Source organism: Solanum stenotomum, chromosome 1, assembly GCF_019186545.1.
Source record: "Solanum stenotomum isolate F172 chromosome 1, ASM1918654v1, whole genome shotgun sequence".
NCBI lineage: Eukaryota > Viridiplantae > Streptophyta > Magnoliopsida > Solanales > Solanaceae > Solanum > Solanum stenotomum.
The window spans coordinates 20,623,518-20,691,894 of record NC_064282.1 but is presented as its reverse complement, the minus strand read 5'-3'; the positions used below and the strand labels follow the sequence as shown (position 1 = coordinate 20,691,894).

At 34.9% G+C, this 68,377-nt stretch overlaps 5 protein-coding genes across 5 annotated transcripts in view; 2 read left to right on the top strand and 3 right to left on the bottom strand.

Annotated features, from left to right (window-relative positions):
* The first annotated feature begins 19,924 nt into the window (after positions 1-19,924).
* Positions 19,925-20,637, top strand: LOC125863099 (uncharacterized). The gene has a single exon (XM_049543278.1). The coding sequence runs from the start codon at positions 19,945-19,947 to the stop codon at positions 20,635-20,637; it is 693 nt and encodes a 230-aa protein (XP_049399235.1). The 5' UTR covers positions 19,925-19,944.
* Positions 20,638-21,804: 1,167 nt separating this feature from the next.
* Positions 21,805-23,000, top strand: LOC125878515 (uncharacterized). Its single transcript, XM_049559795.1, has one exon. The coding sequence runs from the start codon at positions 21,819-21,821 to the stop codon at positions 22,998-23,000; it is 1,182 nt and encodes a 393-aa protein (XP_049415752.1). The 5' UTR covers positions 21,805-21,818.
* A 2,488-nt stretch (positions 23,001-25,488) lies between these two features.
* LOC125878525 (uncharacterized) lies at positions 25,489-26,696 on the bottom strand. Its single transcript, XM_049559804.1, has one exon. The coding sequence runs from the start codon at positions 26,485-26,487 to the stop codon at positions 25,660-25,662; it is 828 nt and encodes a 275-aa protein (XP_049415761.1). The 5' UTR covers positions 26,488-26,696; the 3' UTR covers positions 25,489-25,659.
* Positions 26,697-27,197: 501 nt separating this feature from the next.
* On the bottom strand, positions 27,198-57,993 carry LOC125878468 (callose synthase 2). Its single transcript, XM_049559729.1, has 42 exons — positions 57,760-57,993; positions 57,046-57,146; positions 56,180-56,301; positions 55,988-56,081; positions 55,693-55,803; positions 55,492-55,608; positions 55,293-55,385; positions 55,111-55,202; positions 53,982-54,108; positions 53,175-53,312; positions 53,009-53,082; positions 52,851-52,935; positions 50,508-50,630; positions 50,284-50,401; positions 47,589-47,923; positions 47,404-47,456; positions 47,244-47,304; positions 42,653-42,734; positions 42,491-42,540; positions 42,315-42,401; positions 41,760-41,894; positions 41,587-41,681; positions 41,315-41,399; positions 41,061-41,221; positions 40,832-40,955; positions 40,653-40,750; positions 40,448-40,571; positions 39,669-39,820; positions 32,796-32,905; positions 32,566-32,691; positions 32,400-32,468; positions 32,126-32,315; positions 31,879-32,035; positions 31,257-31,376; positions 31,056-31,171; positions 30,828-30,911; positions 30,155-30,267; positions 29,851-30,080; positions 28,958-29,755; positions 28,818-28,868; positions 27,817-28,002; positions 27,198-27,725 (listed from the first exon to the last, which is right to left on the bottom strand). The coding sequence occupies exons 1-42, from the start codon at positions 57,944-57,946 to the stop codon at positions 27,477-27,479; spliced, it is 5,823 nt and encodes a 1,940-aa protein (XP_049415686.1). The 5' UTR covers positions 57,947-57,993; the 3' UTR covers positions 27,198-27,476.
* Positions 57,994-64,051: 6,058 nt separating this feature from the next.
* LOC125878489 (citrate synthase, mitochondrial) overlaps positions 64,052-68,377 on the bottom strand; it is an 8,894-nt gene continuing 4,568 nt past the window's right edge. The window contains exons 9-19 of the mRNA XM_049559762.1: positions 68,088-68,137; positions 67,934-68,011; positions 67,488-67,616; positions 67,311-67,353; positions 67,028-67,114; positions 66,237-66,338; positions 65,553-65,660; positions 65,420-65,470; positions 64,657-64,730; positions 64,519-64,570; positions 64,052-64,427 (exon numbers count right to left, since the gene is read on the bottom strand). Of these exons, the coding sequence (XP_049415719.1) occupies positions 64,338-64,427; positions 64,519-64,570; positions 64,657-64,730; positions 65,420-65,470; positions 65,553-65,660; positions 66,237-66,338; positions 67,028-67,114; positions 67,311-67,353; positions 67,488-67,616; positions 67,934-68,011; positions 68,088-68,137 (864 nt within the window). The 3' untranslated portion in view covers positions 64,052-64,337. The remainder of the gene's footprint in view (positions 64,428-64,518; positions 64,571-64,656; positions 64,731-65,419; positions 65,471-65,552; positions 65,661-66,236; positions 66,339-67,027; positions 67,115-67,310; positions 67,354-67,487; positions 67,617-67,933; positions 68,012-68,087; positions 68,138-68,377) is intronic.

The window sequence follows — 68,377 nt, the reverse complement described above, 5'->3', positions numbered from 1 at the left end:
CCCCCCCCCCCTTCTCATCCCCACCCACCCTCCAATTTTTTTGAAAAATAAATTAATATTTTTGAAAATTTAAAATTAATATTAGAATTTTTATTTTTTAGCACAATTTAAAATTTTGAGTAGTAGAGAGAAGTGAGTGATCTATTATAGGTCTATATGGATACCTATTTTGACCATATTTGTAGGAGCTCTTAAAATAGCTTGAAACTCATATTTACCCAATTAAAATATGAGTGATTCAAGTCATTAAATATGAGTAAAATTGACTCATTTCATTAATATGGGCTGAAATTGCCACCCCTAGTTTCTTGTAACTCTAAGGAACATGGTAAGTGAACGAGAGCCATGATCAAATGGAAACACTAATCCGAATTGATCAGATGGAAACAAATGCAAAGTTAAGATAAGTGAAGCATGACCAAGTCTACTAAAGTGATCAATTATACCTCAGTTAGTAAGTTGGTCATATCTACAAGTTGAAAGCATTTCAGATATCTCCTCCACGCATCGGGCTATCCCAAGTTTATGTAGCATATTAAACATGGCAAAGTCACTGAAACTAGAAAATGTAGAATCAAACCATAATGGAAGTATTCCCACAAATGCAGGAACCAATTGTCGTATTTTATTTTCAATGGTAAAAAGTTTTTCTTCTTCCCCATTCCTCTCTTCATTTTCAACATCAATAGCATAGTCATTTTCCTCAATAGTATCTGTAATAATCGTAAGCACGTTGTGTGATTCTAGAATAACATCCTTACATCCTACAGAAAATTCATCGAACAACTTGTGTGCCTCATTGTTGTTGTATACAAGTGGTTCACTAACGTGTTGTGGAACAAGGAACTCCGCCTCCTCTTTGGTTTCATCCAAAATTGAATGAAAAAACTTCTATTTTGCTTGAGTGTCAAACATATCAGCGCTGCCACTTTTACTTAGCTTTGTTGCATTATCGACATCTACAACAATATCAGGTGTCTTATTTGACTTTTCACCGAACACCTAGTGGGAAGATTTTGTTGGGTTTTAAAGGTGTGAACAGGAAATGAAGGGTTGTGACTCTCCTAAAGAGTTGTAACTATGCCGAAGGATTGTGATCTTTATGAAATGTTGTGTCATTTCTAAAGGGTTGTGACCATTTGAAAGGTTATGCCTTTTCCAAAGTATTGTGACCTTTCTGAAAGGTTGTCTTCTTTCCAAAGGGTTATGACCTCTATCCTTTGTTGGCTATAAATAGAAAGGTTTTCTCTCATTTTTCTGCATTGAATTAGTCCCTTCTTTTGCATACATTTCTTACAAAACAAAATCGATCGATCGTGTCTCTGTGTGTGATTCGTTGTTGTCATTTTGAGTTCATTAAAATTATCGAAGTTTGAGGTACCGCTACTTCTTTTAATGGTTAATCCATTTTATCTTGAGAGGAATTAATCTGCAACCTCGGGTGCTTGAGGGGATTAAATTTCTTAAGGACACACAGTGGTGTGGACTCGGATAGCTCTTTGTGTTTTTCTTTTCATTTTTTATTATTTCTGGTTTGCTAATCTGAATACAGGAAATAACAGATTTGACTTTGTTGTAGTCTGATGGTGTATTCCACGACTGAGGCGTGGGCAAGTTAGCGATAGTGTTCAATGACGAAATAGTTGTTGCCCATGCCTGATAATCATCCACTGTGGTAAACTGCCGGAGAAAGGCGAATCGATTGTGAGGAGTTTTTCGACTTTGAAAACGAATAAACAATTTATCTACGAAATGATCCCAACCCGCAAGTTGTTTGTTTCTGTTAATATTGGAGATTTAGTGAATCAGGAAACTCCATTAATGGAGAATATTTGGTACTCGAAGTAAGAGAGAAGAGATGGTTTGTGAAATTTCCAATTCTGATTAATTCTTACTGACAGTACACATCAATATTTATACAAAATACAAAAAAGGAAGAGTAAAATATCTAAAGCTCTCTAACTAACTATTAACTAACATGACAGTTGTACATAATAACAGATTTGGTTAACTGACTAACTATATTTTAATCTCAATACCCCCCCCCCCTCAAGTTGGAGGCGGAATAGACATAGCCAACTTGTCCAATAAAGTACAGTGCTTGATGCCAGTGAGGGCCTTCGTGAGTATGTCTGCTAACTGAGCAGCAGTGCCAATATGATACAATGTTATAAGGCCTTCTTGAAGCTTGGTTCTTACAAAATGGCAGTCCACTTCAATGTGCTTGGTGCGCTCATGAAAGACAGGGTTCTTGGCAATATGAATAGCTGCTTGGCTATTATAGTGAACATGAAAAGGGCCAAGGCCAGGTATAGTCAATTCCTCAAATAACCTTTGCAACCAGACCAATTCTCTTACAACTTTCCTTAAGGACCTGTATTCTGCTTCAGCAGAGGAAAGGGAAATTGTTTCTTGCTTCTTGGACTTCCAACTAATAGGACTATCACCCAACAACACAATATAACCAGTGACAGACTTTCGCGAATCAAGGCAGGCAGCCTAATCAGAATCACAATAGGCAGATACCCTGAAATCTACAGATGAGGACATGAAAACTCCTAGAGTAGGATCCTTCTTGAGGTAGCAAAGCATGTGAAAAGCAGCACGCAAATGAGACTCTCTGGGATCCTGCATATACTGGCTAAGGAATTACACACCATAAGCCAAATCAAGTCTAGTGTTAGTAAGAAAATTGAGTTTGCCAACCAGTTTTCTGTATTGAGTGGGGTTATCTAGTGCCTTTCCCTCGTGTGCTCACAGCTTAACATTAGGATCAATGGGAGAAGACAAGGGAGTGGAGTGATCACAACTGAATTCTTTAAGGAAATCCTGTACAAATTTCCTCTGGGAAATAAGAATCACATCATCCTTGTATAAAATTTCCAAACCCAAAAAATAGTGTAATCTGCCTAGGTCTTTGATCTTAAACTGATAATGAAGGAACTTCTTGAGCTCAGTTATTTCATCAATATATGTTCCTGTGAGCAGAATATCATCAACATACACACCTAGAAACACAGTAGATGTGCCTCTTTTTCTGTAAAATAGGGAGTAGTCATGGAGAGAATGAGTGTACCCTCTTGTGTTTAAAGCTTCAGTTAGTTTTTCATACCATTGTCTACTAGCTTGTTTCAAACCATATAGTGATTTGTTGAGTTTACATACCATGCCTGTGGTAGGAACAGACAAACCAGGAGGTATATCCATGTACACTTCTTCATGCAAATCTCCATGGAGAAAGGCATTATTAACATCAAGTTGATATATATTCCATTGTTTCTTTGCTTCAGTGGCAATGAGTGTCCTTACAGTTGTCATTTTAACAACAGATGAGAAAGTTTCTGTGTAATCTATACCATGATACTGAGTATATCCTTTCACTGCCAATCTGGCCTTATATCTCTCTACACTCCCATCTGCCTTGTGTTTGATTTTGTAAACCCACTTACACCCAATGACCTTCTTATCAATTGGTAAGGTTGTGAGGGTCCATATATTGTTGTCATGTAATGCATTAAATTCCTGTGTCATAGTTGTTTGCCAAGCAGGGTCTGTAGTTGCCTCCTCATATGAACTAGGTGTTACGCCGTAATTTTACTAACCTTTAGAAAAATCACTTTTTGAAATGTTCTAAGTATAAAACAATTTGAGAAATACTTAGAAAAGAGTCGCCACTTAATTTTTTAAAGAAATTAAGAAAAACTTATAATTTTCAAAGATTTAAACAGAAAAAATCATTTGAAAATACCAAAGAAGGTTCGGGGTTCAATTTACACTTCGAGAAGGGTTTAAGCATTCGAAGTGTCCGCTAACGTGCGGTTGACCTGCGACTTGACTAAAATATATTTGACTATTTTTAGGAAAATAACGATTTAATATAAAAAAAATAATAACTTACTCTATTTGATTAACTTTGAAAAAATAATTAAATAAATAACGCACTTTATATTATTCTATTTTTTAGAGAAAGGGATCCAAATGGAACATTTGACTCGAAAATCAAGTGATTAGAATATTAATAAAATTAGATTAATTAGAATTTATTTGATTCATTTTGAAATAATAATTTAAACCAATTTAATAAATTAAAGCATGAATATCATTTTGAATTAATTGACTAAGCTTTTTGAGAAAACGACTAAGTATATATTTTATAATAATAATTAACATTAACTTTGATAAAATAGTTAAACAAATAGCAATTTTTATTTTTTAAGAAAATGAGACCTTAATTGAAATATTTGAATTAGAGACAAGTAATAAGAATTTTAACGAAACTAAATTAGATGGTTTTTTTATTTGAGTCATTTTTGGTTTATGAAAAACTATTTTAAACTAATAAATAAAAAAATGTTTTGACTAAAGATTATAGATGAAAATACAAGAGTTGATAAAATAAGTTTTGTTAGAAACAACTTAGATAAATAGCTCGCCTTTTGGGGAATTCAACTAAGTTAATTAAAAATTCTATAGTTAGAGTTAAACAACAAATAATAAGTAATCACAATTAAATAATTAAAGAGTAAGGGAGAAATTGAATTTGAGCCTTTCTTGGGCCAAATTCGTTACTTTTTTTGGGATTCAAACAAAACCCGTTTTTGGTATACAGCTCATGTATATCAATGTATATCGGCATGTATATCAACCCTTTTTATGTATTTCTTGCTTCCAAACACCTGTATTACGCCTCAGCTCTGTATTTTCACGTTTTTTGACCGGTATATCAATATTTCACTGTGTATACTAGTATATACTGCCGTATATAGAAAACATACAGCCTAGTCTGGACTTTTCGGGCACTTAAGTTTCAATTTCTTGCCCTATTTGCTGCCTTCAACCTGTTTCGTTACTCCACGATTTGAAATGGGGAGGGGGGCTGACTCGAGGAAAACTGTTGGATTTGATCCAACAAGACGATGCGAGGAGGAAAGGGGAGTCCTAAATCAGACTCGGTACAAAGAGATTCATGCAAGGAAATGAACAATAAGGATTAGAATGATAATTTAAACAAATCAAAATTGTTCATAGCTAATGATAAGAGACACATTATCAGAAGCATCTAATAAGCTACAACAGAATGAATTAATATATTAAATTTAAACATCTACAAGTAACGAGTCAAGCATTTTTCAAGGTAGAAACAAACATAGATGCTGGACATGTGTATAGAGACCCACGCATACAAAATATTTAAGACTCCACCAAATAAAGGAAAGGAACTTTTAATGTATATGAGGACAAATGAATTAACATCTATTCAAGCCTATCACCATATTGTAACAAAATAAACATGACTCATATGAACCGAGGCAAGGCAAAAAAATTTCCAATTAGACATATAACTCTAATAAAACAATTTTAAACTATACATGTAACTCTAATATAAACAAAGAGCTGGAAAAAAAAATCAAGGTTGCATATCTATTAGGTAGCATATATAGAGCACCTTGAATTCAACACATTTGTAATGCAAGTGCTACTATCACGATGTCATGCACATATCCTGGACTAAAGACGAGAATTGATTTGGAGGCAAAATACTACCAAAAAAAAAAAATTCAGCCACCAACACCAACATATTTAAACAATTGAATACATATAAAGAAAACAACTCTTATTCGGATCAACTTGTCTGAACTAAAATTAACTAAGAACAAGCTATAAAAAATAAGAAACAAAGAAATCTAATTCTCATGCTAGCCGATGCCGAATTCAAACAGCAACTTTCACAAATAGTTCAACGGAATGCTCATACATGTAACCACTAGATACAAACAGATATCATCAATATGCTTTCACATCCAAATGATACATCATTTATCAACTCAAAGCTGATTAGATTAATGCCAAAAGAAGCTTAAAGTTGAAATAGTTGTAAAAAAAATATTAAAAATGACTTAATGCTACAGAAGATAACTCAAGTGATTACAAATTTGAATAAACTACCAATCTGGATGAACAACTTAAATAAGAGAACATAATCATATTGTAATGAAATATAAGGATATTCAATCATTTTCACATAGATTTAACGCATATGCAAGTCATCTGGACAACAACGTGTTGACAATTTCAAAGACCTGATCACTGAATCAAAATAGACACATATGCGACCTATTTATGATAACATTAACACCAAAAACAGTGGCGAAATTGACCTGGGCAGCTTATATGTTTATGGATTGGAGCCAAACCAATATGAAACCATTTCTAATTCTTTAACAACAAGCAGGACAGTGGAGAACTAACAGTATAGTTTACATTTAATCAAGAAACAAACGAATGAAACATGAAGAAAACAAAGGCATAAGAAGTTGCAAGCTGGTTGGAAACCGTCTTTAAAAAATATCAATGAAGAGGCAAACCAATAACTATTTCCATTTTTTAGGATCAAAACAATACTCCATTATGGCGAAACAAATGTTAGGGACAACAATACAACAATGACAAATGAAACTAGGAGCTAAAGATGATAAGAATCTACACAACTCCTTAAGTTTAAACTAAACAAATTCCTTTATGCTTATGGAAAGACACAGTGATCCAACCTAGATGAGAACAACTTAAACTAAACGGGCATAACAAGGGGCTGAAGCTCAAACAGATCCGGAAAAAAAAGAACTTTAAACAGCCCACGAACTTAAGAAAGTAACAAGTTACGAGGGCATATGCGGCAATCCAGAACAAGATTAACACTAAGAAGATTCATAGATTTAGAGCTCATTTCAAAACAGTAGATGCTGAAATGGACTCGAAACCATATAAAAAAAAGTTATTAGCGAATTAGAACTCCGATAAACGTTTGACTACGAAGAAACGAGGGCAAAGAACCATCGATAAAGAAAACATTGGAGAAGAAAAGGCTCTGAGAGCAGTAGCTCTTAACAGAGAACATGAATTAATACATTTACATTTTTCTCAGAAGCATTAACATGAATTTCGACGCCTATTATCGAACAAATATGATGACTAAACTCGAGATGAACATTTATGGATGATTCAGATGAGTAACAAGACTATAATCAAATAAGCTAAGCTGATTTATGACTATAACAGTAAAATACTAACATAAGAAATAAAGGAAAATTGCTAGACAATACTCGTCAACCATATGCTAACCTATAGAGACTTAACATAACAAAACTTAATAACACATAAATAGAACACATAGAAGAGCCGCGAGTTAACCAAAGCTAAGAAAGAATTTACCTCTTTTCGGGCAGTGAACTGAGACAAGACGAGCTGCGAACCGAGACTCTTCCACCGCGAAATTTTAATACTAACAGCAAACCAATAAATTTAGAACCAGCTACGAGCGGAAGTTTTCTCGAAACCTAGGATCTAGGGAATCGTTTGAATTTTCTTTTTGTGTAAGACGACTATTGTTTCAGAACTAAGCTCTTAAAACCGTGTCAAAATCCAATTTCCAAACTTATTTTTTTCTCCTCCCAATCACTTGAATGTAAATGATTATTTATAGGGGAAGTTAGGGGGTTTGGGGGGGTGAAATCCGTTGAAAAATTCAAACAAAAATTTGAATTTTTTCTTCTCTTTTAGAAGCAACAGAGGGCTGTTGTGCAGGCCTGCGACTTCCGTGAAAAGGGGGAAAAAAGAGACGTGAGGGTGATGGATTAGGTTGCTAGGGTTATGGGTTCGCAGACAGGTGACGAAATTTTCAGATTTGTTGGATTTTTCGCAGAGGGATGGGCACTCTGTTCTTAGCGTCTGAAGAAGAACAAGATGTGTACAGGGGTAACGTATGTACTGCTGCACATATTGATGTTTGTACATTGTGTATGTATTGTATGTTGTATGTTGGGTTTGATGTGTTTGGGCCTGGGTTAATGAAGGCTGCTAGGAAATTGATCCTAATGGGCTGCTGAAAATTGGCCCTAATGGGCTGCTGAGAATTGGCCCAAATAAGAAAAGGGGTTAGATCTTTTAAGAGATAAATATATTGAGTTTAATTTAGATGAATTAATATTAATTAATTAACGAGCTTTTTAATCTTAACGAAATATAATAATTTTCTATTATAAAATAATTAGTTTAATTAAAAACTAATTAACTCGAAACTATAACTTAAAGTCATAAAATATTTAACTAAAATGTAGAATCTTTGTGATGATTTTCAAATATTTATAAAATAACGTGATTGTAAAAAATATACATATTTATTATTTAAAATTATTAAAATGATAATATTATTCTAAAAATAACTTGAAAGTATTTCATAAAATTTATTAATTCAAAATTATGATCCTTGCTAATAAAGTATTTAAAAATATAAAATCTTTTCGGGATGATTTTTGAATACTTATAAAATGCATTAATTATATACATAACTATATAAAACATAAATATATATTAAAGAAGTGACAAAACTATTTAAAATAACTTGCAAACTATGTTTATTTTATTTTATTTCTGAAATTTTTATAAAACTAATTATTTTAAATCGTTAGAAATTGAAGAAGCTCAATGATTAATTTATATTGTGGGGGTCCAAAATTGGGTGTCAACACTAGGCTCACAATCATGAGAAACATTCATTACAAGAGACTGACTTTTAGGATTTAGAGCAGCAGGTGATATGTGGTGGTTAAGGGAAAAATGAGCATTGAGGGATGTAGGAGGTTGGGAGGAAATAACTGGAGGTGTTTTATGGACATAATCAGACAAGTAATGAGGTACTCTATGTATCCTATGAGACCTTCTAAGGGCAGGTCTTGTAGGTATGGAAGTATGAGGTAGAGTGGATGACATAGTGGGATTAGAAGGACCAATTGGAGAAGTAGTTGGAGTAGAAAGTGTTGGTGACAGAGGTTGATTAGTGTTGTTTACAGGACCTGGATCACTTTCTACAGGTGTGGAGGGATGGTGGTAATAGGAGTAATCAGATGAGCCTACATAATGGAAAGGAGATGCAGGAAAATGAGTGGGATCATTGGTCATAGCAAAAGGAAAAATTATCTCATGAAAGATAACATTCCTGGAGATATGAATTTTCTTAGTGGTTAGATTTAGCACTTTGTATCCCTTTGTACATGAATGATATCCAATAAAGATATAGGGAACAGCTTTGGGATCAAACTTGGTTCTGTGGGCTTTGGGTATAGTGGGGTAACAAAGGCAGCCAAAACTCCTCAAGTTAGAGTACACAGGCTTGTGTTGATGCAAAACTTCATAAGGACATTTATTGATGAGAGAGGTGGAAGGTAGTCTGTTTATCAGGTGTGTTGCAATTAATATGCATTCACCCCAGTACTTCATTGGGAGTTTTGATTGAAAAATGAGGGCTCTTGCTGTTTCAAGGATATATTTGTGTTTTCTTTCCACCACCCCATTTTGTTGGGGTGTGTATGGGCAGGATTTTTGGTGAAGAATTCCTTTAGTCTTGGAAAAACATGATGGACTCATTATTGGTGAACTCAAGGCCATTATCTGATCTGATTACTTTGACACTGGTGCTGAATTGGTTTTCAACCATGATGACAAAGGCTTTGATAACATACAAAGCATTGCTTTTACAGCTGAGAAGATGTGTCCAGGTGGATTTACTAAAGGCATATACCATAGTAATGAAATATTTGAAATTATCATGAGTGGCTGTGTGGTAAGGACCCCATAAATCAACATGTACCAGCTCAAAAATGCTAGTACTGTTATGAGACCTGGTAGGGAAGGGTAAATTTGATTGTCTTGCCATAGGGCAAATGGGGCATTATTAAAATACTACCCCTGATTATGGTATAGACTTCATTTAACCCCATAAGAAATTGAATTAGGTGCCTATCCTGCTCTGCCTTTTTAAAGATTAGTTTTAGCTCTACAAATACAAACACAATTGCACTGACTGGTAATGCATAAACTGTTAAGTTCTTCCCAGAGTTTCTTCATTCTAGTGTAGTATGTGGTGATATCGAGAATACCTTGACTAAGTCGTTGATTTCTTTCTGAGTTTGGTACAGTTGTGCTCCATTCGTCTGATCGTAGCGATCTTCTAGCTCTGTCCATAATTCCAAAGCATCACCCACATATTCGACACTATCCGCAACGTCTCTACCCAGTGAATTAAGAATCCACGACGTGACCATATCGTCGCATCTCACCCATTGGCAATAAGTTGGATCAGTTTTAGGTGGGCGTTTGCATTCACCATTGATGAAAATCAATTTATTTTTCACGGACAAAGATTTGAGGACACTTTTTCGCCAGGAATGAAAACCAGTTCCATCGAAAGGGACAGGTACAAGTACCACACCAGGACTATCAGATGGATGAATGTAGAGGTGATTGTTTGTATCAATTCCAGTAGACGATCCCGTATTAATTCCAGCAGATGATCCCTCATTCGTGAGTTCCACTATGATGAAGTAGTTATCAGAGAGGAAAAAATACCAGTTGAAAAGAGAACAGAATTAGATCGATAAGAGAAATAGATCTAGAATTGAAGATTTCGAAATCGATGACGCAAACACAACTAAGAAGGAGTGTAAAGAGAAGGAATAGAACGTCCAAGCTTTGATACCATGTTAATATTGGAGATTTAGTGAATCAGGAAACTCCATTAATAGAGAATATCTGGAACTCGAAGTAAGAGAGAAGAGATAGTTTGTGAAATTTCCAATTCTGATTAATTCTTACTGACTGTACACATCAATATTTATACAGAATACAAAAAAGGAAGAGTAAAATATCTAAAGCTCTCTAACTAACTATTAACTAACATGATAGCTGTACATAATAACAGATTCGGTTAACTAACTAACTGTACTTTAATCTCAATAGTTTCGGAAGAGCCAACAATACCATTCCAAAGCCTCGCCATCCAAATAGAATGAAGCCAAGGACAGTTTATGCTCCGATAATATGTCGTAAAAGAGGAAATACTTCTCTGTCTTAATCACCCAATCTAGAGAATTGACACCACTGAAGCGACCCATGACAGGGGCTAGAGATAGGTCCACCATGGTAGATGGAATCAATGAAAGCACTAATAGCAATTTGTATGACATTAGTATCTATAGTAGGCTGGACTTGGTTCATAACAACTGAAGACTGAAACGACAAAAACACACCTAAGTATTGTGATATTTTTGAATTTCATAACTAAATTATCAAGGGTATAAGTTCCATACGTGAACTATCACTAAATGTTGATCGAAAAACACGTTAATTAATTACCAGTTCTTCACTTTTTCAATCTGAATTATCACCATTGTTTAGGTAGGAAAAGTGAACAACTGAGAGATTAGGTGTGTTTCGATAAACGTTTGGTGATAATTCAGGTATGAAGCTCAAAAAATAAAAATATTTTAGGTGTGTTTTTGACCCTTAACTCAAGATGGCAAGTTTCATATGTTGAAAAATTAATTCTATTTTTGAGAAGGCATTAGTACTTTATTCGGAGTTGATTTCTTGGATGGACACCCAATTCATAATTCTTATCTCAAAAAGTTATTTTCTTTGTTGAAGAAAATTGAAATAGAGAAAAAATATTTATGAGATAATAATTATTAACTAGGTGATAATATGATATATTCAACTCCTTCAACTTAGGAATTATTGTCACATAGATATTCAAACCATATTTTTGTTTTTGTAAATAATTATTGAATATTAATTAATTACTTTCGCATCTTCATACATCTTTTTTTCTTATTGATTGTATAGTTATTTATTACTCCCTCTGTCCTTAATTACTTGTTCATATTTCCTTTTTTAGTTGTCCCTAATTACTTGTCAATTTTGATAAATCAAGAAAGGACAAAATTTTTTTACCTATTATACCCTAAATTAATTATTTTGAAAAATGTAGAACTTTTTGAAAATCTTAAGTTTTTAATTCATTCACTTCATAATTAATAGGGGTAAAATGGTAAACTCACTATGTCAATTATTGTTTTCTTAATAGGTGCGTTAATTCAAAAGTGGACAAGTAATTAAGGACAGAGAGGGAGTACTTATTAGAAAGGATTAGAAGGATGGAATATATTCACAAGAAATGTCGATACTTTAACGAAGGTTAGTGGAAGGTAATTAAGATCGTCAGTTAATTCACAGATGGATTCTTGAAACTTAATTACACACAAGATTTTTTGACCAAAATAAGCTATTATTAAAATCAATTCACCAAAATAATAGTACGTTTTTTTGAAATTTTACAAAACTAATATAAACATAATTCTCAGTAACGTTTTAGGTTATATTTTATTCAAAAAAATTCAATAACAAAAAATTGACAGAGTAAACATACATAAAACGTTATTGTTAGTAACGTTTTATAATTCATTACTGTGAAGCACATTTTACAGCTAAAACATGACTCACAATAACATTTCTCTAGAATGGATAAAAATTGAAATTCAATCTTGTACATGCCTTATTCATTATTCAAATTTCCACTATTAAAATGGATAGATATATTTTGTACATACCTTCACTTGAAATATATGTGATTTTCTCTTTTCTTTCTCTTTTCGTACATAGACAATATTTTTTTAAATAAAAGGGAAAAAAAGTGAGGAAGACTTTGCGCAAATTGAAGTTTGTCTTGTATCATTTCAATTTCAAAATTTGTAAATAAATCATATGAGAGATCTTCTTCTAACCTAAGATACCATCCCTGCCAAATATTAATTCAATTGGTTTCTTATGATTATTAATATTAGACTATCAATAAAGAAGCTATTTAATTAAAATTGATGTAATAAGTAAGCAAAACAACTATTAAAACAAAACATAATGACTACATCATAATAGAAGAGACAAAGAAATTAATTGATATTGTAGTAAAGCCCTCCTCACTCTCCTATATATATATGAAGTAAATATATGTGTAANTATATATATATATATATATATATATATATATATATATATATATATATATATATATTCATTTTAATAGTGGAAAGTTTAATAAAGTTGAATGAGGCATGAAAGATTGAATTTTAATTTTCAGTCATTCCAGAGAAACGTTACTGTGAGTAAGGGTGGCAACGGAACCGGTAACGGAACTACCGGACCGGGACGTTCCGGAACCGGTACGGAACCGGGCACCACGGGCCGGAACCGGGACGGACCGGAACCGGTAATTCCGGAAAAAAATACATGTACCCGTCCCAGACCGATAACGGACCGGACTAGACCGGACCGGAAACCGGGTCCAACCGTTATAAATTATATTTTTTTATTAAAATTAAAAAATTAGGAATATTACACTTAAAAATTTATACTTTTAAAGTTTTAAATACAAACTTTCAAACTTTTAAAAGTATAAAAGTTTAAATTTCACAATTTAAAACTTTGAAAATTTAAATTCAAACTTTAAAACTATAAAAGTTTAAATTTTACTCTTTAAAAGTTTGAAAATTTAAATTCAAATTTCAAACTTTAAAACTATAAAAAGTTTAAATTTCACAATTCACACTTTAAAAGTTTGAAAATTTAAATTTGAATTATAAACTTTAAAACTATAAAACTATAAAAATTTAAATTTCACACTTTAAAGTTTAAATTTTAAAAGTTTGAAAATTTAAATTCAAACTTTAAAACTATAAAAGTTTAAATTTCACACTTTAAAAGTTTGAAAATTTAAAACTTTAAAACTATAAAAGTTTAAATTTCACACTTTAAAAGTTAAATTTGAACTTTTGAAGACAATAATAAAAAAAAATTAAGGCGAATAGCCTATACTTTTATTAATATTAATTAAATAGTACAAGTTGAGTTACAAAATATTAGTAGAGTATTAAAAAATCTAATCTACACAGCCACCTTCTAGGAAGGGTTCTGTTTGAATTAGACCTCGAATTATTATACTCATACTAATAGACATTTAAATTTAATAGTTCATGCTACCAAGGAAATCTTTTTTTAAATCATTTAACATTTCTCTAGTAACATGCTCTGGAATTGGTTGATTAGCTAGTTCTTCCATTGCATCAATGCCGTCATCACTAAAATCTAGCATTATTTCATCAACGTCATTTTCAAATTTGGTCGGTAGAGGTGGACGACCATAACTCCTTCTCTCGCCATTAATCCAATCTCTAAATAGTACGGATATCTCCAAGCTATCTGCTGCTAATGAATATCTATGCTCTCCAATTTGAAATCTTGCTGCACTAAAAGCGCCTTCCGAAGCTACTGAAGATGCTTGAATAGCTAACACATCTCGAGCAACCGGTTGTAGTTTTGGAAATCCTTTGCCGCGATTGCTCCACCATTCTAGAAGATCAATAGTAGTAGGTTCTGTATTTTGATTAATATATGCATCAAAATCATTTCTATCATTATGAGAAAGTTCAATAATACAATCTATCATATCATCAATATCATCTTCATTATTATATCTACTCCTAGAACTTTGAGGCTCTTCGTTATGTACTACATTCCTTATATTAGAATTATACAAGTCGTACAATTTTCTAGCTTCAATTTTTATACTATCTTTAACATCTTGACAACTAGGTGTTTCATCATCTTCACTATCAATACCCAAATTAAAATATATTTTATCAACCATTCGTGATGCACCTTCATCTTTGTAATGTGGGTTTAACAAACAAGCAGTTAAATAAATTTGAGGAATAGGAATAAAATATTTTTTAAATTTTTCAATCATTTTCTTAACAGATTGTTCAAATCTTGGTTTATTTTTGAATTTATAAAATTTAGTAGAAATAGCACAAATATTAGGTAAAACAGAGCAAATAGTTGGATAATAAAGTGCAGATATTTTTTTTGTAGTTAAATAAAAAACTTTTAAGAATTCTATAAGTTCTTTTATGTCATTCCAATCATTATCATCAAGTCTATATGTCATATTTGAATTATGAGCATTCCAAACCATTTGTAAAGGTTTCCTATATTCATAAGCAACTTCAAGCATTTCAAATAAAGAATTCCATCTTGTACACACTGATTTTGGAATTTTTCTAGGTGGAAGATTAAATTCACGACAACGATTTTCAAAATCTCTACGTCTAGACTTAACTTGACATTTAAAAATAAAATGACATGCAGTTTCAACTTTTGTGCAACCATCATCATATATTGCTATACCATCTCTAACAATCAAATTATATATGTGTGCAGCACACCTAATATGAAAACCATCAATATAAATAGGGCAAAGAGACGGTTTTAGTATTTCAACAGCATTACTATTATTAGAAGCATTATCTAATGTGACACTACTTATTTTATCACAAATTCCATAGTTTTGCAAAACATCTATAATTGTTTGAGCTATATAACTACCGGTTTTATGCATTTCACAACATTTATAACCTAAAATTCTTTTTTGCAAAGTCCAATTTTCATCAATCCAATGCGCAGTAATTGTGAAATAATCATTACCATTTACACTACGGCCCATATCAGAAGTAATAGCTATTTTACAATTGTTATAATAAAATAAACAACGAAGATATTGAAAATGTTGAGCTTGATAATCAAAGATAGCCTTTTTAATTGTATTTCTAGTAAAACCTTTAAAATGTGGATTATACACAATTTGAATATAATGAATAAAACCGGGATTTTCAGCAAAACTAAATGGCAAACCCATAACAACAATCATTTTAGCTAATTCTTCAAGATCTTTTTCTCTACTATATGACCGTTGTATACTAGAACCAGAAACATTAGAAGGATTTAATTGTGTTTGGACCATATTAGAGCCATCTACTCCTACATTTTCAGGAAGGGTGGTACCATTTTTTTTAGCTTCGGCTACAGCTTTAGCATGCAAAAATTCATTTTTACAACATGACATTAAATGATTACTCAAATGTCCCGTCCCACCCTGTTTTCCTACAGTTTTATGATTCATTCTATGTTTACATTTATTACAAATAGCTTGTGTTTTATCTTCATTCTGAGTCATAAATTGCCACACAACTGATTTTTTAGCGCGTTCTACCTTAGTCCTAGGATGCACGGGGGGAATGGGAGCAGGACAACGAAAGGGAGCGGGAGCCGGGGAAGAGGGATTGGGAGGGGGACTAGTAGCCGACGGTGGCTCAGTTTCATCATCATCATATTCATCAACATTATTATCAAAACTATCAACATAATCATTAACATCATGTTCATCATCTTCAGGTAATTCCTCTTCAAAATTACCAAATCTTCTTTGTAAATGTTCATGATAAGGATCTAATCCACTATTACTATCAATATTAAAAACAGTTTCATCAACATGCGTATAATCATCCGTATTTATTCTTAATTGAGAAGTTTTTTTAGTTTTAGATTGAGAAGTACTACCGGTTTTTTTATTTTTCTTGGATTTTGAGCTAGATAAATTAGTGAACGAATTAACTATGGTTGTTTTACCCTTTTCAATAATGTTTTTTCCAAAATCCATATTCAAAATATAAAAAGTGAGCAAATTATATATAATACGAAAATGATTAGCAAAGTTTTAAACAAATAAACAACTAAATAAGTAGAGACTAGAGATTAATTACTCACAAAATAAATAATTAAATGTAAACAAATAAATAATTAAATGTAAACAAATAAATAACTAAATGAAAAGTGAGTTGGAACGAATGTACCAAACGTCTACTTAAAAAAGTAGACGTGTATGACCGGAAGGCGAAAATTGAAAGTTGAATTTTGAAGCTCCAATTTCCAAAGATCAAATTCGTAATTTTAACGAGAAGTCGAGAATAAGAGAATTTAGAGAGTAGAGAGTAGAGAGATTATAAGATATTTTTGTGAGTGAAAAGAATGAAAGATTAGGGGTATTTATAGTTAAAAAAAAGGTTGAAAATGTAGTTTTAAGAAGTTTGGGGTATTAAAAAAAGTTTGGGGGGTAGGGAGGTGTAAATGGGGGGTTATGGGGTGAAAGAGCCGTTGGTGGGGCCCAAAACCCGTTGCCCAACGGCTCCCAACGGCTATTTTTCAAAATTTCAGATAAAAAAAAAAAAAAAAAAAGTTCCGAACCGGACCGGAACTGGACCGGACCAGGACGGAACCGGGACTAACCGGACCGGGACGGACCGGTAAATCCCAGTTTCCGTCCCGTTACCCCTCCCGGACCGGAACAAGTCCGGATATAACCGGCACTATCCGGAACCGGTAACGGACCGGAACGGACCGGAACCAGTACCGATACCTCCCGGTTCCGTTGCCACCCTTAACTGTGAGTCACGTTTTAGTTGTAAAATGTGCTTTAGAGTAACGAATTATAAAACGTAACTGACAATAACGTTTTATGTATGTTTACTCTGTCAGGTTTTTGTCTTTCTTGTTATTGATTTCTTTTTGAATAAAATATAACCTAAAATGTTACTGAGAACTACGTTTATACTAGTTTTGTAAAATTCCAAAAAACATATTATTTTAGTGAATTGATTTTAATAATGACTTACTTTGATAAAAAGTTGTGAAATATAAATACATTGTGAAACACAAATAGAGAGAGGTAGAGGGACGAGAGAGGGGAAGAGGAGAGCGAGAGAGGAGAAGAGGCGAGCGAGCGAGGAGAGAGGGGAGATAAATTTGATAGATACAATGTATTTATAAGTGTATCTAGAGGTAACTCAAATAAGATATGTAATTATTGAAACTATCGATGTGTTGAGTAATTAGCATCTATACTAGTATATGTTTTATGATAGTTGCTCTCAAGAAAATGTGTTTTCAATATCATACACCTATTTATTATCCTTTTTCAATAAATATTCCCTCTTTCATTTCTCTTCAATAAATAAAAAAGATGATTAATCTAAACAATCAAAATATTGTATGTATATGTGTTATTCACCTAGGTTTTTTGTGCTAATTATAAGTCAATGTTAATTACTTTTAAAAATAAGTATTACTAACGGCAAAATATTCAATGATATTTTGATTTTCTAAAACTAACAACTATTTTGAACCATTTATTTTTAGTAAGAATGACCAGTAAAGTAACTCAAAGGGATTAAAAGATCAAAATTCAAAATTATAAAAATTCAAAGTCTTGGATTTGGCTCCCCTGCATTACCCTTTCCCTCCATTTCATCGAGTACACATCTAGATGAAAGATATGTGTACTATTTAATTGTTAAAAGTCAAGATTATGTTGCATTAACTAGTATCATAACCAGTGGCGGATGTAGAGTGTGTCCAGGGGGGTCATCCGACCCCCCTCGGAAAAAAAATTACACTATATATATAAGATCAATTTTTTTGTGTACGTGTATATATTTAAAATTGAACCCCCTGAGCATATGTCAAAGGAGTAGCTCAATGATTTATGGGGTTCAAGATTTCGCCTGTGTTTTATTTGAATCCCCTTGATAGAATTCCTGTCTCCGCCACTGATCATAACCATAGTTAAGGAATAAGTTTTGAACAAATAATTTCTTAACTTTGGCAAGAAAAATATTCCTACAAATCTTTGAACCGTTTAATTTCATTTTTTATTTCTATAGTCAAATATTAATATTGTACATTATTTAATCGCTTCCTATGGTAGCAAATTTATTCTTGAAATATTAAGTTGAGAAATTTAAAAAATAAAAGGAAGAACTATCATTGATGATAAAAATCATATAATAAAAAATGGGAAGTAAAAAATGCATTAGAATTACAAATGTGAGAGTATAAATTTTAAAAAATAAAATAAAAGAAAATATCAATTTAAAGGCAAAATATTTTGTAAGACTACTGTTAGGCTAAACAAATTAAACGTTGTTAAGTTCATGTTCCATAAATTTAATATTTAATTATAAAAATATAAAATAAAATTAATGATATAAATATATGGATACGAAAAATTGAGAAGAATTAATTATTCTTACTAAATTTGGAGAGAATTTTTTCCAAAACTTATTCACTTAACTATGGTTATGATACTAGTTAATGCAATATAATCTTGACCTTTAACAATTAAATAGTACAAATATGTCTCTCATCCAGATGTGTACTTGACAAAATGGAGGGAAAGGGTAATGGAGGGGAGCCAAATCCCAAAGTCTTACTATAAACTTAAAATGTTGGCTTCGCAAAATCATGAAAGAGCAGCTCAATGCATAAAATCTTTCATATTCACACATGATATAAAAAAAAAGAGTTGCATTTGAAATGATGTGATATAAACAATCTAATATAAAAATTAAGTGGACATATATGACTGTTCGTGTGGCAAGTTAATTTTGAGACACTACGGTCTACCATAATCAAACTCCAACGCGTTCAATTAAGTATTAGTCAATAGTCAGCACTAGGATAATGAATGATAAAACTGCCAACTTGCTAAGATCAAAAAGTCGAACAGTTGATTGTTGCCGTAACATGTATCCATGAACCTCATCAATGAAGTTGACTTCAAAAGTTATCAATTTGCCGAAATCAGTCGATTTAATTTCACAGTTTATATCTCAGAGACAACCTATAAATCTAGATAGAGCTGCTTTTTTTTTTATTTGGATCTGATATACATATTGGGGCTCACGACTAAATTTGGATTCATGTCGAAAAATCTCAATTGAGATAATTATTCACCTGACAAGTTGATTAGTATTAAGACGACGCAATAATCAGACTCCAATGTGTGATGCAGATTAGAACAAGCTCTGAATGAACTGGTAGTCGACCAGCACTACTTAGGAAAATGATTGATGAAATGCCAACTTGTATGAGCAAAAAGTCTGCTGCCGGAACTTCGATGAACCTCAACACAGTTGACTTGTGAATTACGTATTAATATTCTCGGAGCCATTTTAGTCAAAGTCAAAAAATCGAAGATGCTCTGCCCCATTTTAGTACGTAGACAATGGATACCAGTTAGTCAATCAACTGGCCAAATTGTTATAGCAAAAGAAGAAAATATGTAAGCAAAGGAAACAATTAAAATATCTATAAATATAAATCATCACTTGCAGATAGCTAAGCTAACTCTCCATTATATTGCACAACAAAATTACAAGAAAAAAAATGGGAAGACAAAACCGGGGTACAAATGCGGGACCTCAAGATAAACAACACTTCAGTCATTCTCACATCTTGAAACTAATTGTGAATCCAACTGAAACTCTCAATTGCAATGCTTGTGAGAAACCAAACAATAGTCACACGCCTTTCTACGGCTGCAACACCTGCCAATATTTCCTCCACGATAACTGTTTCAATGCTCCGCGTTTTATCAATCACTCGTCTCATCCTTCCCACCCCTTGACCCTTCACCAAATTCCATCTTACTCGAGTCGTTCCTATACTTGCAAGGCTTGTGGCTCTGCTGGTAATGGATTTTGCTTTAGCTGTGCTGCTTGTGAATTTGATATTCACTTGCAATGTGCGTCCAGTCCTAGCTCCATACTTGTTAATAACCACCCGCATCAATTGGAGCTCCACTTCGGTTCTCCATACGAAGATAAGAATATCAAATACAATTGTGATATGTGCAATGTGATAATGAACAGGGACGATTGGTTGTACTACTGTGCTGGGTGTGATTTCGGGTCACACTTGCACTGTGCAATAACTAGTCCTGAAGTCGGTGTTTTCCCCAAACAGCACCGTCCAATTCCAAATTCAAATTCAAATCCAAATCCAAGTCAGAATTCAAATTCAAGTTGGAATTCCCATGCCAATGAGGTGGTGGAAATGAGGAAGAAGGCTGAAGACTGAAACAACAAAAACACACCTAAGTATTGCAGTTGTTTGAGTTTCATACTTGAATTATCACGCATGTGAGCTTTCTACATGAACTATCACCAAAAGTGTATCGAAACACACGTCAATTACCAATACTAATCAACATAAATGATAAATTATTCTCATGAAAATGTCAATAATAATACTCGTGAGCTTTTAATATATCGAGTGATTATTTAAAGAAACTTATTGTGATTGGTGATGTATGAAGATATTAAACCTGCAATAAGACGAGGTCAAGATAGAATATGGCGATTGGTATTTATTTTCCACTTTTAAAGGGTCTAAATATTTTTTTATTTAGAAAAAAGAATTTGTAAATATCATGATAATGATTTTCCTTCCGAAAGTATACACACAAATAAAAAACAAATTTTATAAGTGACAATTTCATGCTAATTGTCTCCCCCACCCTGCCTCGCAACATGTGCACCTCCGCCCTCCCAACTACGCTCGCACAACCCCAACACCCGCAAACTCTCCCATAGCCCCCGCCCCGTGTACCCCAACACCTCCACCTCATCCACATTTGTAGTGTTTGCATAAATTCTATACAAATATTTTTTAGATAATATTTAATATATTTATCAAATACAAAAAAAATTAAGTAAGAAAAAATCACTTATTTTTAGAAAAAAATTCTCTGTTGTACCAAACACACCCCAAGAAAGAAAATTGTTGTAGCTATGCAGGAACTTGAAAACTTATTACCAAGAGAGTTTTTCCTTTTCCAGTGTGCGACCTGACTAGGCCAAGTTACGGAAGTTTTGAGCACTCAAAGTTCATATGAGGGGGAAAAAGTGAGAGGAAGAGGGAGCTGCCTCGGATTTGATTATTCAATTCACTTTATGACATACATGGTTTTGTAATTAAAGCAACTCTATAGAGTTTTTGTAAAATATTTGATTATCCAGCGCTACAAGCAAAATATTTAGTCATGTCTACCCAGATTTTTCACTATTTTATGTAATTTCATGATTTCGTCATAATCTTTATAAGTCAGAAGTTGACTTCCAGGATAAGAAATACCAATTAAACTTGATAGTGGATGTACTAAAATCATATAATTCATTTTCAAGAAATACATATAACCATGTCTATCTAAAAAGAAACCACACATTGAAACAACATAGAGACTGAGCAAGTTGAGAGACATGAAATATCAAGATAACCAACATTTCAGCCACCATCATATTATGAAAAAACTTGTTCTTGATGAAAATGAGGAACTTCAATGTCAAGCCTGTGAGAAGTTCATTTTTGAGCCCTTTCATGGTTGCATCTCTTGCAATTTCTACCTCCATGACAATTGCCTCAACGCGCCTCGTTCTCTGGTTCACCCTTCTCATCCTTCTCACCCTTTAACCCTTCTTCCAACTCCTACTTATTCGAGCCGATCTTTTACTTGCAATGCCTGTGGATCTGTAGGAAGATCTTGTAGCTTAAGTTGTGCTCATTGCGAGTTTGATCTGCACGTGCAATGTGCCCTTTTGGCCCAAACTGTCTTACTTCCCCAACACCATCATCATGAACTTAAACTTATATTTGATTCCTCTTTTGGTGATGAGGATGAAAGTTCTATTTTTGTTTGTGATCTCTGTAATGGAAAAGTAGAAGAGAATTCTTGGTTATATTATTGTGCTGATTGTGATTTTGGAACACATATCGAATGTAGTAGCATTTCCAAATATGTCAACAAACCAAAAGATAATGCAGTCATCACGAAACCAAATGAAGAACTTGTCATTAGTAAATCAACAAAAAGTCCAGTTAGCATAACAGAGAAAAAAACAGCCAAGAATCCCAAAATGAAGCTAGTAGTTGAATCTCCAGTCGAAAAACTAGCAGACGAATTATCAGAAGCAGAAGAAAATGCAGTGATCATGAAACCAAACATGGAAGAATCAAGCAACAAAGAAATTACTGAACAAGTATTCAATACATCAACAGAAGATCCAGTAAGGAAAACAGAGAAAAAATTTGCCAAGAGTGTTAGAGTACTAAATCCCAAAATGAAGACAGTAGACAAATCACAAGAAGAAAATGCAGATATTCTGAAACCAAAGGAAGTACCAACAACAAGGAAAACAAAGAAAAAATCAGACAAGAATCCAGGAGAAAATCCCAAAAGGAAGCCAGTATCTGAATCGTCCCAAGACGAAAATTCAGCAGACAAATTACGAGAAGGAGAAGAAGAAGAGGAGTCGTCAGAATTGACATATTATGAAGCTCAGCGCAGACTGAAAGAACAACACATGAAAAACATGATCATACTTCAAGCTGTGGACAATGCTGCTAGCTACGTTGGGCCCTCAGGGGGTTCTTACTATTATTGACCTTCTATCAACATTCAATACCATGCACTCAATTCACTTGTATTCAAGTATTTCCTTTTCTTTGAATCTTGGTATTGCATGTTGTTTTGAAGTATAATTTCATCCCTATATATATATGTTTGAATGGTTTTATGTTTGTTAGCATTGATTGTAATTTCAATATTGTTGCGAGCGGTTAGCTAGATGAGTCTATCTTGGATCTAACCCAACCTCAAAAGTTATCTCATGGAGGCAAATTTGTCCAACACCATGTAAGGAGATTATGTACCCTTTTTTCAATCAAGGTGGGACTCCAACACCCCGGCATGCCCGTATTTATCATTTGAGGGTGTTGGAGTCCTAAATCGGTGGGAAAAAAGGTACATCTGTCCATCTTGGACAATATTGCCCTCGTGAGCTAGCTTTTAGCCATGGAGTGGGGTTAGGCCCAATATCTATTTTTTTATTATGCGTGGTATCAAAGTCTCGTTCCAATTCATTGTTTGCCCGAATTTTTGGGCCCCTGTCTTATATAGTTATACTGTTCACGCTCTTACAAGGTCTTCCTACTTACATGATCTTGGACAATTCTCCCCTAATGAAATAACGTTTGGGGCTGAGTTAATCCAAGATCCAATTTATTATCATTTCCTTTTCTCGATGTATTGAGTACAAATATTTTTGGATGTTAGCATACTGAGAGGGAAAAGATCAAATCCAAAGTTGTCATTTTTTGCTTTTCTATATTCTTATTTAACAACTTATAACATGATTACTTCTTTTAAATCAGAAAATTAATGCTGTTAGAAGATTTGACTACTCTCCTCTCCTAAATAAGAGAAAAATAAAATCAATTATGCTAATACATGCTTTATTTCCACTTCTACTTTTAAATAAAAACAATTATCATACATGTTTTATTAATTTCAACCTAATATTAATAAAGTTGGCTTCACGCGTAAAATAGACAATAAGCATAAAAGTGGATAATAATCAGTTAATCACATAGAATGTACAAATATTCTTTCAAAATTGTAAATAAAAATATATAGCACAATAGGCAAAGGGGACAATTGAAATTCAAAGAGAAGCTTCCTCCACTAACTGTGATGGGACTCAAAACAGTATGGTAAGCTAGTTGTATTCTATTAATTTAATAATATCCAAACATCTATTTGAGATTATAATCATTAGTCATAACGCAAAGATTATAATGTAGATAATTTTAATCATCATAATACGTGGTAATTTTTATAAGTTGCTTCATTTGGTTCATTCATATTAAAAGTTAAAATCTAAATATGCATGCATCATTTAGTTTTAAACACGCGGTTGATCTTAAATTGGATAAATATATTTCCATTTACACCCCTGGTTTAAATATATAGACATACCCCCATCTTTGTTCCATCTTCAAAGGTCAGAAATTTTAAGGAAAAATAGTTTAATGGAGATTGCAGAGCACGAAATGTTCAGATTTCGTGTATCAGTGAAGTCCGTATATTCTGGTGATACTGAAATTGTTTATAGGGAAAAGCTTTAAATATGCTTCCAATTTTGCAAAAAACAATTTATATTAGGGTTATGTTATCCTTGTCATTGCAAAAATTGACTACATTTTCTCTTGATGATGAATGATAATATGTTGGCCTTTTTTCACAAGTAAAAAAATGGTCAATTTTTTCCCTTAAAACTATAGGTAATGGTACATTTGTCGAGAAAATGATCAAAATAGTCCTTAAGAAAAAGGGATTGTTTTCTTTTGGTCCTTAATATATTTGATATGATTGATATAGTCTTAATGTATTATAAAAGGGGTTCAAGTTGATACTTTGCCCTAAAACTAACAAATTCATCTAACATTTTCTATTAAGTTTGACCCTGGGTCCTAATCATTTTCTCTACATTTGTCAATAGAATTTTAACATAAGGTCATTATTCTAGTGGCAACAATATCAACGTCTTCTACCACTTAGAACCTACAACGATCAGGTTTTATCTCCAAAACTCAAATTAACTACAATTAAGCTTCAAATCTACTCAAATGATGATTAATTATATAATCGAATCATGTTATCACCTCTGTCGAAACTCAATCGACACAATATATATCTTCAACAATCTTTCTCAATTCATGAATGTCAAAGCTTTATATAGACCTCTTCATACTTAAACAAACATTAGTTTCTAAATCATTTGGCAACAATATCATGATGGTCTAGAACGATTTATAGTGGTTGACGATCAATGCTTACACAAGATAACTATGGAAAAACACCTGAAAAATACAAGGTACTTGAAAATAGTCGAAGAAGATACATAGAAAAAGTGGTGAAGATGAAACAAAGCTTCCAAGGACGCTTTCTCGAGTCTTTTTCCCTCATACCCTTTGGTTTGGAACGACAAGTACTTCGTCTCGAGTAGGACACCGCTCTCTTTCATGGCCTTCTTCAAGACTGGTAACTTGCAATTAAACTAAGCATGAGACTAATTAAAATATTCAGCTTGATTGAGCAATCAAAGTTGATCTAGTTTTATTAGTCAGATCAAAGGATTACTACTACAATTACTTCTACTCATCAAAAGTTAACAACAAAAAAGAGAAGATTAATATCTAAGATCTACACTTAGATACAAAACTAAACTATACAGATCCTGCTTCTTCTTCTTCATGGCCACCTCAATCTCCTACACTTTTCTCAGAACCAGCTTCATTATCCGACTCAATTCCATCTCCATTTTCATCTTCACCTTCCAAATACCGAACCCTTTTCCGCAATTCCTCCAATTCCCTCTCCATTACATACATTTTCTCCTTCAACTCCATGTTTTCCTCTTCCAATCTCTCAATATGTTCCTCCATATCGTCAACTCTGTAACCAAAATCATACGTATCTCGAACCGACCCACCATTTCTCGGGTCATATATCATCTCAAAGCGGCTCAAGTCATGGCTTAACCTCTTCTCCACTTCCTCAACATCACTGTTCCAAGATACAATAACTCCTTCTCCTTCATCTTCTACTTCTGGCTCATTCTCAGGTGATCGGACCCGGATCAACCCGTTCATCGACCCGTACCCGTCTACACCCCACTCTTCTTTCGCTACATCAGCTAAAATCTCCCTCGCCGGGGAAAACTTCGGCGTCGGTAAAACAGCCGGAGTCACTGGACAAGGGGAAACCAAAGAAGTAATTCCCCCGGATTTCTTCGCACGGATTAGGAACGATGTCGTGTTATGCGGGGTGAAAGGGGTAAAACGATAATTTTCTCTCTGTTTCTTCTTCTGAAAAAACCGGCGGGGTTTGTTCAACCGGTGGGGTTTCTGAAAATCGGAGTTGTAAAGGTTTTGGAGTTTCCAATCACTCTGGTTTACGCTCCCGGGAGTAAAACAAGGCCTTTGTAATACTTGGAAAGTTTGTTGATTTTCGGGTACCATTGTGGGCCGTGGTGGTAAAGGTGGTGGCCAAGGGTGGTAACTCCGGTTCAGAAGCTGAGACTGGTTCATGATCGTCGACCGGTCGGCGGTGAATTTCCTCCTAAAACTCCAAAAAACGCAGAAAAATTTACCACAAATTGGTTATGGGAGATAAAGTGAATCTGAGTGAATTGAGGCTATGTGGAGAGAGAAGGGAAGGAGGAGTCACGTGTAAATCACGTGGATGACGCTATAGCATGAGATAAGTATGGAAGCAGTGGTCGCATCAAGTGGGGTCCAAACTGTAATTATGATACGTATACTCGAATTACACGATTTGTAAAATTATCATATACTCTAAAATAAAGACTTTATATATACAAGGCATGTTTTTCTTTTTGGGTAAAGAGTGAGTCTTTTTGGTACATAGATTAAATTATTCTGAATTCATAATTTATCTTACCTAAAATAAAATAATCTCAAATCGAATAGGATAAGATATAGTATTTTAACATTAAGCTTGTTATAAAATTTATACTATATTTGATAAACGGTATAAATTTATCCTCAAATAAAACTTATATCATCTACCAAACAGAGTAAATCTTATTAGAAAATTAAACTTTTAATACCCATCTTATCCTACGTACCAAACACCAGATCCAAGAACGAGGTAAGAGTGGAGTAAAACCCAATATAACTAGATCTTTGTTTTAAAAAGTCATTTTCTGCAATTTTAAGTTTTCAAAAATTAAATTAACCATGCCATATGCACGTTTACAAGTGTAATGGAACAAATTACCAAGTGAAAAGGACTTCAAAACACAAAAGGAAATTTCCACTAACAAGGTTTTAATAAATTTATCCATACCAAACCCTCTCCTTTCGATTTCAAATATGTATCCTGTACAAGTCTACAACTCATCTGGACAAATTGCAGAAACTATATTATATACACATGCTACCTGAAATTGTATACATGAACTAAGATACATAATATTTACATGAATATATCCTCAAGATGTCCAACGAATTCAGCAGGATCAGTTTGGAAATGAGTAGTATTTTAGCCTTCAAAACTACTCTTTGTTGCTCGAGGAACGATCCTTCTTTGGTCCACCAAGAATACGAGAAATCTGCAGACCTCTACTGAATGCTTGGTTGAACAACATTCGGGTTTGGAACTCCGAAACAAATGGAAACCAAGCCAAGAATGCAATGGGCGTGAACAACAGCAACCCCATTATAATTTCATAACCACGGGCAAGGGTCCTGACCGATCCCCAGAAGCCACCACGTCGAATCCAAGGCTTCAAAGCTTGAGCAATCTGAAACAATTAAAGCAGGATGAAGACTTAAAACCTGCATAAAGAACGAAAGAGAATGTCTGAGACGCAAAGGAATGGCTGTTGCACTCACCATAAGCATTCCCCAACCGGTAGGCATGAACGCGAGAATGCAAACAATAATATCACGAAATTTCAGGTGTAGAATAACAATCAAACTGATGAGTAGGGCAACAAATGAAAGGAAAATGAAGCCTTCGATCAAACGAAACACGAGCTGAAAATCAGCACTGAATTTCTTCCTTCCGACAGACACAACCTGCAATGAACGAAGAAAGGCAAGCCCAAAACTTTAATCAGCCCAAGCACCAGAAAGTGCAACAAGCAAAATTGACAGAGGAAAAGCAAGCAAACTACTCCTTCCCATAGTTAAACTGACCATCGTTGGTTACCTTTTATTTAAATCATCTGACCTCAGTAATTACCAATAGTTGAATTTTTACGGGAAAACATTGTTATAACACAAGTATATCTACTAAGCCTCAAAAACACAATGTTCAAGGCAATACTATAATGCGAATAAACTCCGCTGGCGCGAAACAGATAAATAAGATGCAAGAAAATATGTGAATTGCAGGAAACAGCATAAGCACCAGAAAGTGCAGCAAGCAAAATTGACAGAGGAAAAGCAAGCAAACTACTCCTACCCATAATTAAACTGACCGTCGTTGGTTACCTTTTATTTAAATCATCTGACCTCAGTAATTACCAATAGTTGGATTTTTAAGGGAAAACATTATTATAACATAAGTGTATCTACTAAGCCTCAAAAACACAATGTTCAAGGCAATACTATACTGCGAATAAACTCCGCTGGCGCAAAACAGAGATAAATAAGATGCAAGAAAATATGTGAATTGCAGGAAATTGTAATCCAAAAGTTAAATCTCCTGTAAAAGAAAAAGGTTAGTATTTGTAACCATAAATTATAGCTAAAAACTGGTAACCATCACTTACTAAGTCATATATTCTTTTTACGGTTTTGTGATATAAGATTGTGTATCTCTATAACTTCTGAGATGCTGGGGGAACTTATCAAAGAATATAATAAGAAAGTGACATGTTAGAACTCACCTTCATTACTGCTAATATCCCAAAAATGACGATCCAAGAAACACCGTAAACCTGAATATGCAGCAAGAAACAAAAAGAGTCAGTACTAGAATATTTCAGTTGATCATTTCTGCAGACTGAAATGCAAACTAAGGACGTACCAGGATACTTGTTTCGTTATTCAAAATTGTGAGGTGATATACAAGTCCGTATTGATATATAAAAAAGCGCAATGATAATAATATCTCGACTACAGTGCCACGAATCCCTGAATGATAAAGATGCTCATGTTCTTTCTCCCACCAAGATTCCCAGCTTTTTTCTGGGGATACACCGATACCACCACGATTGTTTATCCATTTATTCCAGTCTGCCCAGTCATCAACAATCTTTTGCCACTCGAATCCAGAAGGATTGAACAGGAATGGGGCAAAGAGCCATGTAACAACCAGGAACCATATAGATGCGGTTATAAGAACATATGCCACCATATCTCTGTATGATCTACCAAATATATGGTAGACAAGAAGTAGAATCATCAGTTCAATTCCCTTGACAAAATGGCTTCGGGAGTACAAACGATAGTTTTCAGCAAATTTAGCGTGAAATACAACAAAGCCACGACCAGTGCCTCTATATTGAGCACCCCCATGGAGCAATGTTCTCCCATAATAGTGGGTCCTTGTTCCAAGAGAAAATGTAAAGAAAACAGGAGCAAGTTGTAGTTGCATCAGCACAAAATCAGTTAAGGCATTGCGGAAGCCCCTCTCAAGGCCTATCTCCATCATCATGGGCAATGCCATCAATAAGCCAATTTGCACAAAAGACTGAGAGGCAAGAGCAACTTGAAGAGGCTTATTATTTCGAATAGCTGGGTGTGAACTCAATCCTTCTTCAAGCCCACTGACGACAAGATACAGCCGACCATAAAGAAATACATATACAATAATGACGGTTATCTGCCAAAGAAGATACATTCATTTAGATAGACTATAAAGAGAATTAACCCGGTTAGGATCATGGAAGTCTAAGCTGGAAAGCAGTTGAGCAGTACCAAGGTAGTAAAGTAGAATCCTATAGTGGTGAAGAAGCATGATAGCATACGGAAGAAATCAAATCGATGTCCAAGCCTGTATACATCACGACTCATTGTCTGCTCACCATTTCCATTAGCTATCTTTGCCTCAAACAGTGAAATTTGGTTAAGGCCAACATCTCTTCCTTTACCAACTTGGATGTACTCATGGTGAGTAACATTACCCCCCCGTAGGGTAGAATTAAAACCTAAATGATGCAACAAAATTTGTAAGAATAGACAAAACTACAGGATTTACGTGTCAATGTGGGTTTTCAAATACCGGCAAATATGTCTTCACTTAGGTTGATGACTTTGGAAGCCTTGCTCACACCACCTCTTGTTAAATGAAACAATCTATCGAATACATCAGGATGACCATAGTGGAAACGTACTCTGAGACAAAGCATCCACAATAGACGAGAAACTTCATGTCAGTAAAACCTTTTTGACCTACTGAGATGAAAAGACATATTTGCATTATTATGATCCAGAATCCATGCAACTACAGCTTGAAATAGGATGTTCCATCACTTTATCCTAAGATTACAGAAAGGCAATCAAACCTTACCAAGTAAAAAATAGTCACAGGGCGACAAAAAGGATAACCTAGAAGATGAGAAGGTTCATTAACTTTCATAAGTAGAACACCTAGGCAACTAGACATGAAAAGGCGTGCAAGTACTAAATATCAGACATTTAGCCTCTGGCTACACAAGGAAGAACAAGGAGAATGGATATTAACGGAGAGAGAGAGAGAAGAGAAGAGAAGAGAGAAGGAAAGCAGGATTTCAGTGCATTAGAAAAAAACTCCCTGTCATCAGTAGGCTACTTACACAACAGAAAACAAAAAATAAGAGAGAGGAGGGCAAAATTCTACTAGAATATAATAGTTCAAGTTGGCACTCAACAAAAGAGTTGGTACTCTACATCCTAACTAGTTCTTGGCTACTTACTTCAATGGATTGGCCAACAATCTTTGCCCAATTGTAACAAAGCTGGTTTCCTGATTTGACATAAACCATGCTAGTGAAGAAACACTGCACAGAGAAATCAAAATGATAGCTGATAAGAAATTACATTTCACTGTCAAGATGAAATTCTCATGCACAAGTATAATCTTTCTCCAATCCCATTGTAGCAACAAAAAGTTATTGGTTCGCTAGAAAGGCCCATCTCCATACCTGCCAGTGAAAATATGCTCCCGCAATCCCAGAATAGTCGGATTTCTCACTCCATTCTTTTTCAAAAATTCTTGCAACAAATTCCTCATCTTAAGCGCTTCTTCCATGTAGTTATCCTTTTGATTGAAAAAAGTAATAATGTGGCTCAAACCAAATGCCAACTTTTTCTCATAGTAAATGAGAATCTTATCAGATACCTACCTGGTTCATATCTATTGTTTGCAATCCTTCCCCACGAGTAAATATAATCGCATGATTTTGATTCTCTGGCTTTCCTTCTCCCAATATAGCAGGCCCAGGAAGTTTTATTCGATAAATAACCTAGACAACAATATTTCAGAAGTTGATTGCAGAGAATAAGTAATATATGGACCAGAAAATGCAGATGTATCTCCAACGTAAGAGCCAGTTTGTAGAATGAATGAATAAAAGTTTGAGATTGTACCTGCTTTTTGTAACTGAGAAGAGATATATAATTATAATCTCCAGAAACAATTGTGCGGATTTTGAACAGGTATATAATTATAATCTCCAGCAACAATAGTGTGGATTCTCAGTATCCAAGCACAAACTCTATGTAGATTGACAAAAATAATTTGCAGAGATGCAATCCGGCCAGAAGAACTAAACTATATAAAAGGAAGTCCACAAACCAGGACCATACATCCAAGGCCCAAAATAGAACTTAAGATGAACTCTTGTTATGACACTCTTAATAAAAGGCAAACCAGAAAAAGAAAAGGAAAACTAGAATAGGAAAAAGAGATCTGTTGTAGCTTCTAGGTGATGCATAATGTTCCAATTCAACACCTGCAATAGGTACCTGATCTAACTTCTGATCTGGCTCTGCCGAGTCCACAGACCTTGGTACAGCCTTCACGAGGGCTGAATAATAAACCTTATTATCACCGGTCCTGTTTGATTTATCTTTGCCAGTTTCGTCAATCTCATCAATATAAGCTACTCGAAGAGAAGGGTACCTTACAAAGAACACAAGGAACAAAATTTAGAAATAAGAAGTAAACACTTAAAACATAAAATAAACCAAAGTTGTTTATTCTGGATCATACTTTGTCATTAGTCTCAAAATGTCTTGAGCACGATGATCAGCAGACCTTTTCTGAACGCCATATTGCTGGCATGACACAACATAGGTAAATTTCATGTCTGCAACTGCCTGACATTGTGACATCAAGGACCTCTCATTTTTTGGCTGTTCATCAGTATTAGATTCAGCAGCCTTGTAGCCTTTCATTAACTCTGTAAAAAATGTAGAAACTGCAATTCATGACAAACTCTACTCTTCAAGATGATGGGAAGAATAGAAATAATTCTCGTACGCACCTTCATCTTTTGCCATATCAAGAAAAGCCTGAAGTTCCAAAGCTTGCCGATAGTACATCATACCTCGTACTGATTAATACAGTTGATCAATTGCATGCAAATTAAGAAATTTATCAAGAAAATATGCTTCTGCTAAAGGTCAGAATAAGCATAAAGCTAACCATACCTGTTTTAGTCAATGTTTGGCCTCTATATGATGCCCAGAGACGGAGTTCTTCTTCCAATCTAGTGTTACCCTTAAGATCCTCCTCACTGATACGGTCAACCCTTTCAAGGAAGTTCTCCCATTCATCTTTAAAGGATTTTCATATTGATTCAGACATAAAGAATGACTTGGAATCATAATATGTCAAGGATAGTCCATTTCATGCTTAGGTTTACAATTAGAAAGCTAACCTGGGTATATCTTTTGCAAATAAAACAGTATAGAAACACCATCTTCATTTGGCCTTTCCAATGAATTTATTGAGAAAAGAACCTCCTCGTTGAAGTAAGGCGTCAAAATACTAAAAAGGGAAAAAAATATCACATATAATTAGAGAAAAAGAAGTCAATTGGTCCAAGTTAAAGTAACTGACTTCCATGACATGATGAACACGGATGAAAGATGTAAACCGAAGTGAACTATGTCCCAATGGTTGCAAGTTCATGGAGAACACATATAAATTTGTTTTGATAACGTAATAATTTATTACATGAAGGCTAAGGGAAAAAGCATACCAGGGAAAAGACCACTCATCTAACTGACTAAGTGCTAACACTTGGTTTTTTCTATTGTAGAGTTTAGAACTTGTAAGATCATACTAATCTCTCCTATAAAATCTTATCTTTAATTTTTTCTTTAAAGCTCATCTCTTCCATTCCAGCAAAACCATTGTTCCAAGCTCCCTTAGATTCCATGCAATCATCATCAAAGAGAGAAACTAACACCCACCATCATTCCGTAGATCTGTCTAGACTGACTTCAAGCAGCAATCCATAATGCATTTAGCTTGTCATATTACAACTGAATTGTCGCCTTATTTCGGGCAGTAACCACTCACTAGAACAAATAATAGCATTGATTTAGCTCTCAATTTGATCTAATTATAGTTTCACCAGGTACGAGGTCATCAGTTGTGACAATCAGACAAGTTGACATCATCAATGAGGTCAAAAGTTTTATTTTGTTTTGTTTTGAAAAAAGAGCTGTATCTAAGAAAAATATCACTTCATGCTAGAGTTCAGTATCTTCACAATTCTAGTAGAAGAAAGTTCAGTTTCTTCAGAATTCTATTAGGATCCTAATGGCCAAGAAATAATAGCGCTACAGAGTAGGACAAAATCACTTTAGAATTGTTTTGTTTACTCAAGAATCTAACTGAACGTTGGAATTTAATGGATTTCTCGATACTAAGAGCAACTTTTTTTCTTTATCATAAAAATTGTTGTGCTAGAAACCTGGTGGACCAGGCATCTACTGATACACTATAGAGGGTAGTGTCTACTCAGTAGTTTGACCACTTGTACCAACATCTAGACCAAGTTTAACATTGTAATTCAGGTGTGTACTAATGGTCTTGGTAACTTATCCACATTCTGGAGAGCGTGGAGTGGATAAGTGGATAAGCAGGTCCTAAGGCATCTGTCGTTTGAAGGTTAGAGCAAAGAACTACAAACTAGGAGCCAAACTTTGACTTCATTCCAAATAGCGGGGAGTAGGTGTGTGGGTCCTAAATAATAGCCTCTCATTTTTAGTTTCTTTTTGGTGTACCCATGAAATTCTAGTTTATATAGAAGATTGGGGGGTTTTCATGGAGAATCATAATATATTGTTTTTTTTTTTTTGAGAAGGTAACATTTGTGTATTTTCATTGAACCAGTGCAGCCCATACACTGAAAACCATATTTACAGCTTGTAAAAAAAGTAAGAAAACTGAATCTGAATCCTAACAGGAACCTAGGATATCTAAATGGATTCAGTGTCCTATAAATACATCTGTTTGCACCAAAAGCAAAAAAGCCTGACACAACTTAGTTTGATCTTTTGAAGATCACAGCTCTTGCTCTCAAAACATCTAGCATTTCTTTCTTTCCAAACAGTCCACCAAATACAGGCTGGGACAATCCTCCATCTATCTCTATCTACAGCTCCCACCCCTACTTCTCCCCAACTGTACAAAAGATGTGTGATTCTGTTAGGCATAGCCCAAGCAAAACCCCCGAGACTAATGAAAATCCTCCACAGCTGGGATGTTATTCTGCACGGGAGAAACAGATAGTTGACTGTCTCAACCTCTTTCCCACATAAATAGCATCTAGAACACATGGAGAACTTCCTTTTCTTGAGATTTCCATGTGTTAAAACTGCTTTTCTTGACAGAAGCCAAGTGAAACATGACACCTTGAATTGATTTTAGGTTTCCAAATCTGCTTCCAAGGCCAAAGAGAAGGTTGTTGTCCACCTTGATTTAGCAACTTGTATCCAAGTTTACCTTGAATGTGCCTTTGTCATTTCTGCTCCACTTAATCTTATCATGTTCATCCCTTGTTCCAGAAAGCTTCCAACCTTCCAAAAAAATTCAGTCACAGTCTCGATTTCCCAATCATTGAAATTCCTTTTAAATTGGAAACTTCATCCATGTTGTGTCCAAAGCTCAGCTACACTCACATGTTTATTCACTACCAAGTCATGCATCTCTGGAAAGATACTTTTCAGACTAGTAGCGCCCAACCATTTATCCTCCCAAAATGAAGTCTTATTGCCATTGCCTACCCTGATGGTTGTATTGATCTTCAAGAGAGGCCACAAGATTCTGATGGACTTCCACAGGCTTACCCTATATGGTGCAAGAACCTCCTTTGTCATCCACTTGTTCTCCTCTCCATATTTTGCTTGAATTACTTTTCCCCAGTATGGTTGAGGCTCTCGAGAATACCTCCATAGCCATTTTAGTCAAAGAGCTTTGCTCTGCTTTTTCAGATTCCTTATTCCTAGACCCCCATGATTCTCCCCCCCGAGAACCTTGTTCCACTTGACTAAATGTCGGACAGTGGAATCATTTTCCTCAACCCCTTTCCATATGAAATCCCTCCTAATTTTATCCAGCCTTTGTATCACCCCATCAGGAATGGAGAAGATGGATATCATATAAGTAGGCAAGGAATTCAAAACAGAATTAATGAGAGTGACTCTGCCTCCCAAGGAGATATATTGAGATTTCCATCTGGTAAGCGTCTTCTCACACTTTGCAATCACAGGATTCCAGATGTTCAAAGCCTTTGATTTGGCAGCTAAGGGCGTGCCCAGATAAATGGTAGGCAAAAAACCTACTTCCCCTCCCAAAATCCAAGACAGTTCCTCCATATTAGAGACATTATTAATAGGATACAACTGACTCTTTCTCCCGTTGGTATGCAAACCTGAGACTCCTTCAAATAGCACCAAGATTGATCTTAAAACCAACAGTTGTCCTTCATTAGCATCACAAAATATTAAGGTGTAGGTGTCATCTGCATACTGTAAATGAGTGACTTCCATGTTGCCATTTGCTATTGAGGTTTGAGTTGTGGCTACCTCAAAACCCCCGAGGCATTCATTCTCTCTGGCCACCTCTATCATGTTATTTAGGCCCTCCATGACAATGATAAAAAGGAAAGGAGATAGGGGATCTCCCTGCCTCAGACCAGGGAAAAAACCTTCACGTGCACCATTTATGAGGACTGAGAATCTGACCGTGGAGATGCAAAACTTACATGCAAGCATCTTCAACAAAAACTTCCAGTTCACATGGTCATATGCCTTTTCTAATTAGCGATAATTTGTTTATTTTTAATGCATTATTTGCTTTTTTATTTATTTACAACCATGCGTTGTTTGAAAGGACACAAGTCAAATTCAAACTTGTGTTCCTTATTTGTTTGATCAACAATACTTGTTACTGCTTTCTCATTTGCACTTCCTATCGAGTCTTTGGTCGTAAACAAACACATATTGAACACGCGAGGGGTATACTGCACTCCTCTGAAACTTTCTTGAATTCCTTAGTTTCAGATTTGTGCAATTAGGTTAGTGCGCATTCTCACATTTATTCAGTCTCACTCTCAATCATCTAGGAAAAAAATCCTAGTCTAGATATAGGACATTTTGCATACACCTTAGGCGGGACAATCTGAGGTATTGTCATTGCATTTACGAAGCCGCCCTTTTGGCAACAGGTTTCTCTTTAAAACCCAAGGTCATATATTTGTGTGAAAATGATTGATTAATCCAAGTATTAAAATCGTAACAGATTCAGCACATTAGGACTGACTGCCTTTTTTCTTTCAGATGCAAATCAACCAAAACCTCCCTAATATCCAGATGATAACTGAGATCTCCCGAATTTTGAAAGATTGGTGGGAAAACATCCGAGTGGCATACGAAAATAAAATTATGCCGCACTTGGGATCATTAACTGATTTACTGAATGTGAGGGCAAACAAGTTGCTCATTACCCTGATGATCAAATTCTGGCAACCAACAACAGTGACTTTCCCAAGTGCCAGAATTCAATCATCATCAGAGTAATGAGCAACTTGTTTACCCTTACATTCAGTAAATCAGTTAATGATCCCAAGTGCAGCATAATTTCATTTTCGTATGTCAATCGGATGTTTCCCCACCAAATTTTCAAAATTCAGGGGACTTCAGTTATCATCCGAATATTAGGGAGGTTTTGGTTGATTTGCATCAAAAAGAAAAAAGGTAGTCAGTCTTAATGTCCCGAATCTATTACGATTTTAATACTTGGATCAATCAATCATTTTCACACAAATATATGTCATTGGGTTTTAAAGAGAAACTCGTTGACAAAAGGGTGGCTTCCCAAATGCAGCGACAATACCTCATATTGTCCCGCCTAAAGTGTATGCAAAATGTCCTATTTCTAGAGTAGGATTTTTTTCCTAGATTATTGAGGGTGGGACTGAATAATTGCGAGAAGGCGCACTAACCTAATTGCACCAATCTGAAACTAAGGAATTCAAGAAAGTTTTGGAGGAGTGCAGGACACCCCTCACGAGTTCAGTGTGTGTTTGTGTACGACCAAAGACTCGATAAGAAGTGCAAATGAGAAAGTAGTAACAAGTAGTGTCGATCAAACAAATAAGGAACACAAGTTTGGAATTGACTTGCGTCCTTTCAAAAAAAGCGTGATTATAAATAAAAAAAATAAAGCAAATAATGCATTAAAAATAAACAAATAATCGCCAATTCATTCCTAAACCAAGTTTGTCAAGGTCAAACCTAAGTAACATTTTAGCCTTGGCTCTGATACCAAATAATAAAAATCAAAGGGGCAATTGAAAGAAATAAGAAAACATATGTGGAACTATCGAAATCCAATCAAAATTATGAGCAACAAAGGACTTTATACCTCCACCTCTCAATTGAATTTGATCAAATAACAATAACCCAAAATCAATCAAAAACGAGAAAATCAAATTGAATCCACAAAAAGGGTAACTCGATGATTGAATAAGCTATAAGAAGCTAACACAAGCAATATCGGGAATCCACTCTAATCACTCAACTACAATTACCAACTATGAACTAGACTAATGTTAGGCTACACCTAGAAACTACAAGCTTCAAAGGTCTCAAATATTCAATTCATCATAATCTAAGTCTTGCAAAATGATAAAACTACTATTTATACTAAGGAAATAAAGACGACACTTTCTTGACAATTTTACCCTCGTTTAGATAAGGGCCTTGTTTGGTTGCCTTCTTTTGTGAATTCTTGGATTTAAGAGAAGGCCACTTGCACACATAGCCTTATTCTCCATCCTCTTCATTTTGATGGACCTTCAACACATTATATATCTTTATTTGGTGTCCATCAAGTTCCTCTAAAGCCTTCATATGATCAATGTTATCCATGTTGTTATCATCATATATATTGTAGATTCTCCACTATTTAGTATATTGCATGTATATGGGAAAATTTCCCATATTGATAAAATAAGATAGTTAACCTTATAAAAAAACATATTACAGTGAAGGTATGTGTTAGACATCTTAGAAGACTGGAGTATAATCCCATGGACACGTCAATGGATCCTAATGTCGACTTGGTACCAGCGGAGGGGAAGCCCTTCCTAGATGATGGGAGATATCATTGATTGGTTGCAAATCGAACTTATAGTTACCAAACCGGACATCTCTTTCCCAGTGAGTGTTGTAAGTCAATTTCTGGATTCTCCAATTGACGCTCATTTAGATGTTGTAATCGAGTTGTGAAGTACCTTAATAGTGCTACAGGGAGTAGGTCAGATAGTCCTACTGTATGAGGATGGAGTTCATACTGAAGCAGTTGGATACATTGTGATGGTTCCACATCAATAGGAATTGTATATTGATTGGAGAAAATCTGGCCTCTTGGAGAAGTTTAAAAAAACAAAATGTGGTGCTCAACCAAATGTTGAAGCAGTGAGGCAGAGTACAGGCCATAGCCTTAAAATTACATCTGAATTGTTGTGATTGAGGCAGTTTCTTGGGAGTTGATACAACAACCTCATCAAGTCATATTGTAATAAAAAGGCAGCTTACACATAGCTACAACTTCTCACTAGAGGACTAAACACATTGAGTTGATTGGCAGTTCGTTAGATAGAAGTTGCAATCCAGGGATACTATGACTGCATATGTTAATTCAAATGATCAATTGGCAGATACTTCCAGTAAAGCTCTTGGAAGTTCCAGAGGGAGGAGGAGAGGGTGTTAAACGTAAATGTTATGTAGCGTAGCAACTAAACTGTACATAGTATTTCATATATGTTAGCTTTGTAAATGTACTCCACCTAATATAATTTTAGGGTGCAGAGGAGCTCCTACACAACTATTATTCAATTTCACAAGGATAAAGCAAGACTAGTTTATCCATTTTACTGATAACTTAAACAAGAGTTAGATTCTTGTATGAGACTATTTCCCAGGGGAATGAAACCAAACCAAAGTTTAATTTAAAGACATAACATGTTTCAGTGTTGTACCCACAAAGGGCAAGCCTTGCTCTAATATTAATGACCTTAACTCCATCTCGTTAGAGTCTTAAAAACATTCATATGATAGTCATAAATCTATTTTCTCCAGAATCTCTGATCTTTTTTTCCTTCTGAAAGAGGCTTCATAATACCAACAAGCTATACAGGAATAAGTTGAGTTTTAACTAACATCCCCACAATGTTATCATGATGCACTGTGATTACGTATCAATTGACAACTTATGTTTTAATCAGAAAACTTACGAAAAGGAAAGCATATTGCGGACTTTGGGGGCGTGAGGCATGTCCATAAACAATGAATTTGAGAAGAATGAGATGCGCCGTCTAGCTTCCAAATTGGTTGGCACATCCATGGCAGATTCCTTATCAGTTAGCAGCATGTGAAGCCTTCTAATCTGGAAGAACAAGAAGCTTCATATGAGTGTGGATCAAAGAAGATAACTGATCACTCTCCTTTCCCAAATTTGAAGCGAAGTTATTGAAAGGGTTTCACCAAGAAACAGAAACCTGGCACTAGATTTTGATACTTTTTCTTCCAACCTTAGCAATCTTTCTCTTTATGGCTTATGCCCACGTGCACACACATCATTCTAAGATTGTCCTACACATTCTTCACTCCAAATCTCACAGCATGCTTTTATGGCATGTGAAAGATATATATACATGCCCGCATGCATCCACATGAGCACATGTGTACACACACAGACACATATAGTGGTCTTCATTTCAAATCTCACAACATTTGATGACTGAGTGAAGAGAACATCTTTTTAAGATTGTTGTAATAGAAACTCGCTATATTTAATTGAACAAGGGGCACACAGACAAAAACTGTGTTTCAGTTCTTCCTCTTGCTTATTTTGAATCAACCTTAGTCCCTTACCATATTTACCATGCTATGGAATTTGACCTGTCATCTCATATTTTCTATCGTATATTATAATCCAGTGATTGTCTGAAACTATATCATGCAACAAAATTAACAGTACACTTATAATATGTTACTTGATTTAGTTGATCACCTTTTCCTTCCATGCTTCTGTTTCTGTTACGGGAAAATTAAGGGTGCCAAAGAGCTGATATTTTGCATTTGGAATCATTCCGTCATGCATCCCATAGGAGCCACCATGGGTGGAATCTAACAAACTACAACAAGGAGTTACAAAAATAAACAAAATGATCAACAATTAAACAAAGAAGAAAGAAACTTGCTCCCTCATTATTTACCTAGGAACAGAGTCTTCCATTATGTCACGGGTCACAACTTCTAACATATCAAGCAAGAGAATAACTACATGATCCTTGTCCTCCTTTTTGTTTTCTTTCTGTGGAATTTAGCGACACTTTAGTAGAACTCTATGAAACACTCAATTCTTAGCTGAAAATTTTGTATAGGGTATTATTACCAGAAAATCAATAAGCCGCACAAATTGTTCGTAGAGGGTAGGTAGTGCGCTCATGTTAAACTCTTTTATCAGATTACCCTCAGCTATGTGTTCATCAACTTTTGAGAAAATTTCTTGTATCACCCTGAAAATTATTGATTTCCAATTAAATAATTAGAAACAGCTCAAGGATTCATAACTGTTCTCTGTAAGTTTGCCGAATAAGTAAATGTAACAGATGGAAACTTACAGCTGTTCACGTTCACCTAAGACCAAAACATTTATAATGCTTTTACATGAAGCATAGCACTCACGAATGGCACTGCGCATGTAACTGTCCGCACTCAACCTTTTGTTCAGCTCACGATCTCTTCCATTGCAATCTTTAGCCATATCCAATGCAATAGGAAGCTAATAGCAGTCATGAGATAAACACCACTTAATAAGGTTATCATTGAATTTCCTTAAGGTTTAGAAAATAAAGAAGCTTGTAAGACCCCAAACCTTGCTAGCTAAGAGAAATGGAGGCCACTGGATAAGGTCCAGATCAGGGTCAGCCCAATATGGCACAAGCAATAAGTTCCTTTCCCTGTAAGCACAGCAAGTTAACTCTGGAAGAGTAATATTGCAAGGGATAAGAGAGGGATAGCAAAAGGGAAGAGAAGGACATTGGAAAAGAAACAATATACAAAACATGAAACTACATAAAGAGGAAACCAGCGCATCCAAGCTCTCAAGAAAAGGATTGTTTGCCTCTACCACCATTATCACGGTACCTATTATTTATCAGATCCTCCTCCCTGAAACTCTCTATTATTTTGTTCCACATTTGAGCAAACCTTGCAGCCTCCTTTCCTCGACTAGAAGTGACCTGCAAGGACCAATAAATTAACAAAATATTAACACTGATCTCTTCATAGTCAATGCAAAGAGATGTCTAGGGCTTGACCTCATCAAATTTCTTAGATAATGTGGCTTTAAGTCCCTTTTTACGTTTTTCATCCTTTTCCACTGGGATCAAGCAAGCATTAAATGCTCCTGGCAGTGCCTCAAACCGCGATCTAAGCATTCCCAACGTGCGAATCTGAAAGCAGAAGACAGGAAGAGAACTTATCACCCCAAAACAGAAAAACATTAGTAAACTGTGGAAAACCAATGGAATTCAAGGTGGAAGGCAGACTTTGGGAGAAAAGAAAATCTTATCTTAATTACCTCATATGCTAGCGATCTTTGAACAGCATTCATAAAACTATGCATCTCATAGATTGTATAAATAGCAATTACTACATGCATACTTTCTGATATCTATGTGATACCTCAAATGATGCATAGGATTCTGGTAGATAAATAAACATAGATCTGACATTGAGATGATTCAAACAAACAAGCATGCAGAAGAAAATATTAATTGAGAGAATTTCATAGCGTCCAACATAAAGCTTATAAATTGGATGGGAAGCAACCTAAGTTACTAACGTCAATTAGTGGTGGAAGCTCTACCAACCTCTCCAAGACGCCGAAACGCGCCATAGATGCCTCCAAATATGGTAGAGAAAATGGCATACCAAATCTGAGTATCCATGAAATAGACCTGGGATAGTCTTCAATTACAATTTTGTACAGAAAAGGTGAAAACGGAGAAGCTGAAAGAATGAGAAGTATGCAAATGGATATGCATACAAGAATAATAGGAGCCCATAGTGCAATCACGACACCGATATTGTTTTTGGCTGCAAGTATCCAACCATAAGAAGAATAGTATTAATTAACAAATCTCTACTTCAGTGCATAAGTGTATACACATGTATATGTTAATACTCAATTTGACTTCCATTTAAGTACCTCGAGGGAAGAATTCATGCCATCTATAAACACTGATGTGAACTCTCATGATATCTTTTGTTGGACCTACAAGAGGTTGTATCTGCAAAAGTAAAACACTTTCAGATTTTCATCATGTATTTTGAGAGCCAATATTTGACGTGTGTAGACAAAAAGTGATATCAAAATAAATTAGCGTGAAGATGATTAAACAGCAGATATTTTTCAACTAACAAATTTATGCTACCCATGGACTATGAATAATGGCCTTGGACTAGATGAAAAGATTGAATAATGGTCTGGGACTAGATGACAAGATATTCAAGTTTCTGATTAATTCATGCAAGTACCTTAGGTTTCTTTACTCGTAAGCTATTACATGGAAATACAACTAGAAACAATCTAAAAAGAGAATGTGTGGTCGAAGCACAGTTCATATTACAGTTGTCTTCCTAAATTTTATTTTCCACAAAAGAAATTGACCATTTTCAAACTAAAGAGAGGCTACGACAAATAAAATACAAGTCTCTTCCAAGTAGGGATGTTCATCCATCATTTGGTATGGTTTTTAGACATTTTGGTTCGGTATTCAGTTTATTAAAATGCTATACCCATAACATACCGAATTGAATTTGGTATGTACTGTTTTTTCTTTCAGTTTTAGGTTTATTCAGTTCGATAACTCGGTTGCTCGGCATAGATAGAGAATTGTGACTTTCTTCTTTTCTCATGGACGAATCACAACATTAAAGAAAGTGCCTTTTGGAACTTCTAATTTTTCTAGAGAGTGAGTTAAAGGAAAGCAGAAGCTTTAGTGCACCCGTCTGCCCTTGTAGTGAGTTAAAGGAAAGACATATATGATCATGTATGAAATTTTCAACTAGACTACCATCAGTTCTGAAATAAATATATAGGTGGGGAAGTTAAATTTTCAATTTCTGATTTATAAAGCTTAAAGGTGGGAAAATCGGAAAGATAAGTAGGCCTTAAAAAACGGTGGTAAAGGCAAGTATGTAGTGAAAAAAGGTGGAAAAGGTAAAAGGTAATCTTATTGATAAAGTAAGATTTTAGGCCTTTAATATTAATGTTATAACCTAATATATGTGCATTGTATAATGTATGTTTTTACTAACTAGCGAATATCGTACCAAAATATCATTTTTTTAAAAACTTACCAAATACCAGATATACTACCGATATTTTCGGTTTTGATTCGATAATTCGGTATATACCAAATTACGCACACCCCTATACTTCCTGGTCATCAACTTCTACTATTTTAAATAGCTTAATTTATTTAAAAGTTGATATTGGCTTAAAACTTGTATAAATATCCAAAAGATTTTACAATCTACTTAAATTGATAAAACACTAAGTTAATTGGATTTAAAGTTAATTGAAATTGCATGCTTGCTGAAGGATCATAAAGGTTATCTACGAGTAAATATCTTACGTCGGCCAACCTCAGGATTCAAAGATCATATGAGTAATCCAAAAATTATGTTATTCATTACTTTCTTTTTTCTTTTTTTGATCTGAATGCAACTTTTGGATGAAAAAGATCAAGTGCATTGCTCATAACCCATTTTGTTAGCATTTTTAATGGCTCAAAGCTCGTTTACATTTATTTATTAGTATTTTATTTTTTTGGGAATGGAACTCATTAGTTGACATCAAACCTTTAATATGCACACAGATCCTATTAATATAATACTATTTAGTTAAAAAAAATTACATATAACAATAACTACAGTAAGATATATTTATTGCCTTTTGGTAGTTTTATAAGAATAAATTGTATCTCAATTAATTAAGAAACTGTAACACCCCAGATTCGTGAAGGAAAAATTTGCAGAATTTTCATATTTGGCAGGTGCCCTGCCGCATCAGGATTTGGACAGCTTTTAAGTCAAGGGTGTTTTTGTCTTTTCCCACTCTTCTTTTAATTCCTAAATTAAAAGGGTTTTAGTTAGTCATTTAAAATCCTAGAAACCTAACTAGAACTTACCTAAGTCATTTAATTAACTAAAACAAAAGAAAAGAAGAGAGTAGAGAGAGAGGCGGCCGAAACCCTAGCTAATCCCTAGCCACCGCCGGAAAACGCTAGAAAGTCGCCGGAAAAGTCAAGTCCAGCCTTAGTTGATAGTTTTTCGTGGAGATTTCGTCACCAGGTATGTTGGATTTCATTAATGGGTCCCTTTCGCCCGTTAGATCCCTAGGATTCAGACGATTCTTGATTCCATGTTGTGAACGAAATTAGGGTTCTTGAACGTTTCTTGATTTTGGGTTTTAAATGTTAGAATGATCCAAATATTGATCGTTTGTCAATGATTATGAATGAACCCTGGTAGTTTCTAAAGTTACAGCCGATTTTCATGAAGAGACTGTTTTAAAAACGTTCCGATTTAGAAATCACTTTTTTAACTATATGTTCTAACGTCCAAACAGCATGTCACGTTTTAGCTATGTTTTAATGTTCCAAATCAGCATGTCCCGTCTTCTACAGATTATCGTATGAATGTCAAAACCCTAGCTATGTATTTCTTTAGTTCTTGAATTGCATGTGTTAGGTCAGAGTTTATCAGAAATCAGTTATACATGCCTCAGTATTATGCATCAATGTCAGTTTAAATTGTTGTGTTCAGTTTGCATGTCTAGTTTTGAGCTATCCAGAACAATTACAGAAAATTAGTCATAATCAGTTTACTACTAAATTCATTGGGACTAGCATAATACCGAGTTGGACTGGGATTTAGCGTACCAAAATAGTCCCAAAACTACTAGCCAAGTAGGTTGTAAGTCCCTTCCATGGGCAACGGATTAGTGATACGCAAGCATGCCTTTATACCTCTGGCAGGGTATATTGGATCCTCTCGATGGGGCGTATACATCGGACTCCACATTCAGCTCGTGTGGTTTTATTATCGGTGATCACAAATCAGTCAGACTCCATTTGCATTGATCATGTTTAGTATTCAGTTTCAGCATGTCATAGTTGGTCATTGCATACAGATCAATCATGTTTAGTATTTTTCGGCATTCTATTATATCCATATATATGTCATTGGCTTTTGCTTGGTCAGTTATATATGTATTTCAGCGATACTCCATCCTCATGCTCGGTACCTTTCAGTACTGACGCATATTTTGCGCTACATCTTCTTGTGATGTAGGTTCAGACTCTCAGCATCCAGATTGCACTTAGATCGTTTTCCGATTTCAGCTCAGCAGATTAGTAGTGGTGAGTCCTCATCCTCCGAGGACCAGAGACATGATATGTTTTCCGATTTTCAGCTCAGCAGATTAGTAGTGGTGAGTCCTCATCCTCCGAGGACCAGAGACATCAATGATATCCTTACTGCTTTCAGTTTTTAGTTTCAGTTTTGCTAGATCTAGTTGGGGCATGTCCCAACATTTCTAGTCAGTTTTTTTTTTTTTTTTTTTTTTTTGATAACCGAGAAATCCGTCTGTGACCCGCCCTTTGGACCAATCACAGCCTTCTAAACTCGGTGGATAATGGGCCCGCCCCTCTACCCTTCTCCACTTAAATACCGGGCTTCGCTTTGCATGGTGTGGGGCTTGAACCTGCGACCTAAGCCACAAATCCTCCACCTTTTTGCCACTTGAGCTAGGCCTTGGGGGCACATTTCTAGTCAGTTTAGAGGCTTACTTTAAGACATAGTAAGTTTCAGCCTAGTATGAGTTAATATCTTTTGTAGTAAACTCTCTCAATTATAGTATATGGGTATTCCCCATCTTTTTTTTATTTATGATTTTAGCTTCCGCATCAGTATTCATGTTAATTATAGTATGCTCAGATTATGTCAGTAGGGTTAGCTTGGGATCACTTGTGGTCCTAGGTCCCGTGTCCGCGCCTCGGTGGTAGCTCGGGGCGTGACAGGGCGTGACATAAACTTTAATTCTAATACCCAAGAGACAAAAGACAATCTCATGTTTATAGAACTTCTGTGGCATTTTATGACAAAAAGTAACGGAATTAGCCAAACAAAAAGAACCCCAACATGACATTTAGAAGTAAAACAGCTAGTCTTGGTGGATTTTTCTTTTCTCATTTCACTATACCAATGTTTAAATAGCACATAAAAGTTTTACATGCATGAGATATTTTATTTCCTGAGTATTTAAAATTTAAATAAAATTAAAGAACCTTGAACTAATTGAGATAGACATTTACTTATCTATATAAAAACGCAAAAAGAGAAGAACTGAATTTTATCATAATATTAAAAAATAAAAACTAATCTTAAGTACTTCAAATGAAATTTATAACACAATAACGGATAAATACGTGAATTTTTTTAAATCTTCATGTGCAAGATGCATGTTGTTTTTTTTTAATTCCAAAAATTGACACACTGTTAGAATTAGGTACTGTTTTTGCACGTAAATGTTGAAGTTAGGTATTATTTGCATTACTTTCAAAAGTAAGATGAAAAATACACAAACTCTAAAAACTAAATACTTGGAATTTTTCCATCTACGTATGTGTTCTCTAATAGTATTTTGCTATCAAAGCAAATAGTAGAAAAAATAGAAATCCTATTCAGAGCAGTCAAACGAGCATAATGACAGAATAGAAATGAGGGAGCACCTCTACGTAAAAACTGAATGCCAATTTTGCAGCCAGGAGGAGAACCCAAAATAGTGTGTATCTGGAAAGAACAGCATTACAATCAATAAAATAATTAATCATAAAGAATAGCAGAACAAAATGAAAGTTGTTTTTAAATAATATCAATGCAGTAGCTTACTTGAAAAGAGAAAATGCATCCTCATGCATGCCTCTTCCAACATAAAGCCGAGGCTGTAATAAAGATTATATTAGAAGTATGAGATCAAAGACCACCCAGAAGAAAGGGAATATATCCAAAGAAGGGAACTCAAAAACTTGAAATAGACTGAAAAATAAGCTAAAATAATAAAGATGTTTGCATACCTGGGACCACCACATTACCAAACTCGCAATCTTGTAATCTGACCTCTCAAGAAAACGGCGGATGAAAGGGAAAACAAACAGCAATGCAGATAGCATGTTTGGTGACAGGTAAAAAAGAACTGCTATAATGAATAGAGAAGGCGAACTTGAACCATTTCCAAACCAGTTTTTAATAGTCTGTGCAAATTCTGGAGGATTTTTCCAGCTATATGCATAAGTTACTGGCAACACTACCACCCATGCTGCTGCTGCAACAGCTTTAAACACATATCTTAGCTTGACATAGAATGACATGCTGTGTCTCGATTTCCAGCTCATGATTATATCCAGAACCGCTACATGCACAAGATAGCATTGCCAACAAAATAATCATAGTTATAATGATTTTTTAAAACAGATAAAGACGAAGTATATGAATAATAGGACTTGATTCACAACAAAATCCCTAGAAGCTTCTCATCCTTTGCAAAACTTAAAGCACGTATCCAAGTTTTTCTTCAGAAACCTATCCAGATTCTTTCTTTAAAAAGGAGATATCTTAGACATTCAGGCCAATAAACTCCCAACGAAACATGTGTTTTCCTCATATAAGCAATCCAAAGAAAATCAGGACAGATGTAGACATCACTGAAATGTCACTAGTTTATTTAAGTTATTAGTTATGAACAACAAAGTCTGTGACCAGTTAAATTATATTTAACCAATGTGATCAATAATTGATTGTTGATAATAGCTATTAGCTAAGATTAAAAAGTTCCAACATTGCTTGCAGGTATATGACAAATAATTGGTGGACGTTCAAATTTAGAAGCATAGGAACTAGTCATGTTACTCATGTTTAATCCCTCAGCATGATGACATCCAGGGGGGAGCCAGAGCCCAGAGCTATGTCTATAGTTTACGCAAAACCCTATAGGTTTGGCTCAAACTCATTAAGCTTAAAAAGATATACTTAGTATGCATAAAAAATTATGGAAGTGAGACTTGCCACACAGATCATCCCTAAGAAAGAAAGTTTTAAGTATCTTGGGGTTGTAATCCAAGGAAGTGGCGACATCGACGATGATGTCACACACCGCATTGGGGTTGCTTGGATGAAATGGAGGAATGCCTCTAGAGTCTTGTGTGATAAGAAAATTCCACCTAGACTTAAAGGTAAGTTCTACAGAGTGGTAGTTAGACCGGCATTGTTGTACGGAGCGGAGTGTTGGCCAGCCAAGAACTCACATGTTCAGAAAATGCAGGTTGCGGAGATGAGGATGTTGAGATGGATGTGTGGGCACACTAGGAGTGATAAGATTAGGAATGAAGTTATCCGGGAGAAGGTGGGAGTGGCCTCTGTGGTGGACAAGCTGAGGGAAGCGAGACTGAGATGGTTTGGACATGTGAAGAGACGGTGCGAAGACGCCCCAGTGAGGAGGTGTGAGGGGCTGGTTGTAGAGGGTACGCGGAGGGGTAGAGGTAGGCCTAAGAAGTATTGGGGAGAGTTGATTAGACAGGACTTGGCTCAGCTTCACATTACCGAAGACATGACTCTAGATAGGAAGGAGTGGAGGTCGCGTATTAAGGTTGAAGGGTAGTAAGGCTAGCGTGTTATCCTTTCTTGCGAGGGTCTAGGTTGTTAGCGTGTGTAGTAGTCTTAGCCTTGCACTTGCAGTTCTTGTCTGTGATACCTATAGCCTTATGTTGTTTATCGCGTTTCACTTCTCTCATTGTGCTATTGAGGCTACTGTCTCCTCTGTTGATTATTCACTATCTTTCTTATTGGATGGTATGTTTTGTACACTGTTTTCCTCCCCTTTAATTTGGATTTGTTGTACTTGAGCTGAGGGTCTTTCGGAAACAGCCTCTCTACCTCCACGAGGTAGTGACAAGGTCTGTGTACACTCTACCCTCCCCAGACCCCACCTAGTGGGATTTCACTGGGTATGTTGTTGTTGTTGTTGTTGTTGTTGTAGTATGCATAAAAAATTATAAAGAACCCAATAAAACTGCATTTTCTAGAATTCACAACCCATAAACTCAAAATTTCAGTTCTGCCTTTGATGACATCAAGCCTCTCTTATTGCATGTTCATTTAAGGTTTCAATCTTCTCATAAGCTCTTTGATCATTCATCTCGAGTGTTAACCATTGGTCTCAAACACGGGAGAATGCTACGAATGAAAGAGTCCTGCCGTTATGCAATTGATTTAAACAAATTGGAGCATTTTCTTAACACAAAACAGTGGTGGTTTTCTTAATGTAACAGATCTTGATAAACTGTTCATTTAACAATGTTATACAATTGGTTTAAACAAGTTTTTTTTAATCACAAAACAGTGAGGGCCTTCTCAAAGTAACTGATCTTGAGAAACTTTTCATTTAACAATGTTATACAATTGGTTTCAACAAGTTGGAGCATTTTTTTCATTACAAAACAGTGAGGGCCTTCTCAATGTAACTGATCTAGAGAAACTTTTCATTTAACAATATTCATCAAGACAGTTGAAAAACAGAAACTAGTTGAGTACTTCCCCACATCATGAGATATGACATTTCATAATGATAGGATCATACAACTTCCATTTAATGCCCTCCAAGTGATTTACTTTCACATTGTCAGAAGCCACATTGTAAAAAATGAGGAAACTAACAACAGCAAAAAGAATATTAAATTATAATCTAGCCAGTCTTAGGCAAAAATAAATCCTCACCTTGAGCAAGCTTCAGTATGGCGGCTGTTATGAAAATGCTCATCACTCTCTTGAACACGTCTCCTTCAAAAATAGAACCAAGATTGCCAGACCCATTCCATGCAATAATGATCATTGCCTTCAGTAAACAAGGTAAACCGGCATCAGAAGACACTCTACATGCCAAACAAATAATGAGAAAATAAAAGAAAAGATATTAAAACAAAGGAAAAAGGGAGACTAACCTGTAAGCATAAAATAAAAAAGCCCCACATCCTATCAAAACTCCTAAAGATGTGCCAAAACGAGCGTGTCTCGACAAAATTGATTTTCCCCATCCAATGGTTCCTTTTAATTGCTTCATTTGCCTGAATATGATCAATATTTACATTAAATGTGCAACACTTGATTGTAACAGATTAGTTGTTTCAAATAGCACTTGTAAAGAAATGGACCTTGGCCCTAACTCAACCCCAAAAGTTTGTTCAAGAGGTGAGGATTGCCCCAGCCAAATAAAAAGAACACCCATCCCATAAGAGCCCAATGTGGGACTCTTCAACACACACACACCTCAGGCCAGGTGTGGACATATGGAGCTTGGGCAATTTTTAATATGGGGGCACAATATTGAGAAACGAGAATTGGGATGGGTTATGCTCTAATACCATATAAAGAAATGGATCTTAGACCTAACTCAACCCCAAAAGCTAGCTCAAGAGGTGAGGATTGCCAGAGCCATATAAAGAAACCACCATCTCATAAAAGGCCAATGTGGAACTCTTCAACAACACTCAATATTACAAAAGACATGATTAAAGATATTACATGAAATCTCAACAGTAAAACACTGGGAAAAATAGCAAACAGAAAGTAGTGAAATTCCGTCATCTCAAAACTGAAATCATGCCAAACTCCATTACCATGACCAAATCAATAATATATACCACTGTTCAGATGTTCTCCCACATAAAGAACAAGCAGCATATCTTTTGCCAAACACAGGTGTAAATGGTCATGCATACTTCCTCGTAGATGACCAAGCTATTATATGTTAGAGAAAAGCTCATGTACCACCTCTAAGAGAAAAATAATTTAGTTAATTTTATGTTTGATAGCTCATCGATGCTCTATGGGTTCATCTAGTTTACTGGACCGCATGCAACACTATGACGGTTTGATACCTTAATCTTATGCCTAAAATTACACAAAATTTCTACTTAAGCACTGAATCTACCCCCCAATATATACTAATGTTGTTGAAGGGTTTTCCTCTATCATCATAACCAGCTTTCAAGAAAGACCTTCCTGAATGTACTATCTGAATGAATAGCCAACTCCTTATTATCTAGCTATCTTCACACATGATGACATTGGTTTATACTTCATGAATACAAGTAATACCTTTACAGCTTATCATGAATGGAGAAGATATAATAATTTGTACCTAGTATTATCCCTTTTTAAGCACTTCTTTCTCTTTACTATTAGTCACCAAGAATAAAACCACAGACAAATAAAATCTAGTCTGGTCATCTGTACCTCTGGTGAAATTAGTTTACTTCTTTGTCTTTTATGTTCTAGGCGATGATTTATCTTTACAGCCTATTGTCAGGCGCGACGCCATCATCGAAGCTATCATCTTCTCGACACCTCCCCAGTAAAGTTTTATATCAGTTATTTACCCATTGTCAGTCGGTCTTTGGTCCTAATAGATATGCAATGGAGGAAAAAGAAAATTCAATTGGCACTAGATCAAAAAGACGATCTTTGAAGGGGTTACTATTACATATGAGGTCTGACTTGAGGTCATTGTTTTCAAGGACACTGGAACTCCAGGCGCTTTACTTGACAACAACTGGCCCTGTGCTATATAACCTCTAAAGATATTCATAGCAGACCAGAACCATAACATTTTTCAAAGGCATATATGAAGGGGTTAATATCACACATTCCCTGAATTTCCGGAAGTTCTAATGTGCCCCCTTCTTTAGGTTTGAAAATATCAAAGGCAATATCCATTATCTCCCTATATTCATGTTGACTAGATCAATTTATCCATTTTCTCTTTAGCAATTTCATGTTAGGAACTTTACCTACAGTGATTATAACGTCTGAGCATATTTGTCAAAATTATGCTTAACTTTAGATACACAGTTTGTTGACTTTGTCCTCATCGTTATGGAAACATTAAGGAAAATCTAATGTGATAGAAAATCAACAGGTAGGACATTTCATGAATATATGATAATGGTGGAGAGTGTTATATGAGGGATGGAGACACCGGGTGATAATTATCTAGCTGATAATTGAGCCTGCACTGATGGGAGAAGAGAACTGAGCCTATAGACAATTAAGTGGAGGTAGACAAGGTTGAAACAGAACATGCATAACAACCTTTTGTTGATGAGGTAGTTTCTCTCTTTGGCATAAAACAATTTCACTAAGAAAACACTTTTAACAGTTACAACAGTTAAAAGTATCTAAAATAGGAAGATAATTTGTTTGTGTGAAAATCATCACATAGTAGGAGCTCTTGCAAGGAAAATGGAAAGCACACTGAAGGAAAAATAATAGGTGATATTACTTACATCAGCCAGTTGTTCTTCAGGAGGAAGATGGAAGAAATCAGCATCAGCACGCATTGGCCAGCCCAGCCTGAAGCAATTGACTGACCTGCAATGCCATGCAAATCATCAGTGTACATTACAAAAGAGAATGGAGATTCAGATAAAGTAAAAGAATATACCAGAAATACTCATTTAAATCATCATAGTTTCTCCACTGAGAATGTTTTGACTTTTCTTTGCTCCTTTTAGCTTCCTGATTGTTCAGGCAGAAAAGTAAAATAAAATAAAGGTGTGCTCTCAAAAGAAGAAATCTTGTTGCTTTGGGTTGCAGTGCAGGAGAAACACCTTGGCTATAGTGTTATAGATGGGAGTCACTACTTTCCACAAGAAAGCCTCATCTGAACCACCATAAGCAGGTTTTATAGTTTCGCCTGTCATGGGACTAACACTTCCTGCCAGCATACCGTAAAGTTCAAATGCCATCTGAATCAAGATTTGCAACTAGTAAATGTACTGGAAAACCTAAAATATAAAAGTAGCAGATAGGGTAAACAAGTCTGAAACTAAACAACATAAGATATATGAAGTCAGTTTCATAAATAACAGCTTGACATCTTCTAAGAAAGTACAGAAACTGCACTCATGGAGAAGTCTTTTGACATGAAAGATAAAGATATGACGACTGATTCCAAGTCTGATGCTCCTCTTTTACGTATATAATGATATGTATACAATATCAATATAAGGGTAAATACATATTTTGTAAGAATCGCTATTAACTTTCAACTAATAAACACTTCTCTAAAATAAGTTAACTGACAGAACTCACAATTTTGAATTTTTGAACATTCAAATGCCAAGTTCAATGATACGAGTGTCAGTTCTCAAAATGGCTACTTTTCAAAATTAATGAGTAACACGATCTCTTTTTATTATACACTTAGCAACCTTGGATATTCTATTGAGTAAGAGATGATGATTAATTAGATACTTGTGACAGATGATCCAAAAGAAATTATGATTCAATGTCTCGGAGAAGTAATAACACGATGTAACAGATAAATCAAGTTCTAGAACCTAAAAACAAAATAACAGAAACTGACACAACCAGGTACAGGCAAACACTTAAAGATACAAACAATTACGCCATACATGATGATAAATATAGCATAGGCACTCAGGCATGAATCTTAAATTTGCAGCTTCTCCCCATATAAGAAGATAAAGACCCATGTATAGTAATTTCCGCTGTTGCACTTCTTGCTGGATAGTTGGCAGCCTGCAAGCAAAAATAGGTAAAATTAGTGAAACTAATAGACTGGACAAAATTTAGAAGTCACAGGCAGGGCTATAGTTTGAAGGATATTTGTCATACCAGTCTCAATTGAGAGTGGAACGATAGAAGAAATTCAGATTTTCATCAGAAGAAAAGTATGCATTGAGGTATACTACTAAGTGAGCTCCCAATAAATCTGGTATGACGGTAGTCTTTATAAAAACAAAATTGGTCCTACTTTCTTCTCTTTCCCATCAATTAAACACCAAAGTTGGCCTTGTCTCCAAGAGTTGACCATCTCCACTTGACTTTTTATTACCTTTTCATGTTTTCACTTTCCATTAATAATTGGTGTTAATTGATTGCAATTAGAACTGCCCAACCTACTTAAGATCCCAACTTGACCACTGTCCATAACAGCATGCCAGTAGACGATAATACTTGCAACCTAAGTTACTTGGACTTGGGCGCGGGCGTCCAATACGGGTGTAGATATAGATGTCGGATCATTCATAATCTAAATTTTAAGATTTGAGGGTACGGATACAGGTGCGACCGTGCAGGGATTCGACTAAATATAATTCAAATATCTAAAAGAGTTATATGTCAAACTATGAGACATTATGTGGAAAACATATAAGGTATTCCGAAGAGAAAATATTGATGAGAATACCATAAGTAGATAAAAGGTAAAGGACTGAATTAGAAATTTCTCTATACAAGGTTATCCATTTTCTATAGTTCCACCGTAGCTTTTTTTTAAAATTATGAAAATCATACGTATTTGTCCCAAATTTCTCTATCGATTTTGGTCAAAGAACCCAAAATCGGTTAACCAAATCCGGTATGGATACGACAGCCACGCCACGTCAACATGGGCACGGCACCAAAAGTGAAGAGTCCGAGCAACTTAGCTTGCCACTGCATGGCTATCAATTAACAAAGCTGCCAGTACTAGTAAACACCTCAATATCAACTGATTGATAAAAAAGGAGATTAGCTCACCAAAGACTGCTCTTGCGACCAAGATACTTGCACCATTTTTTGTAGTTTTTGAAAAGTTTCTTCATAACATCAGTAAGTGCCAGGTCATCCAGCTAGTGAGAGTGATGTGGATGTCAAAGTCAGAAACAAAAACAAAGAGATAAAAAGTGCTATTTCATATAAAATAGATGACAAATAATAACCTTCGGTTGTTGATCAAGCTTTGGAAATTGTCGGATGTGAACATTTGCCAACAACAGAATCAGATGCTCCCGCTGATTCGCCACATTATCTTTCTGCTTGTCAATTCCAATTACAAAATAACATTGTGAAACACAGTAACTCATAATGTTTACATAACTCATCTGATGTGTGTTCCCAGAATATCGTAGAAAACTGCACCTGAAAACCAAACATAGCTTGAAGCCAGTCCAGAATATCTTCATCAACTTTCTTCTTATGGTTTTTTGGCCATGGAAGACCTCTTGTATTGCGAAGAGCAGTGACAGTAGCTTGAATCTATGAAAAATGTAAGAAAAAGCATATGACAGAAGCATCATCAAAGTAAAGTCTAGAAAACACGAAAAGGGACTAGAACCCAACCTCGGGATATCTCATAATTGCTTGATTTGAACTATCAGGATCAAGTGGAAGTATATTATACGGAACTAGTATCTCAGTCTTCTCGGCAACCTTTGTATGAGCTTCCAAAATCTACATGTGAAATGCATATAAAATAGAGGATAAGCCAGGAAGATAGACAAGGAGCTGAGGCATATACACAACACATCCACTTCTAACAACAATATCTCTTATTGGCAAAGACGTTATTGGGAGCCCTATATACCTATAGCAACTTGAATAGATTGGAAAAACATATTTGCAAATGCTTGTCTACCTCGTCAGACACTTCCACAGCTTCTGTCAGGTTAACAGCTTTCAAGACCTCAAAAAGAACAGCAGCTGTTTGGTATGCTTTTGTAAGTCGTGCACTAAAAGAAAGCACAAAGAGAAACGGCCAAACAGAATCAGCATGAAGAAAATCTAACAGCAAAGTAAAGTAGGCAGCCTCAGTATGTCTTGAATATACCGATCAGCTTTATCAGCAGCATTCTGCAAAGCCTGAATATACTTCCTATAGTAATGCTGGTAGAAACTCTGCATTTCACGAGCATCACTTTTTGTCCTTCCAGCTAGGGTCGTTTCATTTTCCTGCAAAATGTGAAAATAAACAAAGTTCCTCAATGACATTGATATTTTAGAACCACTAAAAGTGATGGAAGCACAGAGAAAATAGGGTACTAACAGGGTACTAAGTTGCATATACTTGTAGGATCTAACGAACAGAAAGCCAAATAAACACCAAAAATACTGGATCAAAGATTTTAGTGGACAACCCAATTGTTCATGTCTAAGACTGAAGTTTGGATGATAGCATGAGCAGATGTCCAATGATCACCCAATTGAATCAACTATGGAGACAGTTTCTAGATTAAATATTTGTCGCGAGTAACCTTAGGCTAAACACTTACAGCTTCTCATGGCTTTCAATATCTCTTCTTCCTCACTATCACCAATTCTCAATCTTCTTTTAATCTACCTATTCCTTCAACTATAACTTACGTTAAAGGTGTTGTACCTATTGAACGTGACTACATTAAATACCACACATGGAATAAGGTTTTCTTGATCATCTGGAAAAGCCAAGAAAGATTGCTCCATTTTGTGTTCACATATGGTTCTACTAATATGCTTATGTGCTACTGACTTTGCATATGGAGACTGCTATCTCTCCACTTTTTCCCTCCATATAGTATAAGAATAAAGCTGCACAGAAATCTAAATCACACTATGATTGACTAATACCGGCACACAAAAAATATTAAGTTGAAACATCACCATATTAAACATATACCATGGCAAGCATATCAATAGTGGTGATATAAAACAGTTTACCTTTTCTAACCGTTGAAGAAGGGAAGTTTTGAACTGGCGAACTCCACGTCCACTTGATGTTGGATCTAACCGGTGAGCTTTTTCAAAGGCATAGAATCGACCTGATTTGATTGCAGGAGACAAACTGCATCAGATAGTTGCACAATCTGCAGGGTATCATATCCTCCACCAGTACTAAAAGCAAAGGAAAGAGGAACTTTGGTTGCATTGGAGGGTAAAGGCATCCTAAAGATGCTAATTACTGAGCAGCAGAGTTATGTTAATTAAACAAAGAAGATAACTAACTATTAGCTTGACCATTCAGTTTATCATGCGGCCAGGAAATGGATTAATCCAGTATTTATTATGATAGTTAGCTTCAATTATATTATATTATAGGCAAAAGGTTATTCCTGACTTCCTTTTTAAGCCCATGAGAACAACTTTATCTTAATGTATTGAAATAAGTTGTTCAACCTACTTGTCACCTCTACCACATTTCTCACAGTTGCTCACAAAGGGAGCAGAGTGAAAAGACAGCATAAATTTGTAAAAACAATCTCCCACTGACTCAAGTTTCTGTAGTCTGCTTGGCCATACATACATTTCAAACTACATGCCAAATTCTAACATATTTTAGGAACAAAAATTTTGACAAATATACATGATAAGTAAATATGAGCAAAAATCTAAGTTCATGTTCTTCAGCACCAAAAGTTGACAGGTATCACTTACATAGATAAGCTACCCTGGGGTTGCTGTTCTCGACCTCGTTGGCAACACGAAGAATGGGCGCAATTTCACTTAGAGATGATGGCACTACTTCACTGTCCATCATTGACTCCCCTAAATTACCAGCAGTCTGCGTCCGCAGAATACGCCGCTGCGGCTGCAGATCAGATCCCTTCCTCTGGTAAGCCATTTTTCTTTGATCCCTCAAAGCTCAATTGCAGCTTCCTCTAACTTTGCCTGTCAAAAAAGATATTGAAAAGACTATGCTGAGCAGCAACCAACCCTACACAACAAAAAGATAGTGACCCCATCCATAACATAGAAACCCCTAAACCATTACTGAAAAAACTGAGAATGAGAACAAAGGCACCTAATTGATTACATATTTTGGCATTCAAGAAACAAGTGAAAAATCAAATTTCAGAAGAAAAGGAAAACCAGTAAACATACAAAACTACCTTACCTACACTTCATGCTGGTTCTTGATAAACCACAGCAACTCCATAATTCTCCTTTCTCTCAAATATCAAGACAAACCCAAATTTCCAAGAAATCGGCAGAGCAAGAGAAGAAAGACCAAACTCAAGAACCCCAAACAACAAAATCCCCCTTTCCCTCCTTGATCATAAATCAAACTTCAAGAAATTCTCAAAACCCTTAACGAATTTCTTGAATATCATAAAAAGACAACCTTTTTCATGATCAAAACAAAAAAAAAATCACTAACTTTATTCCGAAACTATATTTTTCTTACTTTCTTGAACAGTTCATCAAACAGGACAAAGAACAGAGCACTTTCTTGAAAAGGGTGTTTCAAGAAGATGAAAACTTTACCGGATTTTAGGCAGAGTAAAGAGGAAAGTGACTTATCATGATACCGAGAAATGAAATTCTTGAAACTCCGGACCAATAGAAGACAAAGGATGTTTGTACAGTAGTAATTAGTTTCTGTGGTGAGTGTTGAAAGTGTTACTACAAAGCAGAGAAAGACAGTGACACATCTGAAAGAGAGAGAGATAGTGGAAGGGTGATGTTCACTCACAAGATAAGAGCTGCCCAACTGATACTCTGTGTATATAAAAAAAGGAAAACATCAACGCGGTTATTTATTACTTAAAAAAACAAAGACGTTGAGAGGTCCTTTGGTCGGACATATTTGTACCGTAACAATTCCAGTGGGCATATTTGTTTTTCTTTCCATACTTTATTCAATATTTTTTTCGAGGTCTCAACTAATTCAAATTTATTTCAAAAATTCATTTTTTAACATAATTCATTTTGGTATCAAGAGTTTAAACTTAAACTTTTGACTAAGGTGGAAGAGATCTTCATTCCATCCCAATCTTTATTGATTTTCGATGAGCATGTTATACTACAATTGAGCTCGAATGACCTACTTTGTTTGTAAGAATGTGTTTTTGACGACATACTGTATAGTAACACATCGTCTCGCTCCACATCTCCCAACAACAAAAAATGTAAGGTATTAAAATCTAAAGGCTTACTAGTTATATAGTCAATCTTTTAAACTTGTCACGATATTCTATTTAGATATTCAAACTAGACATGTTCTAATTAAACATATCAACACCTAATAAAATGTTCCAATTAGATGTTTTTCGTTCAATTATTAATTTTTTGCACGTGTTTTTATTATCGATTAGGTGATTCAGCTAACCATATAAAATATGTTATCTCCTTTAAATATATGCATCTATATCAATAAGCCACAAAAACATCATGTGTTACCATAGGTTGATGTGTGTTTATAAAAGAGATAATTATTTTAAGTAGTTAACTTGACTACCTAATAGGCAGAAGAAAACATGTGAAAAGATTTTTTTAAAATTTTAAACGGAAAGTATCTAATTGAATCATAGGAATTCAATTAAAATATTACGTAGTTCGAATCTAAATGAAATATTCTAATAAATTTAAGTATAATTTATTGAAATCTCATACAATACTAATTATAGTTGTTGTACGATTGCAGGTATGACACCACCAACCAGGGAGAATGTTGAACACCTGTTTTATAGTGGAGAATATGCACAAACAATACGGCAAAGATTTGCAGGATGGTTAGGCATCAGTTATAGAAACAGAACTCTTAGAAGCTTATTAATCGAATGCTAGAATTTCAAGGCCAAAAATTATGTGGTTGCATATATCCTCAAAATTATGCCACTCATAGTGATATGGGAGCTATGGAGATCAAGATGTTACTCCAAGTATGATTCAGAAAAGTCATCTATCAACAGGTCCAACATTCTAATCACATTCAACATTTGTCAACTTATCAAAGCTAGATTAAAAAACATCCTAAGTGAAAGTTGGGAAGATGTTTGTTTGATTTTTGATAAAAATATGAAAGGTCGTTGGAGTGATCAAGTGGATTAAACCCTCTCCTCCTATTTTTAAATTAGACATCGATGCATTAATGGAGCTTATGGTGGGGGAGGTGTACTTAGGGATTATAAAGGAAGAGCCATCATGACTTTCAACTTGCCCTTAGGCAATGGAACCAACAACAAAGCTGAAGTCGTCTCTCTCCTTTTGGTTTAAAATGGTGCATAGTTAATGGTTTCAGTTCTACCACTGCTATGGTAGACTCTTTATTGCTGTAGAATTGCGTTATTGATGTCTGGACTATCCTCTAGTGAATCGAAGATGCGGTCAAAGAAATAAAGAATCTTATAGGCATACATGATATATCTATTCAACACTTGCTTCAGGGAAGCTAATAACGTTGCTGACAAATTAGCTTCTCTAAGTCACTCACTTACTTAAGAACAAGTCTACTCTCACTTCAACACCATCCCTTGAATAGTGAAAGGGATTCTTAACATAGATGGTGAGAATGCCCTTCCTTTAGATTAAAAAGCGTAAAGCAAATACTTTGAGCTATGATCCCCTTAAACCTCTTTGGTTATGCTAGTGCTTTTTTTAGCTTAGATCTTTTGTGTATTCATGTGTATGATTTGACTGTGTAAGAAGGTATGGCCTAGCCCTGCTTCTTCAAATGTAATTTATTTTTCAATGGTAATATATGTGGTTATAAAAAAAATAATCAAATGTTGGTAAAAAAAAATCTCATACATTTGGGGATTAATTACATTCTATCTCGAAAGTTTTCTAAATTAGAAAGATCGCTAATTATTCATTGTTTTCGAATACATCTCTTAGATGTCCAATACATTGCAAATGATACATTACTTAATGGGAGGATGTATCCGACAAGGATAGGGATGTATCTAAAGGGATATGGATGTATCCGATAAGGATAGGGATGTATCCAAAGGGATATGTATGTATCCGAGGGGATATGGATGTATCCAAGAGGGAGATAGAAATGTATCGGAGAGGGGATAAGGATATATCAAAAAGGAGATTTTATAAAAAAAATAAAATGATAGAAAATTTTAGAGATTATAATATCTTCAATTGTGTATTTATATAACTTTTCCAAATAACTAGCTATGTATTAAGCCAAACTTAAATACAATTCCTATCGTACCAACCCATCATTATGTCCAGCCAAACCAAATCAGGCCCCACATCTCCAATAATCAAAACATAATCACTCGACGAGTTAAGTAGAAGTCCTTGGGATGAGTCATTCTATCATTATTATTTTGTGTTTGTTGAAGTCAATGCCGTTTGTCATTTATTAGAGATTAGAGATTTAGAGTAATACTTCTTCCGACAATAGTGGTTGATTATCGATTTTGTACTTTTTTTAAGAAATTATAAATAGAAGACTTAATAATTTTACTATATCATCCATTGAATATATTTTTTATGTCTTTAACTACTTGTCCATATTTTTTTTTTTAGTTGTCCTTAATTACTTGTCCATTTTGATAAATTAAGAAATGACAATTTATTTTACCTATTATACCCTCAATTGATTACTTTGAAAAAAGGTAGAACTTCTTGAAAATATTAAGTTTTTAATTCATCCACTTCATAATTAATAGGGATAAAATGGTAAATTCACTATGTCAATTATTGATTTCTTAATAGGTGTGTCAATTTCAAAAGTAAACAAGTAATTAGGGACAGAGAGTAATAAATATAATATCTTGAAAAATGTAATAGGGAACTGACAATAATTAATGATAAGAGTAAATTAAGAATTAAGTGTTAAATTATTCATTGATTTCATAAAGTGGACAAGTATCGTAGGATATCTCAAAATAATATAGTAGACAACTATTGTTGGACGGAAGGAGTATTTATTTCATCTTAATTTTGTGACACTATTTTAATGCACATTAAGTTTTTTTTTTTTTGAAATAAAATATTTGAATCTTATGCTTAAAAACATGTCTTAGACTTTCGGATAATTATAAATCATCTTATTAATAGTAACTGAAAATAAATTAAATTATTTATAAATTTTTTTCTTTTTTCTTTTTGGATAACAGAAAATATATACTTCCTCCGCCCTTATTTATATGTCATCCTTACTAAAAATAAATGTTCTTTAATATTTATCATTTCACAAAGTCAATGCATAAATGACACTTTCTTCCTATTTTACACTTGAGAGTTATTAGCCTTGAAAATATACATTTGATCAATATAGAAAAACTAAGTAAATAATTTATTTTCATTGATCAAATTAATTAATCAAAAGAAATTAATTCATGTTCAGTGATTGAAAATTTGACTTTAAAATAACAATAAATAAGGATACAATAGTAAACTTACCTAATTTCTTAAGGACGTGAAATCTAGAATAATGACAACTAAATAGAAATAGCGGGAGTACTACATAAATTGAGATGGGAGAGTACAAATTAAATTTGTCGTTTTTATGGTGATTCAACCATGGGCTTTTGAGTCTTTCTGAGTCAATTTGATGTGAATGTATAAACAATTCTTTATTTGGAGAAATTTCATAGAACCTGCTAGGTTTCACCAAGAAATTTTAAGTACTACTTTGTTGGAAAAAGGGAAAAAAGAAGAAAACATCTAGTCCACACAAAATTATTAAAATAAGTTGATACGTTAATTCTCTCCGAGAAAAAAACTGACACTTAATTATTTTATTTAGGAAAAATATGACATAGCACTAACTTGCACGTCATTTTATTCACTACTTATCCTGAAGATTTCGACACAGCATGATATTTTTTTTTAAAAGACTCATAAAGTGATAGGATGGCGTTGGACTAGCAATACCTATGTTAGATTGCAGGCACTTTTGGGTGGATATGGAAAAACCTATAGTGATACTTTACGGAGAAAATTGTATATAATAGCAAACTATTAATTCAAATTAAATGATATAACCATAGTTTTATTTAATTATATCCTATAGCAAATTGTTGCTATTTCGCCTCTCTCTTGGTGAATCTCGCTCGCCACTCTCATTCTCTCCCTCGCCTCTCTCGTTTTTATACAAACACAAATGTATAAAATGTGTTTGTGTTTGTATAAAGCGAGAGAAAATTGTATATATACATATATTTTCATTCCCCTCTTTCAGATCTCGCTCGCCACTCTCCCAAATCTCGCTCGCTCACTCGCCTCTCTCACTTTATACAAAAACGTAAATGTATAAAATACGTTTGTGTTTGTATAAAGCGAGAGAAAATTGTATATACAAATACAAATGCATATATTTTCGTCATATACACTTACAATTATACAAATATGTACGATCTTTCCCTGCCCAATTTTCTTTTGTCCTTCTCTCTTTCTCGCTTTATACAAACATAGATTATACAATTGATCTTTTGTATATGTATACCAAAGCAGATTATACAACTGCTTTCTTTTGTATATATATAGCGAAATTATACAACTGCTTTCTTTTGTATATGTATAGCGATATATACATATTTATGTTTGCTATTGAGCACAATTATGCAAATTATAGCTATAACATACAAATATGATTTTTATGTTTGCTATATATGAAAGTTGTTCTACTTTAGATAGGTAAAGATACCATCAATATTTTATCTAGATGTGTTTTAACTTTTAACAGATAAATAAATAAATAAATAAATAGTGATAGTTCAAAGAGAATATCGAATAATTGAGGTATAATTTTGCAAAACGAAACAAAAAATTGAAGGTGCACATAAAGGAAAGGGAAGAAATATACTGTAACATGCAAATTCTCGAGTAACTAAATTACCCAGGAAGAATCTGTGAAGTTACATGGTTCATAATATCATCAAATAAGAATTAGCAAATTTAAGAAACTACACAATTGCAGTTTATTGCGTGAATCAGCCGATTACTAACTTTCCAGCAAAAGGAAGTCAATTCACAAGTCTACTGGCAACCAAGAATGCGATTAATAGCATTGACCTATTATTTTTACATGCTGGATCAGCGTGTGAGGTATTCGGAATGAAGAAAAATGAATCCACTAGACTAAGTTCAAAATTCAGGGACAAAGGCTCGAGAAACCATACAATTCACACAAATTCAGTGAAGTTTGAACTGAAGTCGTTAACCATGAGGCGACCTATCTTGTCCCCAAGAAAGGAGTGCTTTGTCAAGCAATTATTCATAAAGATTATACATTGTGTTTTATGCTCGCGGAGATTTCAAACAATTCATGCTTTCTTGCACTGGTTCTCAAGCCACTCCATTGTGACACTCTTTGGCCTCTCTAGCGGCAATCCAAGAGCTCGGTCCCAAATTAGCTGTAAAGATGAAGTATTAGTAGAATTTCTAGGGAAGTCAACAGAAAGACTAGAGAAAGCACCACTAAAAAGCAACCATAGTAGAAAGTACCTGAGAGCAAATGCCAAGAGCTCTTGATACGCCAAAGAGGACCGTATAATATCTGTACGAGAAAAGATCGAAGGAAGAAATTAGTTTTTTAGATCCATTTACATAGTCAATTCTGTGAGCAATATGAATCTGTCATACCTTGCTTCAGTTAAACCATAATAGTTCAACAACACACCACTGTGGGCATCAACATTTGGCCAAGGGTTTTTAACCTGCAAAAGAATCCCCAGTCAATGAACAAAAGCATTCTGCCTACAGAGACATGAAATGCCAAATGTATAGCAGCTCAGAAAGAGCATCAACAAAAGAAGACAACAGCTTATGGGATAATCAGAAAACAAAGCATAATTAGAGTTCATGGAAGTTCCATATGAAATAAGAAGGCTGAGGAAAAATCCTAGAGATCATACAATGATTCTGAGAAAATCAAAATGACTACTGAGATAAGGGGAAAATCTTACATACAATTGATAAGGTACCAATACCTCACAAAATCCCATTTTCAGCCGACAGCCATGCGTAAAAAGTGATAATCTATGTTTCTCGGACTCTTCAAAAATGTCAACTGGTGCGTGTCGGATTCTCCAAAAGTAGTGTATTTTTGGAGAATCCGACACGGGTGCGGCATCGAAAGTGAAGAGTCCATGCAACTTAGGTGATAATTACCTAACAACCTGAAAGATGCACTTGAGTTCTTCCAAAATTTTAATCCATATTTTAAGTTCTTCCAAAAATTTAAGTCAATCATCTTAGTGGAGATTTAGGGTAATTAGTAAAACTTGAATGCCGACCCCTTCCTCCAAATGAAAATAAATAAATAAAAATAGACGTACAAACGATCATGCTAAACTGCTATTACAGGCTGAAGCAATATCAGTAACAATGTAAATGGAAGATTTACTTTGCCAAGTTCTGTAAGAACAGGAGGAACAACTTCGTAGAGTTTTGAAACCTGCAAGAACGAAAAGCCAAGATCAAACACATTGAATCAAGGAGTATCCTCAATGTACAGCTTCAGGCTTCTAAGAACTAACCAGTTGAAACAGTGGATCTTCAGGCAAATGCTTCATAGCGAACTCTCTCTGGCATGTATATCTTGGATCAGTCTTTCGCAGAACTCCATGTCCAAAACCAGGGACAACCTGCGATTTGAGAACGATAGAGCATTTCAAGCTCAGCAATATGGGATCGTGACTATAAAGTTCTCCATCATCTACCCAGCCAACATCTAAACTTCCAGAAAGAGGGGGAGAGAGAGACAGACAGACAGAGGCGGAGAAAGAGACTATGTTGTACATATATACATACGTACACATGTTTAATATATATACATACAGCACACACACACACACACATATATATAGCGAGAGAGAGAGAACAGTTTTTTTAAAAGACTCAACAGTCAACACATTAAGTTATGAAGAATAAAAGCTAAGAAAAGGTTTTGTTTGAGACTAAGTCAACTACCAAATCTCATTTGAGTAAAGTTCAGTAACCCTGATGAGAAGAGCAGTTGGCGAGACAAATAGAATGTGTTAATCATTTGATATTTTCGAATACCGTATGAAATATAAAAATGACGCTGACGGAGAATTAACTCTTTGAACCTTAGTAACATGTGATGGCAAGTCAAAATTTTCATCTAAAGTGAGCTCCAATTGGTTGAAAAATAAAATTAGCAGAGTCACATAGAAATATGCAGAGAACTTAAATACTACCTTGCCACTGTTCAATGTTTTCCAAACATAGTCTTTCAACTGCTCTTTGGAAATGTTCTCCCCACATTCTTCTACAACAGATTTTATCCATAGCAAAACTTCCTGATGGCAAAGCAGAAAGTGGCAGCTGGGTCAACTTAGCAGATACAGAATGCAGATATAATAAATAATACACTAAAATTATATCTAATCAACTGCTGTTTGCTGGAAATTTCTGAATTTAATAGAACCAGACAAAAAGACATACCATCTGGACTGATGAAACATTTATGTCATTGTGTAACATAGATAACATAAACAAACATAATCTTTAAATGAGGGAGGAAAGCATACTTAAATTATTGGACCATATGATAAATGAATGGAATTTATTTGGACGAGTGAATAATTTTACTAAACAGCTGGCCAAATAAGAAGAGATTTTCCATCAAATTATAGTCCGTTTTGGTTTTTCATTCATATTGTAGATGGAAATTATTTATTGAGGCATATGGTGCAGCACCAACAATGGCATGTTAATTGTGAAGAATATTAGTTAGAGAATAGAGCTTGTTTATCTTAATAACTAAAAGTTTTGTCCTCCAGGTTCATTGGAATTTCACATATCTTTTTCCAACTTAAATCGCACATCATTTCGTTTCAGATTTTCATCCCTCCATTTATTTGAGCCTTGGTCAATGGGGATGAATATTAAATACACAGATGACAAAAGGAAATTTCAGCAAGGGAAATACCTAGTGTGCAATCAAAGCAGTATAGAAGAAACAACAACTGTAAAGCAGACAAAGCACCTGATTGGCTAAACCATGAAGTGGTCCGGCTAAACCATTCAAAGCAGCAGCAAAGGAGAGGTAAGGGTCTGACAAAGCACTAGCAACCTGAATTTAAGTACAATTAGTGCTACTGAAAAACCTGACCATAGAATGTTGACTTATGAAAAAACATGGACAAAAACAAGGCTTAAGCTATTGGAAATGCATATTCCCACTTGACATAGAACTCTATGTTAAGAGTTAAGACCACTAGTAAACACTTAGTTTCTCCATAAACCACAGAGAGAAGTAAAGAACGCACCAAGTGACCGGTGTGAGCACTGACATTACCACCTTCATGATCACTGCAACACAACAAAATCAATACCAACTGGTTATAAAATGCAGGCAACTGGAAATCCTGGTTGCCAGGAAAGACGTTAAATACTCAGAAGCAGGTATCATAAAATAGTTATAATAATTCAGGACTCAAATTAACCTGTGTATTGTGACATAGAGCCTCATAAGTTCATGCATTTCAGAGCTACTGAAACCAAGCATGTGAGCAAAATTTGCACCATAATCCAGGGATTCATCCTTAGGTATAGTGTCGCCATTCTTGTACATCCTTCACAAGTGCAAACAAAACGATCAGTTTGCACAGTTTCAAAGACTAATTTCCATGTAAGCATTAAAACCTTAGTTGCGTGGACTCTCCACTTTTGATGCCGCACCCATCTCGGATTCACCAAAAATACATTATTTTTGGCGAATCCGACACGCACCCGTTGGCATTTCTGAAGAGTCCGAATTTAAAACCCAATAACAGAAGGCTACTAAGCAGAGAAATCAGATTAGGAAATTATCTTCTTCCAAGTGCAACATATATGAGGATAAAAGAGAATACAAAAATAAAAACTGGTATATACCATACTATTATCTGACCTGCGATAAACATAAGCAGCAACAAGTGGAACTTGAGCAATCAGATTCATGGAATCCTCATATGTTGGTTCCCAATACCTAATGACACAACATTGTTAGTGTATTCCTGGAAAACAAATAACCAGCTTCAAGAGATGACTTTGACGAGGCTCACTTTGATTTGTGAATCCCTTTCTCGTATGCCTTTTGAAATTCACTTTGAACCTACAAAGAAAACAAGGTAGTGAATTGGTGGTTGAAATCTCCTAATAAGACAGCAACAGACGAAACCACCATTTTCTTGAGCTAAATACAGATGAGATTCCTTCTTTCATCTTTTAATTCCAAGGTTCTCAAAGATCCACAAAACAGTAAGACAACAGAATATGAATTTCAACACTCAGAGCTGCTTCATGATACTACATATCTCTTCTTCTTCTTTTTTGCTTCTTTTTTTTTGACAAG

Bases quoted from the DNA above. Each gene is read 5' to 3' on its own strand.
- LOC125878525 (XM_049559804.1), bottom strand. From the start codon at position 26,487: ATGAACCAGTCTCAGCTTCTGAACCGGAGTTACCACCCTTGGCCACCA.
- LOC125878515 (XM_049559795.1), top strand. From the start codon at position 21,819: ATGAAATATCAAGATAACCAACATTTCAGCCACCATCATATTATGAAA.
- LOC125878468 (XM_049559729.1), bottom strand. From the start codon at position 57,946: ATGGCTTACCAGAGGAAGGGATCTGATCTGCAGCCGCAGCGGCGTATT. The intron at 55,804-55,987 runs GTAGACAAGCAT...TTTCACATGTAG, and splicing joins CTGTGGAAGTGTCTGACGAG to ATTTTGGAAGCTCATACAAA. The intron at 30,912-31,055 runs GTATGGAGATGG...TTCTCTGTGCAG, and splicing joins GAGCATATTTTCACTGGCAG to TGTTTCTTCACTAGCATGGT.
- LOC125863099 (XM_049543278.1), top strand. From the start codon at position 19,945: ATGGGAAGACAAAACCGGGGTACAAATGCGGGACCTCAAGATAAACAA.